General features: G+C 44.7%; 2 protein-coding genes and 1 long non-coding RNA gene across 5 annotated transcripts in view; 2 read left to right on the top strand and 1 right to left on the bottom strand.

Annotated features, from left to right (window-relative positions):
* The window catches only part of sdk1a (sidekick cell adhesion molecule 1a), a 682,245-nt gene extending 674,523 nt beyond the window's left edge, over window positions 1–7,722 (top strand). For all 3 annotated transcript variants that reach the window (XM_068002895.1, XM_068002894.1, XM_068002893.1), the window contains one exon: window positions 2,878–7,722. In XM_068002895.1, the coding sequence (XP_067858996.1) occupies window positions 2,878–3,156 (279 nt within the window). In that variant the 3' untranslated portion in view covers window positions 3,157–7,722. The remainder of the gene's footprint in view (window positions 1–2,877) is intronic.
* A 2,026-nt stretch (window positions 7,723–9,748) lies between these two features.
* Window positions 9,749–13,084, top strand: LOC137340859 (uncharacterized). The gene is made up of 2 exons (XR_010966888.1): window positions 9,749–10,137; window positions 10,173–13,084. It is a non-coding gene; the product is annotated as an uncharacterized lncRNA (long non-coding RNA).
* An 18,178-nt stretch (window positions 13,085–31,262) lies between these two features.
* Window positions 31,263–70,809, bottom strand: LOC137340458 (cytochrome P450 3A30-like). Its single transcript, XM_068002899.1, has 13 exons — window positions 70,578–70,809; window positions 56,882–56,975; window positions 54,791–54,843; window positions 53,367–53,466; window positions 49,444–49,557; window positions 43,458–43,546; window positions 42,029–42,177; window positions 38,190–38,317; window positions 37,151–37,238; window positions 36,205–36,365; window positions 33,461–33,687; window positions 32,040–32,202; window positions 31,263–31,843 (listed from the first exon to the last, which is right to left on the bottom strand). Exons 1-13 carry the CDS (start codon window positions 70,658–70,660, stop codon window positions 31,748–31,750), a joined length of 1,545 nt encoding a protein of 514 aa, XP_067859000.1. The 5' UTR covers window positions 70,661–70,809; the 3' UTR covers window positions 31,263–31,747.
* Between the last annotated feature and the right edge of the window lie 1,280 nt (window positions 70,810–72,089).

The raw sequence follows: 72,089 nt of genomic DNA, 5'->3' as shown, positions 1-72,089 counted from the left end.
GGCTCACTGCTTTGAAGAGGTTCTGGAAGTGAACTGTATCCTAGCAACAAATAAGTGCCATTAGGAGAGGAGACAGAAAAATGAGTGAGGAAAACAATTGCTGCAGAAATGTATCAAAATAATGGCTCCATGACAGTGTGTTGGTTTTCCAGTGTGCTGTGCCATGGAATGGTAAAGTTCAGCTTCACATCTAGTGACTTCCTAGCTCAGGTGTAGTGGCAGGAAAGCTTTGAGCAAAGGCCAGATATTTTTTGATTAGGGCTAAGAGAAAATTGGAGGGCCGTGTGACAAAATGAAGCATTTTTATCTTTAATTCAGTTATAATACTAAAAGAGTTTAGAAGTCATGTCCACAGTCTAACCCAGTGGCTCACCATCACCTTCTCAAGAGCAACTAGGGATGGGCAATAAATGCTGGCCTTGCCAGCGACGCCTATATCCCAAGAATGATTTTTTTTTTAAAGTGTTGCAAGTGTTTTTGTTCAGTTTGGTCTCAGCGCAGAAAGCTTGAAGCCAAGCCACATTCAAATAAAAACATAGTGTGATTTGCTCAGTTATGTGTATCACAACCATTATTTTTTAATCTTAGCTGACAGTTAATCAAATCCATAACTGTTGGGGGAGTATTTATTGAGCAGCTATTTTTAAATCATCGGGATAGATTTTGGTCATCAGTGGTAGGACATAAAGCGTTGCCTCGTGTAGCACAGATAATGGAAGGAAAGTCTGCCAGGCTCTGTTACGGGCAGGGATTCTCCCTGACTGATTTTCCTCTTAGTACTGTACCCAAGCGATACTTCACACCAAACGCTGAAGACGAAAATCAATCGAATTGAGTCAGTTTGAAATTTGCAGAGAGATAGATCAGCCCAGTTAGCCCCCACAGCATAATGGTGCATATGGTGTAACAGAGCCTGGCAGACTTTCCTTCCATTATCTGTGCTGCACCAGGCAACGCTTTATATCCTGGCACTGATGACCAAAATCTATCCCAATGATTTAAAAATAGCTGCTCATTAAATACTCCCCCAATAGTTATGGATTTGAATAACTGTCAGCTAAGATTCAAAAATAAAGGCTAACTATAAGAAATAGTTCAGCATTGAAATTGAAAGCATTTATTATTTTCCTTTCGAGGGACTAGTTTAGTAGGAACATAGGAACAGGAGTAGGCCATTCAGCCCCTTGTGCCTGCTCCGCCATTTGATAACATCATGGCTGATCGGTGATCTAGCTCCATATACCTGCCTTTGGCCCATATCCCTTAATACCTTTGGTTGCCAAAAGCTATTTATCTCACATTTAAATTTAGCAATTGAGCTAGTATCAATTGCCATCTGCGGAAGAGAGTTCCAAACTTCTACCACCCTTTGTGTGTAGAAATGTTTTCTAATCTCACTCCTGAAAGGTCTGGCTCTAACTTTTAGACTGTGCCCCCTACTCCTAGAATCCCCAACCAGCGGAAATAGTTTCTCTCTATCCACCCTATCTGTTCCCCTTAATATCTTATAAACTTCGATCAGATCACCCCTCAACCTTCTAAACTCCAGAGAATACAACCCCAATTTGTGTAATCTCTCCACGTAACTTAACCCTTGAAGTCCGGGTATCATTCTAGTAAACCTACGCTGCACTCCCTCCAAGGCCAATATGTCCTTCTGAAGGTGCGGTGCCCAGAACTGCTCACAGTACTCCAGGTGCGGTCTAACCAGGGTTTTGTATAGCTGCAGCATAACTTCTGCCCCCTTGTTCTCTAGTCCTCTAGATATAAAGGCCAGCATTCCATTAGCCTTATTGATTATTTTATGCACCTGTTCATGACACTTCAATGATCTATGTACCTGAACCCCTAAGTCCCTTTGGACATCCACTGTTTTTAACTTTTTACCATTTAGAAAGTACCCTGTTCTATCCTTTTTTGATCCAAAGTGGATGACCTCACATTTGTCTACATTGAATTCCATTTGCCACAGTTTTGCCCATTCACCTAATCTATCAATATCGCTTTGTAATTTTATGTTTTCATCTACACTGCTTACAATGCCCCAATCTTTGTGTCGTCGGCAAACTTAGATATGAGACTGTCTATGCCTTCATCTAAATCGTTAATAAATATTGTGAATAATTGAGGCCCCAAGACAGATCCCTGCGGGACTCCACTAGTCACATCCTGCCAATGTGAGTACTTACCCATTATCTCTACTCTCTGTCGCCTTTCGCTCAGCCAATTTCCTAACCAAGTCCGTACTTTTCCCTCGATTCCATGGGCTTCTATCTTAGCTAACAGTCTCTTATGTGGGACCTTATCAAATGCCTTCTGGAAGTCCATATAAATAACATCCATTGACATTCCCCTGTCCACTACTTTAGTCACCTCTTCAAAAAATTCAATCAGGTTTGTCAGGCACGACCTACCTTTCACAAATCCATGCTGGCTCTCTCTGATTAACTGAAAATTCTCGAGGTGTTCAGTCACCCTATCCTTAATTATAGACTCCAGCATTTTCCCCACAACAGATGTTAGGCTAACTGGTCTATAATTCCCCGGTTTCCCTCTCCTTTCTTAAAAAGCGGAGTGACATGTGCAATTTTCCAATCTAGAGGGACAGTAGAATGTTTACTGTGCATATATATGTACTATATTACTGCTGCTTATATATGTACTATATTACTGCTGCTTATTCAGTTGTTCGTCTGTTGTTTAAGAACCTTGAGGACTAGTTAAAGCTGGGTGAGTAATGACATTGGCTGAAGCCATTAGATCAGATCACCAGCCCACCCATTGTCACAGGGTGTTTGATGTACCTGAGGGGTAACAATAAAGTCACTTGCAAAACTAGGGACAAAACAAAAATTATAAAATGTTACTCTTTTGCAGGCCACTGACAGTGATTACGAAGGTGAATTGCCAAAAAGCACACACTCATTTGTGAACCACTATATGAGCGATCCCACCTACTACAATTCATGGAAGAGACAGCCAAAGGGACTTCCAGGGGCTTCAGCGTACACTTACGAGGAATGCACAGATGGCGAGCAGGAGCCATACTATCCAACTGTGATCACGACACAGAGCACAGGAGGTGCCTACACGACCACAGGGCAGCCTGCTTCGGGATCAAGGACTCCTGTGACCGGGTTTTCTTCCTTTGTGTGATAATCCATTGTACACAGCGTAAGACAATTCCTGAAATATTCCTTCACTCGATGGACCAATGTGCCAGATGAAGTGACTCACAATCACAGTGTGGAAGAAAGCAGTCTAATGGAAAATGTCATCTCCAAAGCTGCCTAAAAAGTGCCTTTTACATGTTGGTAACTTGATTATTCCAATACTGCAGTGGTGTTTATAAAATCTGCATTCCATTCATTTGAATGAGAAATATAGCGCATTCTATGGACATTTTTTCTTATCCTTAACTCCAACGTTTTAAAAAAGTGGTGCCCCAGCTTCATATCCCTTATCTTGGGGAGCATTAAAATTTACCACAAAACAATTTTTTTTAAAACTTGGTGTGGAACCAGCCCAGACAAAAGGAATTAATGCTTCTGCTGTCTGACAGCCAATTCCTGCCAAAAAACAACACAGCATAAAGTTGGCCTTACAGTCCAGAGAAAGACAGAGATTAAATGTGGTCACCTAGTGCTCCCGAGTAAACTGCAGGGGCTGCTGATGTCACCACTGCACAAAAGGGCATCTTTCAGGCAGCTTTTATCATTGCCTTCTGATTTCATCGTAACTTCAGTACTGGGTACCTTAACTGTGAAATAAGTCAAACCTACAGTACCACCGAGCAGCAAAATAACTGAAAGAAGTGAAAACATTTTAATTATTTTCTAACTTTTTAAAAAAACAAGTGACTGCAGTTTAAAGATTATTACCATGCTCCTAATTTGTTCGAAAATGTAAGCAATAGCATGGGGAGAGGGTTAACTTGCAAGTCGAGATTATATGAAAAGCATCACAAAACAGAAAGAATACAAAAAATTAAAGGGATCGCCATCCCACTTCTAATGGCAGTTTGGAAGGTCACAATCTATTAAAGTGGGTTTCCTTTAGTATGAGTGAACAGGATTTAGTCTCAGAATTGCACTTAGTTCAGCTCAGTTTTTATTCTCAGGTTGCTAGGAGTGCGATGACTATTAGGTGCTGTTCGTCTCTCCATCTGTCTGCTTGTCAACACCAAACCCTTTTCACCTCCAGATTTTTCTTTTGTTACAGGATTTTTTACCAACCTTCACAAATAAGCCATCTTGAGAACTATCGGTATGTCCTACCTGTAAAGCTGCAGCGTGTAACTTCAAAACTAAAAAGCTCTTTTTAAGCAGCCCACTGTCTCTGGTGATATAGTATCTGACTCCCAATCACTTGTCCTAGGTCTGTCTCCCCATGTTCAACTGGTATTGGATCTCTCGTTATGATAGGCCTACTGACATGTTCCAACACTTCCCAAGCAGGCTGCAGATTCAGCCTGACTGTGATGGTGGAGTGTGGCACTGAGAGGGAGAAGTGATGACAGAGCTATCCCGTACCCTGAAAGCATTCGTCAACTCACGACAGTTCTAGAGCAACTGTGGAAAAGACAGTGGCCAAACTACTCCTGCTGAAAGACCAAGAAGTATTAGTAGGAACAGCTATAAAGTGGGAAAATGGGAGGGAATAAAAGTATGAAAAATGGATTTTCACCGCTCTTGGGTACATGGATTCCTCTTCGTCTCCATCCTGTTGTCCTTGAACACAAGTTTATCATATTTTCAATAAATCTGGCAAAGACCTAGCTCCTTTCAAATGTGGATGTGCGAATATTTCATTATATAAATTATATTTCATTGTATAGAGTACACTCTGGCCAAATGTGTTATATTTTTTTATTTCTAAATTACAATTTTAAAAGAATTTAAACTGTATATGTCTCTATAAACACTAAATTGTCACCTCAGTAACTAAATAATATGATAATCTGACTTCCACCAGACCTGAGATTTAATTTCTTGTCACCAGACTCTGGGCTTCTATCCAAAATGAGTCTTCTGAGGTGAAGCGGCCTGCCTGCCCCATGTTCTTGACCACAAACTTACAACACTAACAATATCCATCATCACTAAAACAGTGAAGCACCTATAGAATATATTTTATTAACTAAATAAGCCGTGACATTGAATTGTGTAGTTTTTTATAGAAGAACATTAAAGGGGAAAAAATTAATTGTGGAAACTTGATTATTTGTTCTGACTGTGAGATAGGGCACTTTTAATGAAGGTAAAACTTAATGGCATTTGAAAAGAGCATTAGCTGTGTTCCACAATCATGTCATTAAACCACACATTTGAACTTGAATCTGGAGTTAACCTCTAGAATGTGTTGTTTGCGATATTTTGTATTATTTAAATGTATCTAGCTCATTTTACTGTATTTTGAGCTTTGTTATGAGCACTTTTCAGTTGATCATTTTGCCTTTCTAACCAATGAAGTACAATGTCCAACCCAGTATAACATTATGATACTAGATGCAAGATAAATACACTGTCACTAAAGTATATTTACAGCACAGTTTGCACTAAAATCTTCAGTATATCGATAATTACTCATACAGAATATAAATAGCAAAACATATTTATTGTAACATATAAAGCATTTTGCTTTGTTATATATTTATCCCTATTTTTCTATTTTACCATGCTCAATGATTTTGTATACACTTTATGATATACAATACATTTTCTACTTACAATAGTGTTTCTTTACTATTCAAATTAATTTGGACAATTCAAAAAAAAACACAAAAATTATTTCTTTAAAATGTAATTTTCCAAACTCCGTGTATTTCCCAGTGGGTTTGTGAGTATTGCTCGCCCTTTTAGATGAAGAATAGAGTGGGCACATTTTCCTTCGGGTGATAACACATTATAGAGACTTTGTTCACAGTAGTGAGAAACTCACTATAAAGGATTTGTGACCTTTCAGCTTATCCACAATCACGTGGGTGAGGGAATATTTCTCAGTGCGACTTGGTGTAAATTGAAACATTTTCAGTGCCCTCTCATCACTGCAGTGCTAAACAGGTTACAGAATTCCCTCGAGATTGTGGGATGTTCCAATCTCTTCAGCCGCCTGAAAAAGACTCCAAAATCCCTTTAGCTGTTGTGAAAATATTATAAGCATTGGTCTGAATGTGAGGTATTACTTCTGTAAGAATCAACAGTGTTTAGTGAGAACATTCTACCTTGTGGTAGTGCTACTTGACACCATGAAAACAAGGCACATTTTTCTTTGAGAAATACAACAGTTATTTTCGGTTGACTGGTGGATGACTGTAGGTATTTGTGTTATTGAATACAAATCCATTACTTTTGGTGGGAGCTGTATTTAGCAGTTTGGTCCATAGGAAAAAGATCGATTCAGATTAAACTGCTGTGGAAGATCACATTAGACCTGGAGGACACTGTTGGTTTATTTTTATATAGGAGATTATCCTCCAATGGTATCATATAGCGTTTGGATGATGCCAATCCCAGTGTCATCCTAGAAACAAAGGAAACACTGCCTAGCACACTTTGAATGCACTCTCAAGCCATATGAATATTGCTTTAATCAGAATGTCTGCATTTGCATTTTTATTTTTTCAATAAGTTTATTTGGTACTTTGTAAAGGACATGACTGGTACATGTTTTGCTAGCAATATGTATATGAATGTGTATTTTTAAGATACTTTTTTGTACAGCTGAAAATTTGTACCCCCTTATGAAATCCTATTGAAGTATTGAAATAAGTTGAGACAGATGTTAGATTGAGATCTGTCCTTGGCGAAGTGGAGTACACTACAGATATAATGACAAATTTCTTAGCACATTATTATACTCAGTGTACCATTTTAGCAGTATACTTGGCTTTAGTATTTTACTTTAATACAGTGGAACCCTACTGAGATCAATTCTAAACAAAAACAACCCTAAGTGTAACTCCATGTTAAGTTAATTCTCTAGATTTGTTTGCAATAACCTTGCAGTTAAGGAAAAAATTGCTGTAGATTCTACTTTTTGCCACTACATGTAGATGGCACACCTCGTCTCTTTGTAAATATTATGTTGTAGAGGATGTTTGAAGTATGCCAGAGACATGCTTTAGTTAAAGGGTATTGTGCCAGCCATTATTTTAATGAAATCACTGTGTAAGTAGAATGAATCTCTGTGAATCTAAGCTTTAGTAAAGCTGCTCATTTGTTTGTTCATTCTGTTTTCCTAAAGTGTGCTAATTAGAAGTGTTAACAACGTGATTAGCAGCTCTGAACACCCTGTCACACAGTGATGTGACCAATCTGTTATTGTGGCATGGGAAGAAAGACAGAAAAGGCCATCACTTTAAAACTGTGGTCCGAAATGTTTATCTTAAGCTGGAATTTACCTTGCTTATAGAAAGTGCTTTGAGTTGTTGATGTATTTTTTTAAAAACTTGGGATCGGATCTGATCAGAGTTGATCTAATGTTGGCTCTGCTGTTCCACTGTAACAAAGATCATGCTACAGATGCCAGAAAGTAAATTAGCTGATAGTCTCAAACATATGGTTGCTTCTCGGATTGTCCTGGAGCCTCCAAGAATTAAAGAATAATCTCCTGCACACTGCTGCGAACAACCCAGGAGAATAATCATAGGATCGTTAAAAGAATTGTGTTTTTTTTTGTTTTCTTTGAACACTTTCGTTTACTAGTTATGAAAATATTGGAGATGGGGGTGGGGGAGGGGGAAAGGCTGTTTGACTGGGTGGGGCGGTTGGAGATTGGAAGTCATTTGATAACACCTCCAGAAATAGGTCCAACCAGAGCTGGCATTCCCAATCGTATACTAATGTGCACGCCCACTCCCCGTGATTTGAAACAGGAATTGCATCTGCTTTCTGAAAAAGATTTTTTTTAAAGATATGGGTTGATGTAGTTTACAGCATTTTTATAGGGTTTGCTGTTAGAGAGTGTGCAGAGAACCAAACCAATACCGGTGTCGCAGGTAAAAAGGAGCCCATGTGTTATGAGGCATCAGTTACTGTGTACTCAGAATTTGGACAAAAGGTACCAGTAAAAATTAACAGAATGTCAGATTCAAGCAAACATGATGGTAGATTTGGAAATCCCCAAAACACCATCACTGAATGCGCAATAGCCATCACTGATGCACAGTTAGTTCCTTTTTGAAATAAGGTTTTATTTTTTGTTCGTCCCCAATTTTCCTATTTGGTTACTGTGTGATAACTTGATTTATTTTGCCATTTTTAGCTAGAAAGGTAAGTCACCCCAGGTTCTCCATGATCAATGGATAACAGTCTGGAAAGGGTGAGATGAGTTGAAAGTCATTTCCATTCCTAATGTTAAAGAAGTATTTACAATGTCAATTTACATATTGTGTCTAAACAGAAAGATGCTAGTTGATATGTAGTTGCACTTCATAATGAATCTCCCACTCTGCATCTTCGCTTGTTTTCTTACAGTGTCCTAATCTAACCACTTTGTGACATGTTAACCTGGCAGAATAGATACAGGAATTAAATCTGCATCAAGCAGCTAGTGCGTCGGGCTCTATAAACCCCATTATACAGTGTGGATTTCTAGTCCCTTTCTCTGATAATTCATAAGATAGACCAACTGTTGAAAAGATACCTTTGAACATTAACTCAAAGTTACAGCAGTATAGGTTTGGTTCTGTAAAAGTAATTATAGGAAATGGACATCTTTACATCTTGACTCTTGTTTGTGAGAAATCAGTTCAGAGTTTAATTCTTGGCATAATACGGAGAGTACTTGGCTGGTCCCCTTATGCAACAGATGTACAGATCACATAAATCTATGTGATAAGTAATCTATGGGTGGAATTTTTTTAGGGCAACATTGTGTCCATTGGTAATTAAATGAGAGTCTACAGGCAGCCTTTCTGTAACAGGTTTCATACAAATGTCACATTTGTCAAGAGTCTTGGTGGTCAGGTTTTGCTAAATTCAGCCTCTCAACTAGGATTTTACAACATCTACTGCTTAGTCTGTAAGGCTTTTGCCCCTTACAGACTGCTGCCCTTTCTGAACAAAAATATGTTTGCATTTTTGAGAGCAAAGTTATATTTTCAATGTTGAAGTGTATTAATTTAGATGTCGCCAATGATAAAGTACAGCGATGCATACCCAGCATTACAGCTCTTTTAAAACATTGATAATTCCATTTAGAAATGAAAGAATTGTGTGAGAGAATGTGAGCTTCACACAGGTTAAATTGTATAAGAGAATGTGAGCTTCACACAGGTTAAATTGTATAAGAGAATGTGAGCTTCACACAGGTTAAATTGTGTAAGAGAATGTGAGCTTCACACAGGTTGAATTGTGTGAGAGAATGTGAGCTTCACACAGGTTAAATTGTATAAGAGAATGTGAGCTTCACACAGGTTGAATTGTGTGAGAGAATGTGAGCTTCACACAGGTTGAATTGTGTGAGAGAATGTGAGCTTCACACAGGTTGAATTGTGTGAGAGAATGTGAGCTTCACACAGGTTAAATTGTGTGAGAGAATGTGAGCTTCACACGGGTTAAATTGTGTGAGAGAATGTGAGCTTCACACAGGTTGAATTGTAAGGAATCTTACAACACCAGGTTATAGTCCAACAGTTTTATTTGAAAATCACAAGCTTTCGGAGGCTTTCTCCTTCGTCAGGTGAAGTGACTTCACTGACGAAGGAGAAAGCCTCCGAAAGCTTGTGATTTTCAAATAAAACTGTTAGACTATAACCTGGTGTTGTAAGATTCCTTACATTTGTCAACCCCAGTCCATCACCGGCATCTCCACATCAAGGTTGAATTGTGTGAGAGAATGTGAGCTTCACACAGGTTAAATTGTGTGAGAGAATGTGAGCTTCACACAGGTTAAATTGTATAAGAGAATGTGAGCTTCACACAGGTTAAATTGTATAAGAGAATGTGAGCTTCACACAGGTTGAATTGTGTGAGAGAATGTGAGCTTCACACAGGTTAAATTGTATAAGAGAATGTGAGCTTCACACAGGTTAAATTGTATAAGAGAATGTGAGCTTCACACAGGTTGAATTGTGTGAGAGAATGTGAGCTTCACACAGGTTAAATTGTATAAGAGAATGTGAGCTTCACACAGGTTAAATTGTATAAGAGAATGTGAGCTTCACACAGGTTGAATTGTGTGAGAGAATGTGAGCTTCACACAGGTTGAATTGTGTGAGAGAATGTGAGCTTCACACAGGTTGAATTGTGTGAGAGAATGTGAGCTTCACACAGGTTAAATTGTGTGAGAGAATGTGAGCTTCACACAGGTTGAATTGTATAAGAGAATGTGAGCTTCACACAGGTTGAATTGTGTGAGAGAATGTGAGCTTCACACAGGTTGAATTGTATAAGAGAATGTGAGCTTCACACAGGTTAAATTGTGTGAGAGAATGTGAGCTTCACACAGGTTGATAAAGCTTTGCAGGTTTCATACACGTCCTCATTTACATTCCTCATGATTTGATTTACACTACTAGCACAAGATGATTAAACCAGTTGCAATTTATTTTACTCCTGATTTCTACAGGTGTTGGTGACTAAAGTGGCAACAATATTGTAACATGTAATACCCACAATAAAATTATTGTTTTCCAATACTCCAAAATGATGAATAACATATAGCATTGGTTGAAGGCTGTAATCTAATCTCTAGGCTCAGATGAAATTAAGAGCCACTCTTGGGGTTTATGATATTATCTGAACCTCCCCTTTGATAAGGTCACAGTCTTATAATCACTCCATGACAACAAAATTATCATCAAGATAATTATATGCCGTCTACATCAGTGACATCATTAAATTAAAGATTTCATGTACAAATATGAACCTTCATTTCCAAGAGCAGTAATACAGTAAAATAGACAATTGCCAGGAATTTCTTCGGAGCTGCCACCACTCTTGCCATAAGCTTGGCAGGAGTGCGTCAAAATCCCCCTTTATACGTGTAAGCACGGCTTCCACCAAACTTCCGGTGAAGGAGCGGGAGCAGCTCTGAAGAAATTCTCGGCCAGTGTTGTCACTTGGAGATATTTAGGAAATTCAGCAACTCTGAAATAATAACCAAAAATTGGGAGTGGGAGACAGGCAGTGCAGTGGGTTAGACTCGGGCCTTTTGTCTTCAGGACCTGACTACAAACCTAGCCCAGTTGGTGGATGAAAGTCTCTTTCTACCGAATGTGAAGGTCCATTGTGAAATGAGTTGGGGCAGTTCTTTGTCATGGGCCTGAACTCATAGCACAAAACTACCCCAAATTTAGTACTAATTGGCAAAATCTAAGAACCCATATTTTTTTTTATTCGTTCATGGGATGTGGGCATCAGTAGCAAGACCAGCATTTAATGCCCATCCCTAATTGCCCTTCAGAAGATGTTGGTGAGCCGCCTTCTTGAACCGCTGCAGTCCGTGTGGTGAAAGTACTCCCACAGTGCTGTTAGGTAGGGAGTTCCAAGATTTCGACCCAGCGACAATGAAGGAACGGTGATCTATTTTCAAGTCAGGATGGTGAATGATATACAAAATAGAGGGGATGGGGGTGCGAGGAGAAAGCCACTTTGGGTCAGCAGATCTCTTCTGAGATTGGGGCTGAAGCACATTGACCCGGCAGGGAGGCTGGGAGATGATATTTCGAGACACTGGAACCAACCAGATGGACCACAGTCACTTTTCCCAGTCCTGTACATTCCTACGTTCCTAGAGTAGAGTGAACTTTACGCTGCAACTGGCTGTGTTCTACCTGACCTAGGAGTGTTTGATGTTGACACCAGATGTGGGAAATGGAAAGTCCCCAGCATTAACATCCCTAGTATATGAGCACAATTTTTAAAAAAAGTGCTGGACCTGCTGTGTGTTTGTAACATTTTCAGTTTTTACTTTGTGTTTATTTAATGTGTTGGTATCAACACAGTTTTAAGAAGTTCTTAAACCCATAGGCATTACACACGGGAAGTCAAGTCCAAGTGTAGTCTTCAGCTGAAGCGGGGTTAGATGGCGGAGAGTAATTGAACCAGAGAATGTCAATGTTATTCAGTTCCCATTTTGAAGTCATACATTCTGTCCTTAGTTTTACATTTCCATTATAAATTCCTACGTCCACATTTATAATAAAAACTGCCTATATAAATTTGTCACACTCAAAATACGCTCCCTGTTGGCGTTACAAGTTTACATAAGCAATTTCTATTACAAATATGGACATAGAAATTTATAACACAAGGTGAGTGTAATATTTTTAATTTGTGAACCACTCTTAATTTATCACCTCATTGCTCCCACTACCAGTGACAGATTTGTAACCACCTGTGCTTCTCTCTTGTGTAACATCACTCAAAATGCACTCAGAATAACCCAAATTTGGTAAGACAAAATGTATGCTTGCACTGTTGGACATTTTTCACAGTTGAAGTGGGCATAGCATGAAACGGTTACGCCTCCACCATTCCACTTTACTGAAATCCCAGTGATAATACCAGTGAGGGTTTGAAATTGGTGTAATTCTTATATAAGCCGAAATTTCCTGCAATTACAAACAGCTGGGAAAATTTTAAACACCGTCAATCCAGGAGAGCTGAATAATGCAATTAGGTAGACAGCCCTTCACCGACAAAGCTGTTTGTTGTGCAGTATTTCTAGGATGAGCCATTATTCCATTTTAAATGCACTGAGAGCAAAAGGTTCCTTAATGAAGTGGATGAGGGAGAAATGAATCAGCTTTGGGAGGGTCAATAATGGGTATTTTATCAGCCAAATTATTAGGTAGGATCACATGGGGACAACTTAACTTTCAAAGATTTTCTCCTAACGAGCCAGCCTGCTTTCAGCCAGATGAAATACAGCTTCAGAATCCACAGCAGTGTGGATCAGGTCTTTCAGTTAATCATTTGTATTCCTGGTATTGTTAATTAGTAACACACTACATTTATCTTCATGCGTCACATTTGTAACGGTTCGATCTGCTTCTACGGCACTGCTGTTTTGTATAACGTAACTTCTTTATTACCTGCACACTTGCTCCCAATTAAAAGAAACAGTTTTGAATTTAGCTTGTCTTTCTTTTTTTGTCCTTGAATAAACATAATTTGATTTCCTTTTTTTCTATCTGCCTCCTCCCAAACATAACCTCCATTCTCAGGAGAGGAGAACTTTTACCACTCTCTAGGTTGCTTTCTACCAAAGCAAATGGGTGATGATAAGCCTCAGTTTCTCAAACTCAGAAGCTCTTCATCATTAAAGAAGCTTCTTTTTCCTGATTATTTTAATTCATCTTTCACCCCCTCCCATGTATAAACTCCATAATTTCTTATGCTGCACTTACTCTGAGAATGGGCCACCTAGCGGTTTGATCCAATGGAGAATGATTTTTGTTCTGCACATGTTCAGTCACACTAGTTGGATGCCCTACTGAATGGCTAACCTTACAAAGGCATGGGGGGTGATTTTAACCCCCAAGAACGGGTGGGTTGGGGGCGGGTAGGAGTTGAATATAGTTTTTTGGGTCGTGACCGCAACCCGGCTTTATTTCCGGGTGTAACATCGGCGCATAAAAGTACAGGCTTCCCACTGGGAATGCAAAGTCCAAAAATATTGTGGTTGGGTTCCAAAATCACCCCCATAATCTCATAAACTTCTAAACACGAAGATCCCGCTAACTTTGTCAGTAAATTTTGATGTTGGTTCGGCGATGCCCAGGACTGAAAGTCTGGAGAATAGAATCATTCGGTATATAGGCATAAGAATGTGGCAGGTACATGGTGGTTCACTAACCCTGGCACCAATTTCTACTGGAGTTCATACTAAAGTCAGATTAACAACAATTTACACTTATATAGTGCCTTTAACGTAATAAAACATCCAAAGTGCTTCACAGAGGAGAAACAAGACACCTGGCAGTGAAAGAAGAGCTTAACCAATGTTATGGTCAAAGAGGCAGAGTTTGAAGGAAGTGAGACATGTTGCTAGGCAGAGAGGTTCAGGGCAACCATTTTAGGGCATAGGGCAAGACTGCTGAGGCTTTGTGACTGAAGGTGGAACATAAAGAGGGAGATGCAAAGGAGGCCAGAGTCAGAAAAGCACAGGACATGAGCTGGCTCATAGGGCTTGAGGAGGTTGCAGAAGTAGGGAAGGGTGAGACCGTGGAAGGATTTGTAAATGAGGACAAGGATTTCAAAGTTGATAGGTTGAACCAATGGAGGGTAGGCAAGGACAAGGGGACTAAGGGAACAGCGCTTATTGCAGGATAGGATGCGGGCAAGTTACAGTTTATGCAAATTAGAACTCAGGAGACCAGCAAGGAGATCATTGGGTCTGTGGGGATGAGGTTGGGGCAGAGGCCAACGATGTTGCAGAGGTGGTCTTGTTGGCGGCTAGGATGTGGGGTTTGAATCTCAGCTCAGGGTCAAGCAGGACTCCAAGGTTCCACTCCACCGGGTGCAGCCTGAGGAAGGGGATGGGATGAGAAGCTGGAGTTTCAGAGTGAAAGTAACGCCAGTTAGGTTGTTTTTTGATCTTGTTTTCGGTTAGAATTTACTATCAGCAGTTCATATTTTTGGAATGATGTGGAGATGCCGGTGATGGACTGGGGTTGACAATTGTAAACAATTTTACAACACCAAGTTATAGTCCAGCAATTTTATTTTAAATTCACAAGCTTTCGGAGGCTACCTCCTTCCTCAGGTGAACGATGTGAAAATGAAATCCTCGAAATGAAATCGCATTTATAATTCACAGAACAATGCTTGGTGATTACAGACAGTTTTTTCAACTGCCCGTTGCCAAGGCAATCAGTGTGCAGACAGACAGGTGTTACCTGCCAGGTCTCAGAATATACAAATCACCAAAAAAAACAACAAACAAAAAAAAAACAGAGATAGAGAGGTTTGTTTGTTTTTTTTTGTTTGTTGTTTTTTTTTGGTGATTTGTATATTCTGAGACCTTGCAGGTAACACCTGTCTGTCTGCACACTGATTGCCTTGGCAACGGGCAGTTGAAAAAACTGTCTGTAATCACCAAGCATTGTTCTGTGAATTATAAATGCGATTTCATTTCGAGGATTTCATTTCCACATCATTCACCTGAGGAAGGAGGTAGCCTCCGAAAGCTTGTGAATTTAAAATAAAATTGCTGGACTATAACTTGGTGTTGTAAAATTGTTTACAATTATTTTAGGAATAGCAGAGGTGTGGTAATATAAATTGTACACCAGATGGCGTCAGGATACAGCACAAGCTGCTAACTACAAAATTCATTAAGGATGTTTACTGTTAGCTCTAATATGGTGTATATAATTGTTAGTGTTTTATTTGTGTGATATTCTATTAACAATCAGTGAAGTGTGTGGAAACTACTACCACTTTTATGGTTGTGAATATAGTAGGAGCTATTTAAACTGGCACAGATAAATAGATTGTCCACTTTTCTAGGGACAAGCTGCAAACCAATTTTCTTTAATCTGTTTGCAAATGACTTACCCACAAGTGTAGCTGGTAATTTAAACTGCTTTTATATTGGTCTTTTAATTTGGATTCTGGGAGGGCAGCAATTGGTAGCTGACTTATGGCCATTTATGCTGTTACATCCATTTTCTGTAGCCTGCTGGCAGACTCATAGACCCAAATCAGCAAGTCAACTGCCAGGCTATGGAAAACTAATCTAACAGCATAGAATTACATAGAATCTACAGCACAAAAACAGGCCATTCGGCCCAACTGCTCTATTCCAATATTTATACTCCACATGAGCCTCCTCTCACTCTAATTACCACTTCCCGCCATGTCCCTGTATCCCTCTATTTCCTTCTCCCTCATGTATGTATCAAATCTCCCCTTAAATTAGGCTTGCCAACTGTGGTTGCAATTATTCCTGGAGGTTTAATCACATGACTTCCAACTGCCCAGCTTTGTCAAACAGCCTTTTTCCCATCTCCAATATTTCTATGACTAATAAACAAAAGAGTTCAAAGTAAATGAAAGAAACACCGTTTTTTTAATGCCCCAATGATTTTGCTCCTGGGTTGCTCACAGCAGTGTCCGGGAGATTCATCTGTAATTCCTCGAGACTCCAGATCAATCCTGGTGGGTTACCTTTCCTTAATAACCATACCTTAAATGCATCAATGCTATCTGCTTCAACAAACTCCATGTGACAGCAGATTGTAATCAATCTGTGCAATAAATTCCTCCTAAATTCTTATATTTATGCCTCCAAGTTCTGGACTCACCCACAAGGGGAAACAATCTCTCCACATCGACCCTATTGAACCCTTCATAATTTTAAAGACCTCTATCAGGACTCCTCTTAGCCTTCTCTTTTCCTGAGAAAAGATTCCCAGCCTGCTCAATCCTTTCTGATAGTTGCATCCTCTCAATTCTGGTAACATCCTTGTAAATCTTCTCTGTATTTTCCCCAGTGCTTCAATATCCTTTGAACGAGACCAGAACTGCGCTCAGTACTTCAAGTGTGGTCTAACCAAGATTCTATAAAATATTTAGCATTTCCTGCCTACTTTTCTATTCTATTCCTCTAGAAATGAACCCCAGTACTTTGCACTGTTCTTGGCCTTATCAACTTGGGTTGCTACTTTTAGTCATTATGTATCTTTTCCCATATCTCTGCTCCTCTACCCCATTTAGTTTCTTACCTTCCAAGGAATGAGTGGCCACCTTATTCCTCCTACCAAAATGAGCCACCTCACACTTTGCTATATTGAATTTCATTTGTCATTTATCCGCCCACTCTGCAAGTCTGTTTATGTTTTCCTGTATTTTGGAGCAGTCCTCCACATTATTAGCTATACCTCCCAATTTGGTATCATTTGCAAATTTCGAGACTATACCTCCAATTTCTGACTCCAGATCGTATGTGTATGATGAACAACAGTGATCCCAGCACAGATCCCTGCGGGACACCAATTCCCACTTTCTGCCAGTCCGAAAACCTCCCCTTAACTGCGACCCTCTGTTTTGTAGCTACCTTTCAATCTGTTCTGCTACCTGGCCCCTGACTTCACATGCCCTGACCATTGTCATAAATGCTGGGAGCCAGTTCTGATTTGCCGGGTTCTTGGAATCTAAATTAAAAGACTATAAGAGCTGCTATCCACGCCCTGCATTTAGGCAGAATGAACAACAATAACTTGCATTTATAAAGCACCTCGAATATAGTAAGGGAGGAGGAGGCTCTGCAAACATCCCCATTCTCAATGATGGCGGAGTCCAGCACGTGAGTGCAAAAGACAAGGCTGAAGCGTTTGCAACCATCTTCAGCCAGAAGTGCCGAGTGGATAATCCATCTCAGCCTCCTCCCGATATCCCCACCATCACGGAAGCCAGTCTTCGGCCAATTCGATTCACTCCACGTGATATCAAGAAACGGCTGAGTGCACTGGATACAGCAAAGGTTATGGGCCCCGACAACATCCCAGCTGTAGTGCTGAAGACTTGTGCTCCAGAACTAGCTGCGCCTCTAGCCAAGCTGTTTCAGTACAGCTACAACACTGGCATCTACCCGACAATGTGGAAAATTGCCCAGGTATGTCCTGTCCACAAAAAGCAGGACAAATCCAATCCGGCCAATTACCGCCCCATCAGTCTACTCTCAATCATCAGCAAAGTGATGGAAGGTGTTGTCGACAGTGCTATCAAGCGGCACTTACTCACCAATAACCTGCTCACCGATGCTCAGTTTGGGTTCCGCCAGGACCACTCGGCTCCAGACCTCATTACAGCCTTGGTCCAAACATGGACAAAAGAGCTGAATTCCAGAGGTGAGGTGAGAGTGACTGCCCTTGACATCAAGGCAGCATTTGACCGAGTGTGGCACCAAGGAGCCCTAGTAAAATTGAAGTCCATGGGAATCAGGGGGAAAACTCTCCAGTGGCTGGAGTCATACCTGGCACAAAGGAAGATGGTAGTGGTTGTTGGAGGCCAATCATCTCAGCCCCAGGGCATTGCTGCAGGAGTTCCTCAGGGCAGTGTCCTAGGCCCAACCATCTTCAGCTGCTTCATCAATGACCTTCCCTCCATCATAAGGTCAGAAATGGGGATGTTCGCTGATGACTGCACAGTGTTCAGTTCCATTCGCAACCCCTCAGATAATGAAGCAGTCCGAGCCTGCATGCAGCAAGACCTGGACAACATCCAGGCTTGGGCTCATAAGTGGCAAGTAACATTCGCGCCAGATAAGTGCCAGGCAATGACCATCTCCAACAAGAGAGAGTCTAACCACCTCCCCTTGACATTCAACGGCATTACCATCGCCGAATCCCCCACCATCAACATCCTGGGGGTCACCATTGACCAGAAACTTAACTGGACCAGCCATATAAATACTGTGGCTACGAGAGCAGGTCAGAGGCTGGGTATTCTGCGGCGAGTGACTCACCTCCTGACTCCCCAAAGCCTTTCCACCATCTACAAGGCACAAGTCAGGAGTGTGATGGAATACTCTCCACTTGCCTGGATGAGTGCAGCTCCAACAACACTCAAGAAGCTCGACACCATCCAAGATAAAGCAGCCCGCTTGATTGGCACCCCATCCACCACCCTAAACATTCACTCCCTTCACCACCGGCGCACTGTGGCTGCAGTGTGCACCATCCACAGGATGCACTGCAGCAACTCGCCAAGGCTTCTTCGACAGCACCTCCCAAACCCGCGACCTCTACCACCTAGAAGGACAAGAGCAGCAGGCGCATGGGAACAACACCACCTGCACGTTCCCCTCCAAGTCACACACCATCCCGACTTGGAAATATATCACCGTTCCTTCATTGTCGCTGGGTCAAAATCCTGGAACTCCCTTCCTAACAGCACTGTGGGAGAACCGTCACCACACGGACTGCAGCGGTTCAAGAAGGCGGCTCACCACCACCTTCTCAAGGGCAATTAGGGATGGGCAATAAATGCCGACCTTGCCAGCGACGCCCACATCCCGTGAACGAATAAAAAAAAATTAAAAAATAAACTTTAGTTGATCCAAAACTCTGCTGCCTAATTCACACCAAGTCCAGTTCACCCATCACCCCTGTGCTTGCTGACCTACATTGGCTCCCGGTCCAGGAATGCCTCGATTTTAAAATTCTCATCTTGTTTTCAAATCCCATCATGGTCTCACCCCTCCCTTTCTCTGTGACATCCTCCAGTCCTACAACCCTCTGAGATCTCTGCGCTCCTCCAATTCTTGCCTCTTGCACATCCCCGATTTTCACCATTGGCGACCGTGCCTTCAGTTGCCTAGACCCTAAGCTCTGGAATTCCCTCCCTAAACCTCTCCTCTACCTCTCTCTCTCTCTCTTCCTTTAAGATGCTCTCTAATACCTACCTCTTTGATCAAGCTTTTGGTCACCTGTCCTAATATCTCATTATGTGGCTTGGTGCAAATTTTGTTTGATAATCACTCCTGTGAAGTGCTTTGGGACGATTTACTACGTTAATGCGCTGTATAAATGCAAGTTGTTGTTGGTGTTGTTGATGTCTTGCTCTCAGTGAGTACATGACTTTCTTCAAATTGTACCATTTTCCACAATAATTTTACCAACAATGATTGGGGAGGGGGCATGAGTGGAAAGAGGGAAGTTTGTCTTCTGAAAAGTTTCTTAAAGCGGCAGAGTCCCTGGGTGATTCGCCCTTCCCCTGTCGATGACAGCAAATCCTAATTTTTCATGGAAATCAAACAAGTAAAGAAGAATGTAATTTTCCTAGTAGTGAGATGAAACACTCTGTTATTGTTGCCTAATAAAAATGAAATTGAATCAGGCATTAATAAGGATTATGAATCAAGATCAACCATGTTCCTTGTAATGATTCCCCTTTCTTCCTGCTTATTTTCAGCAAAAGAAATCCCTCCCAGCACGTTCCCCTCCAAGTCACACACCATCCCGACTTGGAAATATATCGCCGTTCCTTCATCGTCGCTGGGTCAAAATCCTGGAACTCCCTCCCTAACAGCACTGTGGGAGAACCGTCACCACACGGACTGCAGCGGTTCAAGAAGGCGGCTCACCACCACCTTCTCGAGGGCAATTAGGGATGGGCAATAAATGCTGGCCTCGTCAGCGACGCCCACATCCCATGAACGAATAAAAAAAAAATATATAGTAAAACGTTCCAAAGCGTTTCACAGGAGAGTTATCAGACAGAAATTGACTCCAAGCCAAAGAAGGAGACATTAGGACAGGTGACCAAATGCTTGTCACAGAGATAGGTTTTAAGTAGCCTCTTAAAGGAGGAGGGAGAGGTTTAGGGAGGGAATTCCAGAGCTTAGGGCCTAGGCAGCTGAAGGCACAGCTGCCAATGGTGGAGCGAACGAAGTGGGGGATGCACAAGAGACCAGAGTTGAACAAATGCAGAGTCTCAGACGGTTCAGGGCTGGAGGAGGTTACAGAGATAGGGAGGGGCGAGGCCATGGAAAGATTTGAACACAAGGATGAGAATTTTAAAATCGAGGCGTTGCCAGACCGGGAGCCAATGTAGGTCAGCGAGCACCGGGGTGATGGGTGAACGGGACTTGGTGCGAGTTCGGATACGGGCAGCAGAGTTTTAGATGAGTTTATGGAGGGTGAAAGATGGGAAGTCGGAGAGCATTGGAATTATCAAGTCTGGGGGTAGCAAAAGCATGGATGAGGGTTTCAGCAACAGATGGTCTGAGGCAGGGGTGGAGATGGACGATATTACAGAGGTGAAAGTAGGCAGTCTTTATGATGGAGAGTATGGGGTCAGAAGCTCATCTCAGGGTCAAATGGAACACAGTCTGGTTTAGCCTGAGACAGTGGCCAGGGAGGGGAACGGAGTCGGTGGCGAGGGAATGGAGTTTATGGCGGGGGCTGAAGACAATGGCTTTGGTCTTCTTAACTTTTAATTGGAGGAAATTTCTGCTCATCCGGGACTGGATGTTGGACAAGTCATGTGACAAATCAGAGACAGCGGAGGGGTCGGGAGAAATGCTGGTGAGGTAGAGCTGGGTGTCATCAGCGTACATGTGGAAGCTGACCATGTGATTTTGGATGATGTCGGCGAGGGGCTGCGTGTAGATGAGAAATAGGAGGAGGTGAAGGATAGATCCGTGGGGGACTCCAGAGATAACGGTACAGAGGCGGGAAGAGAAGCCATTGCAGGGCATTCCTTGGCTACGACTGGATAGGTAAGAATGGAACCAGGCGACGGCAGTCCCACCCAGCTGGCCAATGAAGGAGAGGTGTTGGAGGAGGATGGTGTGGTCTGTTGTGTCAAAGGCTGCAGACAGGTTGAGAAGGATGAGGAGGGATGGTTTACTATTGTCATAGTCACATAGGATGTCATTTGTGTCTTTGACATTTACAGTGCTGTGGCAGGGACGGGAACCAGATTGGAGTGATTCAAACATTAACCTTTGTTTTGTTTGTTTTTATTAGCAAACTCCCAAACCAAACTCCCCGGTAGAGGTGTAGATAATGGTATGTATTCACAGCCATTCTCCATTACTATTCATTGCTGGCTAAGGTATGTAACAGGTCATGCAGGGCCTTGTCAGATCATCGATTAAAGTTGGTTTTATCTCCACTGCATCATAAGGTGCCTTTGCATTTGGCACTTGTGTTGCCTGAGTTGAACAACAATGTCAATATCAGCTCCCTCGCACGCACACTGCTACAACTGGCACTCATCCAATGGCTAGATTGTAGACTCCACTTTTTTGTGCTGTCATGCAAACGGAACTACTGAAGTGCCAAATATAAAAAGTTTACATGTTAAACGCCTGAGTATTCCTCTCAACAACAACTTGCATTTATTTACCGCCTTTAAGGTAGTAAAACGTCCCAAGGCACTTCACAGGAGCGATTATCAAACAAAATTTGACACCGAGCCACATAAGGAGATATTAGGACAGGTGACCAAAGCTTGGTCAAAGAGATAGGTTTTAAGGAGTGTCTTAAAGGAGAGAGAGGTGGAGAGGTTTAGGCAGGTAATGGGACCTAGGCAGCTGAAAGCACTCAGCTTCAGTTTGGAAGCTCTGCCCGCCTTAAAGACAAATCAACAGCTGGCTTTTCCCTCCTTTGGCCGCCAGTTTTTTGAGCGTACCCCAGGCGCGCAATGGAGGAAAATGAGGGGGACTGAGGCCAAACGCCTGGACCGCTGCCCCCGAAACATCCCAACAGATCTTCCTCAGACCCCACCGTGGGGTGGGGGGGGACAGAGATCTTCAGCCGCTGTATGTAAGTGGCTCTGGGTGGGCTCCAAGAGGCTTTGGGGCTACTGATGGAGGCCCAGAGGAATTTCAAACCCACAGGCCACCGGGACTCAGTAAATACGTTTTTCTATTGGTCTTTGTTTTTAATTATTTTTAAGTATCTGTAATTTTTTAAAAAATAACTAAAGCTTCTTTAAGTTTTTTAACAATATATTTAAAGTAGATTTAAGAATTTTGTAATTATTTTAAAATATTTTTAAAGGCTTTTTTTAAAACATTTTAAGTATTAGGTTGCAGACTGGGTCTCCAGGAGTGCAAAGGGGGCTTTGTTAGGCCCACACCCTCCCCGTTCCTCTGCTTTGACCAGAAAGATCAGGAGGTCCACTGCAGAGATACCAGGGCGAACAGGCACCGTAAGCAGCCTCTAGCCCCTGCCTGCTGGTACTCAGGCTGTCCCATCTGCAGATCCAGGCGGGCTAGTTTGCCACCACACGTTGGCGTCGCATGAGAAGGTTCTGTTTTCCTCACAAACCAATAACTGATTCATGTCACCACCAGACAGCTGCAGGCACCACTCAAAAGGGAGATCTCCAGGTGTCTAAGATGCGAGCCCATTGCCAAATCAGTCCCACATCACAACTGGCAACAAATTCGACTTGGTCGCTGGTTACCATTCAGTTCTCCTCGACAAGCTCCAAGGCTCCCGTTTGAAGATCATTCTGCTCCTCCTTCGTGCAGGCATTTCCCCACCTTGCCCTAAATCATTCTGCAGATATCCCGTCAATGACAATAACATCTCACTGACAACAAATCTGACAATTGTCCAACTGTTCAAGGCCACCAAGCCCGTCTGCCCTTTCGCTCTTGGCCTCCTGCTTTTCCTACAGTGGTAGAAGGTTCTGAGGTGGTTGACTTATGATTTGCAGCAGGGGTCTTTGTTGGGGGTGGGGGGTGGGGGGAGTTCTGTCAGGGAGAGCTGAGGCATTTTTACATTAGAGGAGTGTAGCCAACAGGAAATGCCTAATTCCCACTCTTGTTCCAGCATGCCTAAGCAACCTGACCTAACCGCTGGATTAAGATCTCCTGTTGAGGCAACTTAAACAAGGAAACTTCTCCTGCCTGTTTGCGCTCTGTGGGGTAGATCTTAACTTTGTGCGATAGTGTAAAACGGGCGATATCACCTCTCCCGTTTTCCAATGGAAACAAAAGTCGGGAGAGGTGTATAACCGACCGCCAACCCAACATCATTCCTTTTACACGATCACCGAAAGTTAAAATTACCTGCTAATGTGTAAATAGCTAGGTTGGTAAAAGGTCCACCCTAGGTTAGTAAAAGGTCTGCCCCAGGTTAGTAAAAGGTCCACCCTATGTTAGTAAAAGGTCCACCCCAGGTTAGTAAAAGGTCCGCCCCAGGTTAGTAAAAGGCCCTCCCCAGGTTAGTAAAAGGTCCGCCCCAGGTTAGTAAAAGGCCCTCCCCAGGTTAGTAAAAGGTCCACCCTAGGTTAGTAAAAGGTCCGCCCCAGGTTAGTAAAAGGCCCTCCCCAGGTTAGTAAAAGGTCCGCCCCAGGTTAGTAAAAGGTCCGCCCCAGGTTAGTAAAAGGTCCGCCCTAGGTTAGTAAAAGGTCCGCCCCAGGTTAGTAAAAGGTCTGCCCCAGGTTAGTAAAAGGTCCGCCCCAGGTTAGTAAAAGGTCCACCCTAGGTTAGTAAAAGGTCCGCCCCAGGTTAGTAAAAGGTCCGCCCCAGGTTAGTAAAAGGTCTGCCCCAGGTTAGTAAAAGGTCCACCCTAGGTTAGTAAAAGGTCCGCCCCAGGTTAGTAAAAGGCCCTCCCCAGGTTAGTAAAAGGTCCGCCCCAGGTTAGTAAAAGGTCCACCCTAGGTTAGTAAAAGGTCCGCCCCAGGTTAGTAAAAGGTCCTCCCCAGGTTAGTAAAAGGTCTGCCCCAGGTTAGTAAAAGGTCCGCCCCAGGTTAGTAAAAGGCCCTCCCCAGGTTAGTAAAAGGTCCGCCCCAGGTTAGTAAAAGGTCCGCCCCAGGTTAGTAAAAGGTCTGCCCCAGGTTAGTAAAAGGTCCGCCCCAGGTTAGTAAAAGGCCCTCCCCAGGTTAGTAAAAGGTCCGCCCCAGGTTAGTAAAAGGCCCTCCCCAGGTTAGTAAAAGGTCCGCCCCAGGTTAGTAAAAGGTCCGCCCCAGGTTAGTAAAAGGCCCTCCCCAGGTTAGTAAAAGGTCCGCCCCAGGTTAGTAAAAGGTCCTCCCCAGGTTAGTAAAAGGTCCGCCCCAGGTTAGTAAAAGGTCCGCCCCAGGTTAGTAAAAGGCCCTCCCCAGGTTAGTAAAAGGTCTGCCCCAGGTTAGTAAAAGGTCCTCCCCAGGTTAGTAAAAGGTCCACCCTAGGTTAGTAAAAGGTCCGCCCCAGGTTAGTAAAAGGTCCTCCCCAGGTTAGTAAAAGGTCCGCCCCAGGTTAGTAAAAGGTCCTCCCCAGGTTAGTAAAAGGCCCTCCCCAGGTTAGTAAAAGGTCCACCCTAGGTTAGTAAAAGGTCCGCCCCAGGTTAGTAAAAGGTCCTCCCCAGGTTAGTAAAAGGTCCGCCCCAGGTTAGTAAAAAGTCCGCCCCAGGTTAGTAAAAGGTCCTCCCCAGGTTAGTAAAAGGTCCGCCCCAGGTTAGTAAAAGGTCCGCCCCAGGTTAGTAAAAGGTCCGCCCCAGGGTGATAAAATGGTGGAAAGTTGAGAAAAAAGGAGAGAGAAAACCTTCAAATACAGGAATTAAAACCAAAGTGTTGGGAAATGGAGGATATAGCTAAGGACTTAGGTTATTGAAGGGTGCAGAGTGCCCAGGAGATACTGCTCCTGATGCTTGGCCAGAACGCGGTGTACAAAACCAAAGGCGGAGAGGTCAGAGCAGGAACGGGCTTGGTCATTAAAGTAGTGAGCCACAGGGAGCTGAATGTCACACCTGTGGACCCCAGTGTAGAGGAGACCACACTGTGAGCAGTGAATAATGGATTAGAGGAAATACACGTAATTTGCTGTCTCACGTGGAAGGAGTGTTTGGGTCCCTGGACAGGGAGGAGGTAATGGGGCAAGTGTAGCAGCAACAAAAGGGGAAGAGTACAACAAGGCCCAGCTCCTTCACAGTAATTTAAAAGGGACAAAGTTTGGAAGCTGAGAGCTTTGGCTAACATCCTCTATTCTGAACAATTTCATGGGAAAGTAAAAATTATGAATGTGTGTGGGTAGAAGGAATAATAAAGAAAAAATGTGTGCTGCAGAGAAGATTGAAATGGATCAGTGAGTGACAAGAATGCAAAGTAAAAGCAACATTGTAGAGGATTTTTTTTAAAGCAAAAAGTAAACTTAATTCCTAAACAGTGAGATTTTTTTTTGCTTCATTTGTTTCATTGAGTAGACAGACTTTTCTGGAAAGTTATGTAGCATCGCTCCTGGCAACTGGATCTCAGTTCAGCCCAGCTGGTCTATAAAGACCACCAACTGACACTGAATGTAAAAAGGGCAGAGCACCAGATGGAGATGACTCTCCTGACATTGGATTTAGGAAGCACAGTAACATAAACGGTAATGTGTAAAGTGTTAGAAACACTCAAAGCTCAACCAGATGTTTACCTCCTCTGCCCCCTCCAACCAAACACAATGAACGTAATTGAATCGATGGACATGGGTGGAGGGGGAGAGGGGGGGTCATCCAAAGTTTGAAAGGACATTGCAGGGTTTTCTCAGAGTAACATTATGAAATGGGCTTGTGACTCACTGGGAAAACACACAGAGACTGTTGTTGCATCTGGCAGACACTCTGCAATCCACACAGATTAAGATCACAAATAAAAAAACAAAATACTGCAAAGGTTGGAAACTTGAAGCAAACAGAAAATAGCCCCAAACATGCAGCAAGTCAGGAAACATCGGTGGAGAGAACCGTCAGTCGACAGTCCGGGCTCGTGCCTTTCAATGCAACTGAAAAATAAAGAGATGAAAAGCATATTAAATGAATCAGAAAAAGGATGATGTGGGGATGCCGGTGATGGACTGGGGTTGACAATTGTAAACAATTTTACAACACCAAGTTATAGTCCAACAAATTTATTTTAAATTCCACAAGCTTTCGGAGGCTTCCTCCTTCCTCAGGTGAACGGTGTTCACCTGAGGAAGGAGGAAGCCTCCGAAAGCTTGTGGAATTTAAAATAAATTTGTTGGACTATAACTTGGTGTTGTAAAATTGTTCACAACAGAAAAAGGATGGGGAGGGTGGGGGAGGGAGAAAGAGGCCAGCGCCAGGGATGCGGCAGTCAGTAAGTGCTTAGGAGTGGGGTCAAGACATGCCCTTTGACTCTTTAATGTCTTAATGTTTCTGTCCATTATGTGCTTAGATTACATCAGTCCACTTATGATTCCTCTCTGGGCTTGTCTGTTTTCTCAATATATACTTCCCCCGCCCCCTTTTCCTGATTGTATTAATACGTCTTTCCACCTCTTATTTTTCAGTTTTGAAGAAGGGTATAGGCCCCTAAAAGTAAGGTGTCAGTTATCTCCACAAATTATGACTGACCTGTTGTGGGTTTCCAGCATTTTCTGGTTTTTGTTTCAGATTTCCAGCATCTGCAGTAACTTTGCTTTTCACTAACTTGTTGCTGTTTGAATAAACTGCTCTTGTGCTTAACAAACACTTTCTGGCACATTGCAGAACAGCAGGGTGGGAGTTTGAGTGCGCACTTGGATATTAATTCGCCCCGCGGTCTGACCCAGTCAAACCTGTCACTAAAGAATGGACTTTGTTGCTGGGAGAATAACAACCCCGTCCCAGTGGACACCATTTTGTGTGGAAAAAACATCAGCTGTTGGATCGACTTCCAAGATTGTGTTGTGATTAATACCAGCACACTACTTTGTCTTTTAATATATACAGTGAATCCCTGATCATAAGAACATAAGACCAGGAGCAGGAGTAGGCTGATCTTCAACCTCAACTCCACTTTCCTGCCCGATCCCCATATCCCTTGATTCCCCTAGAGTCCAAAAATCTATCTATCTCAGTCTTAAATATACTCAATGACTCAGCATTCACAGTCCTCTGGGGTAGAGAATTCCAAAGATTCACAACCCTCTGAGTGAAGAAATTCCTCCTCATCTCAGTCTTAAATGGCCGACGCTTTATTCTGTGACTGTGCCCCCCTAGTTCTAGACTCTCTGGCCAGGAGAAACAATCTCTCAGCATCTACCCTGTCTGAAACATGTAAGATTATGAGATCACCTCTCATTCTTCTAAACTCCAGAGAGACTAGGCCCATTCTACTCAACCTCTCCTCATAGGACAACCCTCTCATCCCAGGAATTAATCCAGTGAATCTTTGTTGTACCGCCTCCAAGACAAGTTTATCCTTCCTTAGGTAAGGAGACCAAAACTCCTTTCCTTCATAGTCTAGCAGAACATGGGGTTTTACTGCATGTGACTGGACCATAGAGGTCAGCAGTCAGGATCATTGCCCTTTCCTGGGGAGTGGGGGGGGGGGGGGGCAGGGGGTAATGATGCTCACTGGTATAGTTTTGGTTCAGATAACAAAAGATCAGTGTGGGGGGGGGGGGCAGAGGGTGGGGAGGTGTGGGTGGGTGGGGGGGAGGGGGCAGGGGGGCAGTGGGGGGAGGGTGTGGGGAAGGGGGCAGTGGGGGGAGGGAGGGCAGTGGGGAGGGGGAGGGGGATGGGGCGGAGGTGGTGGGGAGGGGTGAGGGTGGGTGGGGGGGTGGTGGGGAGGGGGATGGGACGGAGGTGGACGGGGCGGAGGTGGTGGGGAGGGGTGAGGGTGGGGGGGTGGTGGGGAGGGGTGAGGGTGGGGGTGTGGTGGGGAGGGGTGAGGGTGGGGGGGGGGTGGCGGGGAGTGGGGTGGGGAGTAGGGGGGTGGGGTGCGGGGTGGTGGTGTGGAGGCGGATGGGATGGTGGTGGGTGGGAGTGGGGCAGTGGTGGTGGGGAAGGTTAGATGGATGGACTTGATTATCTGCCCTGCCTGAGATTAACTTTTCTCTGGACACCCACTGAATGATTGAAGTTTAATGAAGTTTAGCCAAACTATTGTTAAATACTAAAGAGGAGCCAACACTGTGTTTACCACACTCCCAGATCTTGAGTTGCAGCCACTTTACCACTGAATGTGGGATAAGACAGAGCTGGGCACAATATCTAGGCTGGGTAAGGACGGACGTCATCAAAAAAAATCTCAACGGTCCTCACAAATGTCAGACGTTTTCACTGAGTTAGGAAGATAGGAACAGGAGTAGGCCATTCAGCCCCTCGAGCCTGTTCCGCCATTCAATGAGATCATGGCTGATCTGTGACCTAACTCCATATACCCACTGTAGCCCCATATCGCTTAATACTTTGCTTAACAAAAATCGATCAATCTCAGATTTAAAATTAACAATTCAGCTAACATCAACTGCTGTTAGATCGCACCTGGAGTACTGTGAGCAGTTCTGGGCACCGCACCTTCGGAAGGACATATTGGCCTTGGAGGGAGTGCAGCGTAGGTTTACTAGAATGATACCAGGGCTTCAAGGGTTAAGTTACGAGGAGAGATTACACAAATTGGGGTTGTATTCTCTGGAGTTTCGAAGGTTAAGGGGTGATCTGATCGAAGTTTATAAGATATTAAGGGGAACAGATAGGGTGGATAGAGAGAAACTATTTCCGCTGGTTGGGGATTCTAGGAGTAGGGGGCACAGTCTAAAAATTAGAGCCAGACCTTTCAGGAGTGAGATTAGAAAATATTTCTACACGCAAAGGGTGGTAGAAGTTTGGAACTCTCTTCCGCAAACGGCAATTGATACTAGCTCAATTGCTAAATTTAAATGTGAGATAGATAGCTTTTTGGCAACCAAAGGTATTAAGGGATTTGGGCCAAAGGCAGGTATATGGAGTTAGATCACTGATCAGTCATGATCTTATCAAATGGCGGAGCAGGCACGAGGGGCTGAATGGCCTACTCCTGTTCCTATGTTCCTATGTTTGCGGAAGAGAGTTCCAAGCTTCCACCACCCTTTGTGTGTAGAAGTGTTTCCTAACTTCACTCCCGAAAGTCCTGGCTCTAATTTTTAGGCTATGTGCCCTAGTCCTAGACTCCCCAACCAGCGGAAATAGTTTCTATCTACTCTATTAGTTCACCTTAATATCTTGAAAATTTTGATTAAATTATCCCTTAATCTTTTAAATTCCAGGGACTATGACACTAGTTTGTGTAATCTCTCCTTGTAAATTAACCCTCGGAGTCCAGGTATCATTCTAGTAAATCAACACTGCACTCCTTCCAAGGCCAGTATATCCTTCCTAAGGTGCGGTGCCCAGAACTGAACACAATACTCCAGGTGTGGTCTAACCAGGGCTTTGTATTGCTGCAACATAACTTCTGCCCCCTTGTATTCTAGTCCTCTAGATATAAAGGACAGCATTCCATTAGCCCTTTTGGTTATTTTCTGTACTTGTCCATGACATTTTAATGATCTATGTACATGGACCCCTAAGTCTCTTTGGACCTTTACTGTTTTGAGCTTTTCACCATTTACCCTTTTAAGGTCCAAAGTAGATGACCTCACACTTGCCTACACTGAAATCCATTTGCCACAGTTTTGCCCATTAATCTATTAATATCTCTCTGTAATTTTATGCTTCCATCTACACTGCTTACAATGCTGTCTATCTTTGTGTCATTGGCAAACTTAGATATGTGGCTCTCTATCCCGTCATCTAAGTTGTTAATAAATACAGTGAATAGTTGAGACCCCAACACAGATCCCTCTGGGACATCACTAGTCACATCCTGTCAATTTGAGTACCTGCCCATTATCCCTATGCTCTATCTCCTGCCATTTGGCCAATTTCCTAACCAATTTGCCCTCAATTCCATAAGTTTCAACTTTATCTAAGTCTCTTATAAGGGACTTTATGATGACGTGGAGGGGAAATTGCTGGATATCCTCATCAATGGCCACAGAAATATTTCTCTATTGTAGCAATATACTTTTACGTTCATGAGCAGAACCTGTTCATTTCCCTGTCCTCTCACTCGAGTGTACAGGGGGCACAAAAACAGAATGTGAGATAGAGATAACATCCATCCTTCTGATTGTTTTGTGGACAGTCCATGCATTCAGAGAGTTAACAGTTTTCAAAGTTCTTTGGTTAGCTTTGTGAGGTAATCAATGTAGCTACAAGAGAGGCTTTCTTTAACAAATTGTCAGAAGGTAGGAGGTTCATTTCGGTAAAACAATAACACGTTCTGGTGAACTTAGCAACCATTTGAAAGTAGCCTTGGAAATAATCTCTTTGAACATTCAGAGGCTCCAACAACCAGCTCAGCCCTCTCACTGCAGCCTGAGTGTTTCCAGCATTTTCTGTTCAGGTAAATAATTAATTAGTCACTGTGGAAGAAAGTGGTTAGACAGAGTTCACTGCTGAGACTGCAATTTAAAATAATATCTATCAGTGCCATGTTTGTGTTGGTTGCCGTAACTGGGAACGCTAATCTTTGTTTTGCATCATCTCAATTTAACTATTACAGTACTGGTTTAACTCTCAAGCTCCTGACTTTCTGTGTTTAAAGATCTCCAGTGGGGAATATCACAGTGTGAAACTGGAGCAATGAGAGACGCCTCAGTAAACATTTCTGGCTTTGTATCGAGAGTTTGTCTAAATTCTCTGAAAGTCACAGTGCATTTTGTATGCAGCTCCTATGGAGTCACTCTGTAATTGGCTGTTAGGAGGCAGGTGCAAGCAATCTGGAGTGACTCCTCTCTCTCTCTCCCTTCCCCTTCCCCTCCCTCTCCCTCTTCCCCCTATCCCATACTTGATGCCTTTTCCTGACTCCACAGCCAAGAGCAAGAATCCCATGGGGTGAAATTAGTGAATTAGTGTTGAGCAGTACCACAAAACTGATGACAGTGAATTGGCCACCCATTTTACATTCCACCAGATTTTCTTTCCCATTGAAGTCTACAAATTTAACAGCCAATCCAAACTTGCACTGCCCAAAATTTATAATTCAGTTGGTTGAGACACAAATGATTGAAACAGGATATTGTAATCATGGTTTCAAATTTATTTGAATTAAGTAACATTGCACATCTAATTAGTTTAAGGAATCATTTACAGATACATTTTCTATAGAAAACATTATTTTGGAATGATAGTTTAGTAATGACAGATGATTTCATTTCACTATCCAAAAGGTTAAAAAAAAGTTTTTTTACAACATTCTATTGATCAGACAGTTAATTGGCAATTTTTTTCTATTGGACAGTCCCTATTATAATATCTCTGTAGAGCACCAGCGACTCCCTCAACATTCAGACAGTCTAGGCATTTGCGGTACATCATGGACGCTTATCACTGTATCCTTATTGTTTCCTCAGTCTTAATGTATGCAGAATCCTATCTATTTTGTTGAATTGAGTAAGTTTACATGTATTTTCATTTAATGAGTGGTGTAAGATCCTAATTATTTTTAATTTGAGATGTACATGCCCCTATATGTTTTCACAGCTCTGCATGGTCCAGTGTGTTTTATTCCTTTGAATCAGCATTCACTCGTGGCACAAATCTCATGATTATGGGTTTTTTAGGATGCATGGGTCCTTTCACATCCAGTTCTAATGGGATCTGGAATAAAAAGAGCAATGGTGATATTAAGCCAACAGGAAGGTTTGACTAAAGAGATGGATAGTTCTCTTCCATCCCATTCGCTATCCATTTCTTCCTTCTCTCCCCATAGTATTCACTTCAAAAACAAAATTTAAATGCAACTTCACAACATTTATCACAACTTCAGATAATTCCTCTATCCTAGAATTCTCACCGGTGTTTCCTTGCATGGCACTAGAGTCATGTGTTGCAGGAGTGAAACTAGAGCCATCTTTATCATGAGTTGGGCAAATCGCATCCCAATGCAGTTCCGAGGGCCCAGCCCAAATGGCAAGTAGACATAAGGATCCCGAGACTCCACTGCCTCTTTACTGAACCTAATTATATTGGCAAAGGCAAAACAAGTGAAATAGATCATTGTAACATTTGGTTAGAGATAGTATGCGTTTATCAGAGAGACGGATGGAGAATACAAGACTTTGAAACTGTAACCATGTTTTTATCCCAGCCACTCCTTCACTTACTAATGTTTCTTGAGATGCAGTTCCACGGGCATGGGGTTCCCTGCAGTACCTCAGCCAAGTGGCCAATCTCGATGTGTGAGCCTAGATTGTTGGGCAGGCTAATCAACTATGGAGGGCAGCGCAGCCAAGGTTCATCCTGTCCTCACTTGACATCCAATCATGTGCAGTTCCATCCTAAAATGACAATTGGGATGCTATGTATGTCATAGGACCCTGATTTGCATATTAAAAGGGGCCTACCACCTAGACACACAGGTGCTTCAACCGGCCAGCGGCAGAGAGTGGCAGCAGACCAATTGTTGTGGTAGACAGTAAACTGGGCAATAAGTCCACCGAACCCATCACTGCCCCATTCACACCGACTTCATCAGGGGCGCCAGCCTCTTTTCTAAATTACACTTGATGTTGAAAGGTAACAACATGTCTTTCGAAGGTAATGGAGGAGAATTGGGAACACAGGAAGCTGCGATGTCACATTACATCTCACAGATTAGATTCCTAGCATGAACAACTCAATATTCAGCAAACACTAAAACAAAAGCGGACTGGAGCCAATAATGATATTTAGGTTTGGGGACTGAATGATCAAGTGCTGGTTTTGGTGATCACTTCTACCAGTTAACCCATCCTCATGCTTTTTATGGTACCCCTCAATGCTGCTTCCTGTAACTCTACAACAGAGTAGTGGGGTTGAAATAATAAGTCCAAATTGAGCTTTTCACCTTTGAAATTAATTTCCGTCATTCGTTTTAATATGAAATCAAGGTTGTACGGAACACTTGGGAAAGAGGATCTAGAAGGAAGGCAGTCTGTAGGAATTAAAATCAGTGCTTTGGCCATCAGAGATTTGTTTTTACAAGATCATAAGATAGTTAGGGATGAGAAAAGGCCATCTACTCAGTAAGATCCTAAAGTACCTCCCAATTCAGATTCAATTGTTTCATAAAAGGCTCCAGGGCTTTTGTCTCCACTACTCTTCCAAGAATTCTATCCCATACATTGATCACTGTGTAAAAAAGAATTTCCTAACACCAATCCTAAATTTAACTTTTACTCATTTGAATCTATGTCTTCCTCTCACTAATTAACTTAAAGTAACATTACTACGTACCTTTCAGGTCTGAACTCCTCAGGCTCTGGCCAGTGTGCAGGATCACGGTGCAGGACATAGGCAGGTACCATGACGATGGTCCCCTTTGGAATGGTTATCCCATTGAGCTGGACATCTTTCTTGCACACTCTTTCCAAACGGGGTGCAGGAGGGAACAGGCGTAGGGTTTCTGATATCACCATTTCCAGATATTCCAACTGCATCACCCCCTCATATGTCAGACGAGCCTTCACACAGAAACACACTTCTTAATAACTGAATAGGACATTACTAATGGGGGGGGGGGCAATCCAGAAAGTTAAAATATTTGGTCATAGGGCAGGAGAAATATTTTCTGTTATTGTGTATTGGTACAGATGGCACATGAGCACAAAACAGATCAAACACCATTAATATTCACAATGATAATCAATAAGAGGCATAGGCCAGAGCTTGCCATTGTGAGCACTGTGCAGATTAGGAAGCTCAGTAACATCAACAAATGGACTTCAGCTATATCTATTTGGAACAATTGCCTTTCTAGGTTGGAAATGTTGATGCCAGCATGTTACTCAAGCACATACAATTAATTTTAGCCAGAACACTGAGGACAGCTGATTAATATACAGTACCCATGCTAATAAGATCCAGGCCTCTTCAAACTTGTCTCTTCTTACAGATTGCCGTTAGTGATGTAATGTTTTGCAAAGAGGTGGATAACTAAGGCTTCATGGATCAGGAACCTCTGACTTTTCAGGCTAAGAGGATGGGAAAAGTAAGGCAGAGCGAGACAGCAGAAGATGAGGTGAACAAAGGACAGGTTTTAAGACAATTATTGGAAAGGATGTGACAGAAATGAGATTTCTCTTTAATAGCTAAGACCAAAGTGGAGTTGCTCATTCCAAAGTTTTGAAATTGAAAGACAGGTTGTCTGCAGGAAAAAGAACTTGGATTTCTTTCCGGGTGATAATGTGACACACTAACAGACAACTGAAGCTACTTTTATGTTGAACGAAACCGCATACTAGTAGTGATGGGTCCCTATCAGCTGCCCAAACCAGAATGTAATCGTGCCGGGAATTACAAAGGCTGTTAGGAATATCAATTATACGATGGGAAACCCAGTCTGGGGAGAAAAGGGAGGAGGGGGAAAGAGAAATATCTAGAGGAAACTACCAGTTTCACCCACCAGCTGTAAAGACGCAACATTTCAGTTTATTTTGTTTATTCCAAACATAGTATCTGTAACATGAAAGAAGCACCATAGCTCGAGACCACAGTGCTGCTTGTTAGTTCTCAGTTCTGGCAAAAGTGTCCGAACTTCATAGACAAACTGCAATTCACCTCGTCCATTGAAAACATTGCATCTCGAAGGTGAGACACAAGAGACAAACCCAACTCTCCCTTCCAAAAAGTAGATTAATCCCTTGTGGACTGATTCTAACTCTGTTGGTTGATGAGTTTCTTAATGCAATTTCAGTATCTTTCAGCTTCTATGTATTATTTAACCTATAAACAAATTTGGCCAAATAGTTTGAACCTATATACATTGATGGGACAGAAGTGACAGGTGAATATGGAGGGTATCCCACATTTTCTCCAGAAAGCAGCTTATTGTGATTGGGGTTACATTTTTTTTAAAACCTGGTTAGATTACCCCGTACGCAGCAATGAATAAAGACACAGGTCTCGTGTCATAGGAGATCTGATTACAGAAGCAGTTGTCCATCAGTGAACACGAGAGGAAAACAAAAAGTGTTGGATAAAAGCCTCAATCTGGAACAGGGGGTTTCCAAAATGAAAGACCATTTTCCCCTTATGGCCTATTTCAGAGCAATGCGGAAAGTCCGAAGACAGATTGCTTATTTGTTTGCTGTCTGTTAGGGATGATGTATAGAGCAAGGAGATCTAAATAGGGGCAGCGAGGGGAAGAAAGAGAAAAAGAAAAAAATAACTCAGTAAGGGGGGGGGAGCATTACTCTCTGGAACAAAAAAGCAGAATGGAATGAGAGAGGATCCAGGGATGGTAATCGTTATGTTACAGTCCACAATGGAATGCAATGTAAATAAGGTCATTCACGTATCGACTATATTATTATCAGGATGGAAATAACGCACAGCTCTCCTGGCTGTTCTCTTCCACCCCCACGCCCCCCTCCCCACCCATTCATTGTCTTGGCCACTAAGTAAGTCTCTGAACACACGCCAGTAGCGGTGAAGTCAAAGGATGGAAAATCGCAAGCAGCACACCTATTCATTTTTCCCTATAGGTGCTGCCGGCAGCTGAGGTTTCCCCATCACCAGCGTGCACTCAAGAAATGATCCCCATGGGTAAACTCCTGTTCTCTAGGTGCCAGCCGTGGCTCTGCGGGTAGCACTCGTGCCTTGGAGTCAGAAGGTTGTGGGTTCAAGACCCACGCCTGAGACTTGAGCACAATAATCTAGGCTGACACTCCAGTGCAGTACTGAGGGAGTGCTGCACTGTCGGAGATGCCACCTTTCAGATGAGATGTTAAACAGTGGCCCTATCTACCCTCAGGTGAATGTAAAAGTACTATTTTGAAGAAGAGCATGGAAATTCTATCTGGTCATTATCTCATTGCTGTTTGTGGGATCTTGCTGTGCGCAAATTGGCTGCTGCGTTTCCTACATTACAACAGTGACTACACTTCAAAAGTACTTCATTGGCTGTAAAGTGCTTTGGGATGTCCCGAGGTCATGAAAGGCGCTATATGAATGCAAGTCTTTTTCTCTCAAGGACTCACTTTGTTGGGAAAGGCCTCATCTATTTCCTGCTGCAGCTTCTTCTGTACGTCCGGGTGTGTAGCCAAATTGTATGAGACATATGACAACGTATTGCTGGTGGTCTCGTAACCAGCAAAGATAAAAGTAATGCCCTGTGCCAGAATCTCCTTGTCAGTCAGAGCTGCAGAGAATCGGAAGAATCAGAATTTGTACAGCAAACTTTACTTTACAACACAGAAGCTTAAAATGTTGGGTTTTCAACGCAAATATTCCTTAAAACTTATTATTACCAGCTACTTAAAAGCACAATACCACAGGTAATTCAATATTTCCCTGTGCTTGGGAGTGTTAAATTAGGCACTTGTACTAAAATCATTGAATATACACCTAGCACAGTATGTGGAATAGATTATAATCTAGAGTTTAGTAAGAAGACACTGCAAGTGAAAAGGTAGTTCAAATCTACTTTCTAATGTTTGGGTAAATCATCACTTTCATGCTCTTGCAGGATAGAAAAGATGGATTTTTTTTTTTAAAAAGCAACATTGAAAAGGTTAATGTGCAGGTGGTGGTCACTGGAACTCCAATGCACAGCCACGCAAGAGTGTATGGGCGATGAGTTTGTGTCTGCCATCTCCCTGCACTACCCAGTTCCCAATCTCAGTCGCATGACTGTGGGGAATCACTGACCAGAAACCAGGCAATTCCCTGTAGGACAAGAGAGGAACGAAATCCCAGCAGGGTTTATCTGCGCTCCCCTCCCCCACCACGCACAGACTGTTCTCACATAACCCTCACTATTAATCTTAGAGCAGCACCAATCGGGGGCTGGGAGCATATCACGTGTCAGTCAGGGGAGACCAGAACGATAAAAAAGGATCAAAAATAACAGAATAGGGAGCATTACCTTCAGGAAGAGAAAGAAAAAAAGGATGAAGGGAATGAGAGGCTTTCCACTGATGTTACCTTTGCTTGTCGATTTGCTGTCATCATTCTGCTGCTTCGAGCTGGCCATTTGTGAATCAACCATCAGCTGCAGAAAGTCCACCCGATCCTGAGAGGTAAACAAGAACCATGTGAGGGCTCAGCTCTGATGGCATAGAAACGGGTTTCTTAGTATTAAAGTCATTGATCCTGTAAGTCCAGAGGGGTGGAAGAGAGGAAGTGGACATATTGCCTCCAGAAGGGAGTCTCTCACCCGTCCATACATGCTCTCGTGGGAGTTCCTGATCTACACCGGGAATTCTACCCACTACGCTTTTCCCTAGGCCCAACAGAACTCACGTCAGCCGACTGTGGGCCTAGTAAAGGCTCCTTGAGACTCAGAAAAAAAAGGTAATCAATCCCAGAGGATCGCTATTCTATGCCTGCGGGGAGAAGGCAAAATCCAAGAACCTTAAATATTTGGCCTTCAAGGTTTGCCTGCTCCCTCCGTTGGAGCAGCAAAGGGTTGCTCCAATTTTATGGCCTGCTGTCAGGCAGGGTCACTCACTGTAACTGTGTAAATTGCTCAATCCCCTACAATTTAGGACAGGATCAACACTGATGGCTGTGGGTGGCCCTTTGTTCTTTTGGTGATGGTTTTAAATTGATGGCCTTTAATTACAAACTCACCAACCAGCGGTAAAGTTTTTTTTTCCTATTTACCTTAACAAAAATTTGAATCCGATCTCCTCCGAACTTCTATTGCAGGGAAAAGGCTTCACTTTCTTTTGTCTCCCCTCATAGCTAAAACCTCTCATCCCTGATTTATCATCCTAGTGAAGCTCTCCGATACCCTCGTCATAGTCTGTTAAACGTGGAGGAGACAGTTATTCCATATAAGGGCAGGGGGGGGGGGGGGGGGGGGAGAGATCTGGTGTAGAGCGGGGTGGGGGGGTGGTTATAGCCTTCTCCTTTCTAGTTAAGCGAATAAGGCGGAGAAGGATGGGCAGTGTTGAGGGAGGGAGACAAACAGAACAGTTGCAGGTATCCCAACTGTTTCAATGGTTAGTTTAACACTCACTGTGTGCACTTTTTCTTGCCTCTTTTCCTTCAAACCCTTCACGGCTCTCATGAAAAAGTCACTCATATCGCTAGGCAAGAAGCTCACATCAAATTTTGCCAAGAGCGGAATAAAGACAGGAAACAGCACTATGGAAAAAAAATTCAAATAAAAATTATACTGATGAGCAATAGTAATAGCCCTGAAACAGTTATCCTGCACACACAGGTTTGTATAGAAAGAAAGTCTTGCAATTATATACAGCTTTCATGCCCTCAGGATATCCCAAAGCGCTTAACAGCCAATGAAGTACAGTCATTGTTGTAATGTAGGAAACACCGATTTGTGCAAAGCAAGGTCCCACAAACAGCAATGTGATAATGACCAGATCATCTGTTTTAGTGATATTGCTTGAGGGATAAATATTGGCCCAGGTCACCGGAAAGAACTCCCTACTCTTTTTCGAAATAGTGCCATGGGATCTTTTGCGTCCACCTGAGAGGGCAGACGCTCCCTCGGTACTGCACTGGAGGGTTAATGTAGATTTTGTGCTCCAGTCTGTGGAATGGGACTTGAAGCCACAATCTTCTGACTCAGAGGTGAGAGTGCTACCCACTGAGCCACAATGGACACTGATTCTGAACTTCCATAGACCTTGGTCCTAACAATGTTTCTATTTCATCCCCCCTATTACCAAGCCATAGGAGGAGGCCATTTGGCCCATGTCTGTGACAACTCTTTGCTAGAGAAATGCAAGACTAATCCCACTGCTCTGCTCTCTTCCCTTGGTCCTGTATCTTTCTCTGCTTCAAATATTTATCCACTTTCTACTTACAGGGTGTTATGGTCTCTGCTTCAACCACCTCTGGCAAAAATTTCACTCTAAGAAATTTCTCCCCATTCTGACAATTTTAATTCCTCCTCACTGACTCCCCCAACTAGAGGAAACAGTCTTCCCCTAAACCCATCAAAAGCTTAAACATCTCCAAAAATACCTTGAAGTCTTCTTTTAGTCCTCTCTGCTCTAACATAAGAACATAAGAACATAAGAACATAAGAAATTGGAGCAGGAGTAGGCCAATCGGCCCCTCGAGCCTGTTCCGCCATTCAATAAGATCAGGGCTGATTTGATCCTAACCTCAAATCTAAAGAACACAAGAAGTCGGAGCAGGACCCGGCCACATAGCCCCTGGGCCCTCTCCGCCACCCACAGGGCATTGACCGATCCGAACTCAGCTTCATGTCCAATTTCCTGCCCGCTCCCCATAACCCCTAATTCCCTTTACTTCTAGGAAACTGTCTATTTCTGTTTTAAATTTATCTAATGATGTAGCTTCCACAGCTTCCTGGGGCAGCAAATTCCACAGACCTACCACCCTCTGAGTGAAGAAGTTTCTCCTCATCTCAGTTTTGAAAGAGCAGCCCCTTATTTTAAGATTATGCCCCCTAGTTCTAGTTTCACCCATCCTTGGGAACATCCTTACCGCATCCACCCGATCAAGACCCTTCACAATCTTGTATGTTTCAATAAGATCGCCTCTCATTCTTCTGAACTCCAATGAGTAGAGTCCCAATCTACTCAACCTCTCCTCGTATGTCCACCCCCTCATCGCCGGGATTAACCGAGTGAACCTTCTTTGTACTGCCTCGAGAGCAAGTATGTCTTTTCTTAAGTATGGAGACCAAAACTGTATGCAGTATTCCAGGTGCGGTCTCACCAATACCTTATATAACTGCAGCAATACCTCCCTGTTTTTATATTCTATCCCCCTAGCAAGTGAGAATAGTCCCAGTATTTCAAGTCTGGACTATAGCTTCCCATCTCAGATGGGTGTAGAGAGAGGACACATGTGGTGAGTGAGGAAAGTGCTGGGGAGTATTAACGGGGACTGTGGGAGACACACACACACACAATGTTTTCAAGCTCAATGAGGAGTGGACACGGTGAACTGCATGCAGCCTATATTTTAACCACCCCCCCCCCCCCCACATGACCTGTTCTCGTCGGGCTTGGCGGGGGAGGGTTAAATTTGGGACTGAAATATGCTCAGGAAGCACTTTGAGCAAACTGATGAAAGTCAAATTGTGAGATTAGAGGGATGGGTTCACGTAAGCAAAACTCATTGGGCCAGATTTTGCTGTAGTGGGGCATCTAATGGTGTCTGCCCTTAGTTAGACTTGCCCCATGCACACTGCAGCTCAAAAACATTTTACTAACAAAGTTGCTGAAAGTACAAGCTGATAATGGCACAGCGAGCAAAACAGGGCCCAAGTGAAATAAACACAGGAAGGACTGAAGGGGGGTGAATTAAAGGGGGTGAATTCAATGTCAAATCAGGTACAGATAGAGAGGGAAAGAAAGATTGAATTAGGAGAGAGCGAGAAAAGAGAAAGAAAGGAAAAGTAAGAAAAAACATTTAAATTTAAAATTTAACATTTTTAAAATCTCCCTAAAAAATTCAAAACCTGAAGGAATGAAACTCCACACTTGTAATAGTTAATTTTCAGTGCCAGAGAGATTGATTGGCAGTCATTAAAATGTCATGTCACTGAAAGGGTACTTAAGCATGTAATGACAAGACTTAACTTTTTGTGGCGAGTTTAAGAACATAAGAGATAGGAGCAGGAGTAGGCCATACGGCCCCTCGAGCCTGCTCCGCCATTCAATCAGATCATGGCTGATCTTCAACCTCAACTCCACTTTCCTGCCCGATCCCCATATCCCTTGATTCCCCTAGAGTCCAAAAAATCTATCTATCTCAGCCTTGAATATATTCAATGACTCAGCATCCACAGCCCTCTGAGGTAGAGAATTCCAAAGATTCACAACCCTCTGAGTGAAGAAATTCCTCCTCATCTCAGTCTTAAATGGCCGACCCCTTATCCTGTGACTATGCCCTCTAGTTCTAGACTCTCCAGCCAAGGGAAACAACCTCTCAGCATCTACCCTGTCAAGACCCCTCAGAATCTTATATGTTTCAATGAGATCACCTCTCATTCTTCTAAACTCCAGAGAGTATAGGCCCATTCTACTCAACCTCTCCTCATAGGACAACCCTCTCATCCCAGGAATTAATCTAGTGAACCTTCGTTGCACCGTCTCTCAGGCAAGTATATCCTTCCTTAGATAAGGAGACCAAAACTGTACATTTAATGGGTAATTACAGCAAGTTCCTAAAAAAAGGGAGACTAAGGTCGAGATGCCGTTTTCACAAAGCTAACAGTGGAGCGATGCAATTCAGACAGCAACTTTTGGATATTCACATTTAACCGTACATCTGCCCCTCGCCTGAAGCTGCTGTACTATTTACCCATAAATAACAGCGAACGCCAGTGGCCTTGCCGTTATTTTGATAGCAAATTTTGGCCCAATATAAATGTAGACAAGTGGAGAAAAGTTGACATAAATGTGACAAGACATAACAACAGGGAGTAAGGTTTTGTAGAAGGAAGTACATTGCAGACATAAGATTTTTTGTATGATACATTAGATAGAAATTGCACAGGAGCAATTTGCCTACATAACAATCATCTCTGCACTCCAGAAGTAATTTAATGTCTGAAACACTTGCACAAATGCAAGCATTATCATTTTGAGGCTGTAATCACATCTTTGGAATTAAAGTAGCTGATATGAAGCATTGTCATCTAACCTTGTAATCAATCTCAAGCATCCATTACTGATTTATGTAATCTGCTACTGATTTCCAGCATTCATTATACTCTTGTACAACATTTCATTCAACAATATCCTGATGTGCAAACAATGTTTAAAAACAGACTCAAAAAACTCACTGCTCTAGTTCAACTGAAATACACTCAGGAAAGAACAGTATTAACAAATATTTTGAATCACTCACAAGAAAAAATAAGTATGGGATTGAAGAAGCTGAATGTTACTAATTTCTTTATGTTGTTGACAAACGGGTCACTGGGGTTGTTGAGGGAGTCGATGTCCACACTGAATGCAGTACTGGTGACCACATCCATGCTGTACGATCCGAAGATACTGGCAGAAGAGAAATGTGCTCATTAAGAACTGGTTAACAGCTGAAAGAAAGAAAATCTTTTGCCAATTGACAGCTGAGGCACAGTTAAAGCATTACATAGAATTTACAGCACAGAAACAGGCCATTTGGCCCAACTGGTCCATGCCGCCATTTTTGCTCCACACAAGCCTCCTCCCACCCCTCTTCATCTAACCCCATCAGCATATCCTTCTATTCCTTTCTCCCTCGTGTGCTTATCTAGCTTCCTCTTAAAGGCATCGATGCTATTCGCCTCAATCACTCCTTGAACGTTGGCAAGTTCCACATTCTAATCACTCTTTGGGTAAAGAAGTTTCTTCTAAGTTTCCTATTGGATTTATTGGTGACTATCTTATATTTGTACCCTAGTTCTGAACTCCCCCACAAGTGGAAACATCTTCTCTATATCTACCCTATCAAACCCCTTCATAATTTTAAAGACCTCTATTAGGTCACCCCTCAGCCTTCTCTTTCTCTAGAGAAAAAGAGCCCCAGCCTGATCAGCCATTCCCGATGAGTATAATTCCTCAGTTCTGGTGTCATCCTTGTAAATCATTTTTACACCTTCTCCAGTGCCTCTATATCCTTTTTCTAATATGTTGATGTTATTTGGATTAAACTCAATATACAGAGTGAAACATTCACCCACTGTGAAGGGGTTTCTGCTTGGACTGGAACAAGGCCCAAACCCTGCCACGGGTGGGAATGTGCGGAGCAGCCTTGAAGGCGGGGAGATAATCACTCTCTCCACTGGCTTGTGCTTTTAAACAGAGCAAAATGGAAACAGAAAATTGTGGTCTCCTGTCAATCCTTTCAAATTAGGAACAGTCACAACAGATCATTCCCACAGATCCCTCAGAACAGCTCAAAGCGACCTTGATAAAATCCAGGGATCAAGTCATCCACCTTCTTGGCCCTCCCAGTGTTACCCAAGGGGGGAAAAAGATACAAAAAGGATTTAAATTCCTCATAAAATTAAAATACAAGTGTGTTGTGGTTGTCCAGTAAGGAAGCTGTATGTTTATGAGCTGCAATGAGAAGTTAGTATGTCCCATCTCAACCAGCCCAGGTATAACTGACTGACAGACGAGGATCAGTAAGTTGATGGAAGAGTCAGTGTCGGCCGCTCTCCTTCTCTCAGGAGAACAGCACTGTCTGTGGGTTAGAAGGTCCTCGGAGCGAAGTGAAAATGTTTTAATGGGATAGGAAAGGTTTGTGGTAGAGGAACGCAGATCCGTAAACAGACAAACAAATTACTCACTCCTTCAGATCGATAGGTTTATTCATCTTTGCCTTCTTTTCCGCATGTTTCACAAGGTTTTCTGCGTAGTGATTGATTATTGAACACATCTGGGGGGAGAAAAGTGCAACCACAATAAAGGATGTACACAAAGCTGTCCTGGACCCAAATACTGTTGGACGTATTCCTTGAGGTTTCATCACATGACTTCCTGCCTCCAACCACCCTGCCCCCACACTCCTGCCATTGATCACTCGCCTTGTGGTGCACAGCCTTGCAATGCCAATCGGAAAGTGAATTGACTCTTCATTCCCATTTTGGATGATTCCTGACTGTCAGTCAACCAGCATATTTCCCCATGTCAAATATTTTTATAACTAGTGAACGAGTGTTCAAAGAAACATTTTAAAAAACACAATCTGCCCGTATCCTAACTCGCACCAAGTCCCATTCACCCCTCACCCTGTGCTCGCCACCTACATTGGCTCCCGGTCCAGGAATGTCTTGAATTTAAAATCCCTCCATGGCCTCGCCCCTCCCTATCTCTGTAACCTCCTCCAGCCCTACAAATCGCCGAGATCTCTGCACTCTTCCAATTCCAGCCTCATGCATCTCCGCTTCTCTTTGCCTCACCATTGGCGGTTGTGCCTTCAGCCGTCTGGAATTCCCTCCCTAAACCCCTCTCCTCCTCCTTTAAGTCTTTCCTTAAAACCTACCGCTTCCAACAAACTTTTGGTCACCTGCTCTAATATCACACTTTATGGGGCTTGGTGTCAAATTTTGTTTAATAACGCTCCTGCAAAGCGCCTTGGGACGTTTTACTACATTAAAGGCGCTATATAAATGCAATTTGTCGTCTCACGGTATCTGCTGTCCTGCTCAAGAGTACAATATAGTTTTTTTTTTAAAAAGGAAACATGGAACCCATATCCTGCATCAACCTAATCTTGCATCAGTTGGGTCAAAATCAGTCACATTATTAGATATTTTACAGCGGCATATCCACACGTTGCAGAATGGAAGTTAATATGCTGATAGTCACAGGATACAAATCACGTGACTGCACTTTAGCTGAAGGAATGTGGGTGAACTGACACATTTGGTCTGTGAAATATTTTTTACCTCCTTTCTGTACATCTCCAATGGGGGATAAAAAGGATAAAAATCAATAACTTGCATTTATATAGCGCCTTTAACGTAGGAAAAGTCCCACAGCACTTTCAAAAATAAATGGCTGTCAAGCCAAAGAAGAAAATATTAGGAAGGGAGGCCAAACAGGTGGGATTTAAGGAGGGAGAGGCAGGAGGTTAGGCAGCGAATTCCAGCGTGGAGCCTAGGCAGCTGAAAACATGGCTGCCAATGGTAAGGAGAGAGTGGGGTGGGGAGGTGCACAAAAGGCCAGCGTCAGAGGAACACAGAGTTCAGGGGGTTTCTGGAAGTTTCAGAGATGGGGAAGAGTGAGGCCATGAAAAGATTTAAACACAAGGGCAAGAATTTAAATTGAAGGCACTGGGGGTGAGTGGGACATGGTGCAGGAAATGGGCAGCAGAATTCTGGATGAGCTGAAGTTTACAGAGGGTGGCAGGGGCTGAAGACAATGGCTTCAGTCTTCCCAGTGTTTAACTGGAGGAAATTGCAGCTCATCCAAGACTGGGTGTCAGACAAGTAACACAGGAAGTAAAGAGGTTGAAGTGGTGGAAGAGGCAGAGGTGGGTATTGTCAGCGTACAAGTGGAAGCTGACTCCATGGGCTCGATATTGCCAGGGCTGCGGGTTCGCTGCGGGGGGGCTATTGGGCGCGTGGGTAACGCGCCCGGTGAAATCAGTCTGCCCCGCGCGCGATCGCAGCCTAATTGGATCCACTTACCTGGTCTTCCGGGTTCCCCGCTGCTGATCTGCGCGTCAGGCGGACTGCGCATGCGCAGTAAGGTCTGTCAGCTGGAGGAGCTCTATTTAAAGGGGCAGTCCTCCACTGACTGATGCTGCAACAAATAGAGAAAATTACAGCATGGAGCAGCCCAGGGGGAAGGCTGCTCCCAGTTTAATGATGCCTCACTCCAGGTATCATTAGATGGAGTGAGGAAGAGGGGGAGGACAGAGATCTTCCCCCCGGCGGGCGGGAGGAAGCGGCCTGCCTCTGTCACCAGGAAGGCCTGGCTCGAGGTGGCAGAGGAGGTCACCTGCACCACCAACATATCGCCCACCTGCATACAGTGCAGGAGACGCTGCAATGACCTAAGTAGGTCAGCCGAAGTGAGTGCACTTACTCATTCCCCTACACTCCGTCTGCCACATCACCGCCCCCACCCCACATCTCCTTCTGCACTGCCAACACTACTCTGTCACATCACCCCTCACACCCACTCAAACCTCATCCTCATCTTACCTGCACTTACTCACCTCGCCAGTACTCATCCCACCACTACCACTCAACCCAATCCTCATACAATCTCATGGCTCTATCTCATACTCACCCTCTCATGCATCTCTTTCACGGTCAGCCTCACTCAACCTGCCACTACCTGTGCTGCAGCCACAGGGCATGCATCACATATGTGCAGTAGGCAGCGTAAGGCAAACGTGTTGTGAGCATGAAGGGGATGCACAAGGGTGTTTGAGGGTTTGTCATGGTTTTTACTTATATTTAATTTCTGATCAACTCACATCACATATTATATTGTCACCACTACTGCCATGTCTTTGCGAATCTTGTCTGGTTTGTGCAATAATGCCCTTTCCTGAGGATCACCATGAAGACCCACAATTGATGCCACCCATTGTGTCACTGCAGAATGGGTGTAGGTGTATTTGCAGGGCTCTTTTGTGCAGACGACTACGAGATGCCGACGTTGTCCCCGGTGGCACCCTGGAAGGATGCGGAGGAGAAGTTGTTGAGGGCAGTGGTGACTTTGACAGCGACAGGTAAGAAGATGGTGCTCGGGCCAGCCGGGAGCAGCTCGGCATGAAGGAGGCTGCAGATGTTCACGACTACATGTCGAGTGACTCTGAGCCTCCGTGTGCACTGCTGCTCAGAGAGGTCCAGGAAGCTGAGCCTCGGTCTGTGGACCCTGTTGCGAGGGTAGTGCCCTCTGCGACGCATCTCTCTCTGCAGTTGCCCTCCCTCCTGCTGTGCAGGTGGATGTGTCACAGCACTGTGTTGTGGAGCTCCACGTGTCAGAGGTGGACGGCTTGGCCGGCAAGGCTGGTGATGCTGTTCGTCCTCCGAGGAGGTCATGACTGCAGCTATGGCGGCCCCCATCCGGAAGATGTACATCTGAGGGGGTCCGCAAGGTGGGTAAATGTGTCTGGGCCCGGGGTAAGTGTGCAAGTTGGTGAATTTGATTGTCAGGAGGAGGGTGGTGGAGGCCAAACTTTGTCCAAGGTGACAGAGTGGCCTCCTGCAATGAGTGAGGGTCTCCCCCCCCTCACCTGTCAAATGGACCTTTGTAGCTGCCACAGGCTGATAGTTGCAACACGTCCATTTCAACTGGGAGTGTTTCCCCCAGTATGGGAAACAGTCCCAGTTGTTTCTAAAATCCACCCCTCCTGAAATATTCCCTTAATCGGGTCTGTTAATCACCTGAAATAGCTCGATAAATATTGTTAAGTGACACCCCGCTGGCTTTAATTGCCTGCGGGAGTCCCACATGCGGGGGCTGCGCGCGCAGGTCAGTGCGTCTGTGGGGAACTCGGAAGTGGGCGGGTTGGAGCCGGGCTCCCGACCCGCTCCGGGATTCCCCGATTTTCGGAGCCCCCCCCGCCAGGAACGCACCCGATAGCGGGTGCTAAAATAGAGCCCCATGTCTGCGGATGATGTCGCCAAGGGACAGCAGGTAGTTGAGGAAGAGGAGGGGGCCATGGTTAGATCTTTGGGAGGACCCCAGAGGTAATGGTGCATTTGGTGGGAAGACAAGCTGTTGCTGGAGATGTTCTGGCTACATTTAGATTGGTAAGAGTGGAACCACACGAGGGCAGTCCCACTCAACTGGACAACAGAGGGGAGGCGTTGGAGGAGGATGGTGTGGTTGAATGTGTCAAAGACTGAAGAGAGGTCAAGGAGGGAAAGTGCACAATGGTCACAGTCACAGAGGATGTCATTTGGGAACTTGATTAGGATCGTTTCAGTGCTGTTTCAGGGTGGCCACCTGATTGAGACTCAAACATCGAATTGCGGGAAAGAGCAGCACGGATTTTGGAGATCACACAATGGAAGACTTGGGAGGTTGGACATGGGATGATAGGTTGCAAGGACAGAGTTTTATTTTGATGAGGTGCATGATGACAGCAGTTTTGAAGTGGTGGGGGGAGGGGGAGGGGAATAAACACATTACTTGAGAAGGAGCAAATTACAGCATCAAGAAACATGGGGGCCAGGAGAGGAAGTTGGGTGGTCAGAAATTAGCGGGAATTGGGTCAAGGGAGCAGGAGGTAGGACTCACTGATGCGATGAACTTGGAGAGGACAGGAGGGGAAATAGGAGAGAAACTAGAAACAGACTGGGTTTAGGGCTAGTTTACGGGGAAGGGGTGAAGCAGAGTCAGTTAAATGGATGGTCTCAATCTTTGACAAAGAAGGCCAGGAGCTCCTCGCACTTGGAGGAAGGATGGATAGGCAGGGGAAAGGGGTTTAAAGGAGAAGACTGGCAATGGAGAAAGAATCCAGGGGTTACCTTTGCTCTCCAGGATGATTCTGGAATAGTGGTTGGTTTTATACTCTACCATACTTCACTCTCCTCAGCCAAATCTTCATCACTTCAGAGTTATCTTGGCAGGCAAAGACAACCCATGGTTCCTTTGTTCCCCCCTAAACCCGCTCCCAACAGAAACAGATTGCACAGTGTTCAGTTCCATTCACAACCACTCAAATAATGAAGCAGTCCGTGCCCGCATGCAGCAAGACCTGGACAACATCCAGGCTTGGGCTCATAAGTGGCAAGTAACATAAGTGGCAAGTAACATTCGCGACAGACAAGTGCCAGGCAAAGACCATCACCAACAAGAGAGGGTCTAACCACCTCCCTTTGACATTCAACGGCATTACCATCACCGAATCCCCCACAATAAACATCCTGGGGGTCACCATTGACCAGAAACTTACTGTGGCTACAAGAGCAGGTCAGAGGCTGGGTATTCTGCGGCGAGTGACTCACCTCCTGACTCCCCAAAGCCTTTCCACCATCTACAAGGCACAAGTCAGGAGTGTGATAGAATACTCTCCACTTGCCTGGATGAGTGCAGCTCCAACAACACTCAAGAAGCTCGACACCATCCAGGACAAAGCAGCCCATTTGATTGGCACCCCATCCACCACCCTAAACATTCACTCCCTTCACCACCGGCGCACCGTGGCTGCAGTGTGCACCATCCACAGGATGCTCTGCAGCAACTCGCCAAGGCTTCTTCGACAACACCTCCCAAACCCACGACCTCTACCACCTAGAAGGACAAGGACAGCAGGCACGTGGGAACAGCACCACCTGCACGTTCCCCTCCAAGTCACACACCATCCCGACTTGGAAATATATCGCCGTTCCTTCATCGTCGCTGGGTCAAAATCCTGGAACTCCCTTCCTAACAGCACTGTGGGAGAACCGTCACCACACGGACTGCAGCGGTTCAAGGCGGCGGCTCACCAACACCTTCTCAAGGGCAATTAGGGATGGGCAATAAATGCCGGCCTCGCCAGTGATGCCCACATCCCATGAACGAATAAAAAAAAAGAAACTGCCTTCTCACACCCCTTTCCCAGCCCCCTGCTAAGACTGATAGATAATCTAGCCACAGATTACCACAGTTGCAACATTTAGCTGCCCCATCTGAACTTCTTCACACTACATCATCCCAGTGTATCAGCATGTATTGCCTCACCCTCATAATAAGCCAATTATTATTGGATGATTTTGTGTCTAACCTCACTTTTGTGCGTATCTAATCTTACACATCACAAGTACAAATACAGAGAACGGATTCGATCTGTTGTGGGGTGGGGGGGGGGGATAGGGTCTTTACCTCTTTCAGTCTCCCGCTGGTGAAGGTTGGTGAAAGCACACTTCGGATTTTCTTCCAGTGGTCATCTTTGACGACCAAGATGGAATCCTCCAGTGGCCCATTTAGACCAAAGACCTACAGAAAAAGTATGAAGACTTAACATCTAGTTTTTAAAAAATATTATACAGCGGATTCAATGACATATTACTTCATAAACTGATATCTTCTAAAACTGTGTGCTCAAGCTGCATGGGGGGAGCAATTGGGCTCCGCTGCACCTTTTTGGGGGCACAGAAAAAGGACAAAAATCACCAAATTGCTGTTTCCCAAGCCGCAAGGGTCCCTGAAATGCATCCAATGCCATATTGGGTCAGGCGATATTCAGGCATTCCTGGCGGCTGCCTAAAACTGGCGTGGCATATGTTGGAGGGGCCTATTTCCTGTTTCGGACCAAGGCTCCAGGCCTCAGTTTTTTGGTTCCTTGTGCGGCCTGACCCGTGGTGATTAAAAGGGACTGTTGGGAGGCCAGCAACAAATAGGTAAGTTTTGTTTTTGTAACTTGCCTTAATGTCGAGCCAGGAGGAGCAGGAGTGCTCCTTCCAGCTCTACAGCAACACTTCTGGCCCACCACCCTCCTGTTCGCCCCCTCCACCCCACTGAGCTACCCGAGAACTGCTGCTGGCCTCGTAGAAGGCTCAGATTGGTATTCAACAAACTAAGGAGCTGCCTCTGGACACCTGATTGGCGTCGGCCGGTCGCCAGAATTGCTCAGGTGAAGCCCAAGGCCCAACTTGGGATGAACCTCAGGCCTCAGCTCTCCGAGCATGTCGCCTATTTCAGATCCGAAAACAGGCATGGTAGAAAATCTGGAATTCTCTCCTCCAAACGGCTGTGGTTGCTGGGACAATTATAAGACCGAGATTGGTAGTTAGATAAAGGTATGCAGGGATATGGAGCCAAGGTGGATAAAGTGGAGTTGAGGTACAGATGAGTCATGATCTGATTGAATGGCAGAGCAGGCTGAAGGAGCTGAATGGCCTACTCCTTTCCTAACGGCTCCATGTTCCTAAACCAATTTCCACCCCTATTTGTCATTGTACAAGAGGTTGTCAGAGTGAGCCTCTGGCTCCTTATGGAGGTTAGATATCATTCTCCCACTGTGGGTTTCCAAGGGTGGTGTTTCTCTCTATCATCGATCCGTTGTGCACATCAACTGTCCCTAAATGAATACCTGTTATGTGCACAGTTTATCATTTTGCAGCTTAATCTCCTCCTCGACCTCTCCTGCCCCCAGCCCCCCAACACCATCGCCATTTCTCTAGACAGTGACTGCACCGAGTGTTGACGTTGGTTACAGCTTTGCAGATAATGGATAAAAAGTGTATACTTAATAATCATTTTACTCTGCTCAGTCATCTGTACCAAAGTGAATGTTTTTTGTTCCTCTAAACTAACAGTCAGATTAACAAATACCCAGAGTTGTGATCATTCTACAGCTGCTCCCCACAGTGTGAATTATTCCCCTTAGGTACCAAGGATTCTAGGGCACAAGTTCACATCAAATTATCCCACCCTCCATAAAATTATCCAAACTCTCCAGTGGCTGGAGTCATACCTAGCACAAAGGAAGATGGTAGTGGTTACTGGAGGCCAATCATCTCAGCCCCAGGACACTGCTGCAGGAGTTCCTCAGGGCAGCATCCTAGGCCCAACCACCTTCAGCTGCTTCATCAATGACCTTCCCTCCATCATAAGGTCAGAAATGGGGATGTTCGCTGATGATTGCACAGTATTCAGTTCCATTCGCAACCCCTCAGATAATGAAGCAGTCCGTGCCCGCATGCAGCAAGACTTGGACAACATCCAGGCTTGGGCTCATAAGTGGCAAGTAACATTTGCGACAGACAAGTGCCAGGCAATGACCATCTCCAACAAGAGAGAGTGTAACCACCTCCCCTTGACATTCAACGGCATTATCATCGTCGAATCCCCCACCATCAACATCCTGGGGGTCACCATTGACCAGAAACTTAACTAGACCAGCCACATAAATACAGTGGCTACAAGAGCAGGTCAGAGGCTGGGTATTCTGAGGCGAGTGACTCACCTCCTGACTCCCCAAAGCTTTTCCACCATCTACAAGGCACAAGTCAGGAGTGTGATGGAATACTCTCCACTTGCCTGGATGAGTGCAGCTCCAACAACACTCAAGAAGCTCCACACCATCCAGGACAAAGCAGCCCACTTGATTGGCACCCCATCCACCACCTTAAACATTCACTCCCTTCACCACCAGCACACTATGGCTGCAGTGTGTACCATCCACAGGATGCTCTGCAGCAACTCGCCAAGGCTTCTTCAAAGCACCTACCAAACTCGTGACCTCTACCACCTAAAAGGACAAGAGCAGCAGGCACAGGCAGGGAACGACACCCCCCTCCAAGTCACACACCATCCCAACTTGGAAATATATCGCCGTTCCTTCATCGTTGTTGGGTCAAAATCCTGGAACTCCCTTCCTAACAGCACTGTGGGAGAACCTTCACCACACGGACTGCAGCGGTTCAAGAAGGCAGCTCACCACCACCTTCTCGAGGGCAATTAGGGATGGGCAATAAATGCTGGCTTTGCCAGCGACACCCACATCCCATGAACGAATAAAAAAAGATTATTGCCATTCTTTGCATTATGCACAGTGTATGAATACAAATAAATTCATTAATATACTACATACCATAAGTTGCACACATCCCTCCAATCTCCACAATTCAAATGCTCCCAGTAAAAATAAAATCAACTGTAGTGTTCCTAAAAGTTCCTATTAAGTTGTTTCACTGCATAGAATCCATCACTTCCTGCTGGTGCTATTTTTCCGTTATCATTAATGAAATTACACACTTCAAACCCAAGTGCTCCCACAACTCAGTGGGTTGTAAATTAAAATGGGCATTTCACTCTTCCCTCCCCCCCCAACCTCATTCAAAGAGGAAATGTCTAGCCCCAGGTCTCCATAAAAATATCAGTGAACAGGGCTCTTCACAGACCAGGCAAGATATAGTTCCTTTTTTTGTTTAGTATTACTAAATCCCTCTCCTGTGTAACACAAACCAATATGTGGAAATCGAGTCAGAATTCAAGGCTCCGCTCTCCAAGGTGAGGAGTATAAGATCCAAGCAACAGGTCAGATAAAGCTTGGGCTCGATACAGAGTAAAGCAGCTTTTACTCTACCTCAACAATATAGCTCAGTCCAACCCTCCAAAGGGCAACCCACGTACAAGTGTAAAATGTTTCCATTTCCCTCTAAAACCGTTCTCGTAGCTTGTCTGACTACGTGAACAACCAATGGTGCTGAAGTGTGGACATTTTCAAAACGTGGACAAGCAACCACTGGGAGTTAGGTTGAAACCATAGAGATAGAGGTAAAGGTCGGACACTAACTCACAGCATCAGCCCATCCTTTGCAAATTGGTTTAAAAGTTAGGTCTCCCCTCCTCCCAAAATTGACAATGCATTAGGTCATCTGTTCTTGGACTCTTGACACACAGCAGCCCTGCAAAGAGAATCCAGGGTTTCATTTTTAACCACAAACCTAGGAGAAAAATATTCTTGATAATTTGATAAAAGTCACTTCTCTTTACATCAAACATACTTATCTACTTGATAAGCCTGAATTTTGCTCTGCACATCATGAGATCGGAACTCATCAGATAAAGAAAACATGGGGACCAACCTGCATTCTACCTGAACCACGACGGGAAGGAAGCAGGATTGGAGGGGGTAACTGACTCGCGTTATTGTACCTGCTCCCCACCCCCCTCCGCTGGTTTCCACCAGGTGGCGGTGGTTAAAATCAGGACCAACGTGAAAAAACAAGTGCATATTGGTGTAGCGAGAAAATGAAGAACTAAACTGCAAATAGCCTTCAGTGCACATCAATACTTACCCGCCTGTTGGTGAACAAAGTGTAAAACTCTTTTATGAAGATGGTTTTAATCAGGTCGGTATCCATGACTGAGAGAATGGGCTCCCGCCCATCATAAATCCTAAAAGGAAAATGCAAAACATTGTTAGAAACTGAATTGAGGCCCTAGAAAAAAAGTCTAGTGCCTGAGGGGGTAGTGGCCTGGTCATACCTCACTAATCCAGACTTACTGCAACAACTTTGGGGTTTTCTGGATGCCACTGTAATGATATCATGTCAGCATTTGTAGACATTTCCTTACTTTAGTAATGGCTAATGTCTCATAAATTGGAGTATATAATCCAGGCTGCAGTTACATAACAACCAGATGAATGGGAAGCAGTTTTGCTTCACAATGGCATCACAGCTATACTACAAGTGGAGCCCGAATCAGGAGTTAGGGTCCAACTGACACCAGAATGAAGGTGACCGAGCTCTCAGGAGCAGGAAGTCTCGTTCTGCTCCAGTTCAGACCCTCACATGTAATTTACAATCCACAAGTTTAACGTTAGTGCAAAGCCAAAATTGCTTTGCACCGAAGTTGGCCTGCTCTGTTGGTGTGTGATGGAGCAGACTGCAAGTTCCCTAATCGTCAGCGCTGCAGATCATGTCCCAAAGTGCAGGGACAGGGTCATTAACATAGTTGGGGCAGTGCCTATAGCACCCGGCCAACCCACTCGTGAAAAGCCCAAAGATACCCCAAGGCCCATCCTGGGCCAAAGACAAAGGGAAATTTAAAAGTTCTTCAGCTCCTAAAGGAGCCAATTCCCAGCCTAACAAAATCACCTCCAGGATCAATTTGGGAGACTTTTGGGACATTTCCTGGGGCCTCCTCAGAAGTCTTGCCAGCTCTCAATGGGCGGAATTCCTGGGGTAGCCTAGGAAAATCCCCCAGACACGTTCCCTTGGTGTAAGGAGCATGGACAGAGATTCACCCGATCCCCCCACCCACCGCATGAGTTCCTTGCAAGGGTGAAAATGGGCCGAATCCCAGCAGAACCAGGCGCCATCCCATTATTCCAGTCCCTTGATTGGAGAACTGCTCCACTTTTGCCTTGGCCCAAAGAGGAGTGAAATTTCAGGCTCATAATGTGAATGCACCAATGAAGATATTTCCTCAGTTTGAATGTTTGCAAAAAAGCCAAATGTATTAAGCTTGAACAAACACCCCTGAAAACGGCAAAACTCAATGTGTAATAATGTACCCGTGCCAACAGTGTACTTTAAAGTCCAATAATTGAAGGCATCAGTGCCAACACTACTTGGAATGACCTGTGCTTATCACATATACAGCACTTTTTGGACTACATTTGTCTATATTTTGCATTGCTTGAGTAAAATGTATTTTTGTAAGGCAAAAAAGCCCACACCTTCATATATATTACTGGCTGATTAAATGCACTCACCCCCAGATCTTTCCATACTTCTTGTAGCATTCTTCATCAAAAACAAACATACCCTGACCAGGAAGAAAACAAAATCATCAGCAAAAGTGTTCACTTAATACAAATGTGGAACAGTAACTACTCACTGTGTGTGTCGGGACAGTAGGAGGGAAAATACATTACCATGTATTGTTGTGAAGGTAAGGAACACAAATCAAAAATATTAAACCTGTTTGATTGCTTTAAATTAAAAACAAAAACTACAATGATTAGTTTCCCGCTCCCCACACAAACATATTTTAACGGGACTAGGTGTGAATTAGGACACAGGCAGCAGAGTTTTGGATGAGCTTAAATTTATGGAAGGCGGAAGATGGGAGGTCACAAAAGCATGGATGAGGGTTTCAGCAGCAGGTGGGCTGAAGTGGGGCGGAGACGAGTTAAACTTTCTGCTCCCTCCCTTCACTCTGATCTTACTGGGTGATTCACCAGCTGGCTGCTAGAAGTGCCATAGGACCATTATCTCTCCATTCCCTCCTGCAGAGAAGGCATCCAACCTGCAACGTGGCCGAGATGGGGGACTCTCCCGAAATAACAAAAGAACAACACAAGAATAAAAGTCTTTCAATGCTCTCGGGTTGAATCACTTGAGATATTTGTCCAACTGCACCTTTTTGTGATGCCACAAAATCCACAGAACACCAAACACATCTACCACAACCATCCCTTTGCCGCCTTATAGAGGTTACAAACCTCACTGTGTTTACCAACACACACATATTGTTCATTTATACTAGTCCTTGTAGAATGCAAACCTCCCAAGCCAATAGCCATGGCAGGAAATGTTGACTCAGCTGCTGCCAGAAACTTAAACCTCCAAGCAACAGATGACTAAATATTTCAAGCTAGCATTAGACTTCCTCATCTGCTTTATTTTCTTTCCATTAAAAAGTATTCAAGAGTAGGAACCTGGTGAAGTTAAAATGTATTTTTGTTATCATTTGAAGAAAATAACAAATTTTTTAAAAAACTAGCTGAACAGTTATAGGACAACCAGAAAACATTTTGTTCCACCCCATACACAAATGAATGGCAATGAAAGTATTCAGCTTTGTAACAGAAAATATTAAAAATCAATGCATTCATTAGTTAAGCTGTTATAATGAATTCTTTTGTATTACTGCAGTCATTCCAGTGCTAAAGCATTGGCACTGCCAATCGCAGGGGCACGAGTTCAAATAATGGGCTCCACAGACAATCGTATGATTGCCCATCTGGAGAGTTTCACCAGCTCTTGGCTGGTTCACCAAATGAAGCACTTACATTGTAGCACGAAGAGAGACACTCAGCACTAGCCCTGCTCTGCCGCGAGTCTCCTCTCACCCAAATATACAATACTATTAGCAGGAGCTTTGGAGAAGTTGCTCTCATTTCTCGGTTAAAAAGCAAGAAACAGTGCGAAGGCAGAACTGTTTAATGACAGGTGATGCACTAACGGAAGTTATTGACTGCAATACCTCACGGTCAAATGTTGTCAGAATATCACCCAGTTTGTTTGAGAGTTGCTTCACTAAACTGAAACATGTCCAATAAATGAGATATCTATATCCAAAATTGATCAGCTCATTATAGTGGAACATTTATATTCATATAGCACCGTATCTCTCAACACGCTTCACGCAATGAATTATTTTGGAAGTGCACTGACTTGTTACATGGACAAGTACAACAACAATTCTGTCACTGTAATGTCCCACAAACTGCCAGAGATGATTGACCAATTAATCTCTTTTTAAATGGAGGGAAGGCAGCTTTTGGAGAACTCCATATTCTTCTTCAAATAATGCTATGGGCTCTTTATCAACCACCTGAATCACTGGAACAGAATCTTTCAATCAAAGGGCAGCACCCACACTAATGCAGACCTCCCCCAGTACTGCACTAGGAGTGTCAGCTTAGATGAGGAGCTCAAACCCTGGTATAAAAAGAGTTCAAATTCACAACCTTCTGACCAGAAACGAGAGCTACTAAGTTAAAGGAGCAGGAAAGGATTCCTGCCTGCATGTGTGACTTTGCAACACACAAAAAAAATCAGAAAAGCACAATTCATACCTTTCGGTAGCATAGAAACGTTCCAAAGAATGGCGTTGGCCTTGGTCCTGGAACTCCAAGACGTTTAAACAACCCATATGGTGAAACGCTGTACCTGAAAATTGAATTTAAATGGTTACAATCTTTACAACAAAAACAATATTGGTTAATATAAGCTGCATCAATAATACCCATGTACTGTGCTCCCATACACAAATCCCTCAAACACCAATCTCTTATACTAACAGGTATTTTCACTTTTTAAAAAAATGTAAATAATATTGAACAATCTTAAACAAGGTTCAGGATTTAGAAATTTCAGGACAGAGATACACACAGTTTTAGTCACGGCAGCAGTGGAAACCCAGCAACATTCAAGTCTGGTACAGAATCAAATAATAGTTCGTGGACATTGCAAGTTTGTTGTAATACAACAAACTTAAAACCCTTGGTGCAGTGAAACTACAGACAGCAAACATTGCTAAAGCTAATGGTTCCCGGTCCCTCCAAGGGCAGCATTGCTTGCAATGTAAGCACAAAAGAATACATTGTGCCAGCCTGAAACCCAATCCAACTATGGGGATGTGTGTCCAGGTACTAGATTTCTTTTCCAATACAAAATAGTGGCTAGCAGAACTAGGGCAGTTAATCCATTCAACCAATAACAAGCTGGATTCTTTAGACAGGATATTATGTTACAGAACACACAAAGACAATAACCCCTCTTTGATCTGCTGGAATTTTAAAAAAGACTACAGGTGCTAGTCAAAGAGACAGAGGCAGAAACCACTGTATATTAAAAAGATGTGGAGATGCCGGTGATGGACTGGGGTTCACAATTGTAAACAATTTTACAACACCAAGTTATAGTCCAGCAATTTTATTTTAAATTCACAAGCTTTCGGAGACTTCCTCCTTCCTCAGGTAAATGTTCAGGAGCTCCTCGAAGCCTACGCATTTATACATATAGAACAATACATGGTGTTTACAGAATGCCCCTGCAACTGCCCGTTGCCAAGGCAATCACCGTGTTCAGACAGAGAGGTGTCACCTGCAGAACCCCCGAATACACATTCAACAAAAAAACAAACAGGGAAAAAAAACAGAGAGAGGCAGAAACATCCGGAAGGCAGAGAAAGCCAGCAAATGACCCATTATATTAAAAACAGATAACATTTGTTCGCTGGTGGGGTAACGTGTAGCGTGACATGAACCCAAGATCCCGGTTGAGGCCGTCCTCATGGGTGCGGAACTTGGCTATCAATTTCTGCTCGACGATTTTGCGTTGTCGTGTGTCTCGAAGGCCGCCTTGGAGTACGCTTACCCGAAGGTCGGTGGATGAATGTCCATGACTGCTGAAGTGTTCCCCGACTGGGAGGGAACCCTCCTGTTTGGCGATTGTTGCGCGGTGTCCGTTCATCCGTTGTCGCAGCGTCTGCATGGTCTCGCCAATGTACCATGCTCTGGGCATCCTTTCCTGCAACGTATGAGGTAGACAACGTTGGCCGAGTCACAGGAGTATGAACCATGCACCTGGTGGGTGGTGTCCTCTCGTGTGATGGTGGTATCTGTGTCGATGATCTGGCATGTCTTGCAGAGGTTACCGTGGCAGGGTTGTGTGGCGTCGTGGACGCTGTTCTCTTGAAAGCTAGGTAATTTGCTGCGAACGATGGTCTGTTTGAGGTTGGGTGGCTGTTTAAAGGCGAGTAGTGGAGGTGTGGGGATGGCCATAGCGAGGTGTTTGTCCTCATTGATGACATGTTAAAGGCTGCGGAGAACATGGCGTAGTTTCTCCGCTCCGGGGAAGTACTGGACGACAAAGGGTACTCTGTTGGTTGCGTCCCGTGTTAGTCTCCTGAGGAGGTCTATGCGATTTTTTGCTGTGGCCCGTCGGAACTGTCGATCGATGAGTCGAGCGTCATATCCCGTTCTTACTAGGGCGTCTTTCAGCGTCTGTAGGTGTCCATCGCGTTCCTCCTCGTCTGAGCAGACCCTGTGTATTCGCAGGGCCTGTCCATAGGGGATGGCCTCTTTGACGTGGTTAGGGTGGAAGCTGGAAAAGTGGAGCATCGTGAGGTTGTCCGTGGGCTTGCGGTAGAGTGAGGTGCTGAGGTGCCCGTCTTTGATGGAGATTCGTGTGTCCAAGAAAGAAACTGATTCTGAGGAGTAGTCCATGGTGAGCTTGATGGTGGGATGGAACTTGTTGATGTTATCGTGTAGTCTCTTTAGTGATTCCTTGCCGTGGGTCCATAGAAAGAAAATGTCGTCGATGTATCTGGTGTATAGTGTTGGTTGGAGGTCTTGTGCAGTGAAGAAGTCCTGCTCGAACTTGTGCATGAAAATGTTGGCGTATTGGGGTGCGAATTTGGTCCCCATGGCTGTTCCGTGTGTTTGGGTAAAGAACTGGTTATCGAAGGTGAAGACATTGTGATCCAGGATGAAGCGGATGAGTTGTAGGATGGCTTCCGGAGATTGGCTGTTGTTGGTGTTGAGTATTGATGCTGTCGCAGCGATGCCGTCATCGTGGGGGATACTGGTGTATAGTGCCGAGACGTCCATCGTGGTGAGAAGTGTTCCTGGTTCAACTGGTCCGTGGGTACTGAGTTTTTGTAGGAAGTCTGTAGTGTCGCGACAGAAGCTGGGGGTTCCCTGTACGATGGGTTTCAGGATGCCCTCGATGTATCCAGAGAGGTTCTCACACAGGGTTCCGTTGCCTGATACGATGGGACGTCCGGGTGTGTTGGCTTTGTGTATCTTTGGGAGGCAGTAGAAGTCTCCCACGCGGGGATTACGTGGGATGAGAGTGCGTAGGATGCTTTGAAGGTCTGGATCGAAGGTCTTGATCAGTTTGTTGAGCTGGTGGGTGTGTTCTTTGGTCGGATCTGCGGGTAACCGTCTGTAGTGTTCCTGGTTGTCCAGTTGTCGGTATGCTTCTTTGCAATAGTCTGTTCTGTTCTGTATGACTATGGCTCCTCCTTTGTCCGCTGGTTTGATGACGATGTTGCGGTTGGTCTTGAGAGCGTTGATGGCGTTGCGTTGTGCTCGGGTGACATTCTGGACTGTCTTCTGAGTGCGGCTGATGAATCTGGCATTGACGCACTTCCTGACAGCTTGAGCATACATGTCCAGCTGAGGGCAGCGACCCTCCTCTTTCCTCTTCGGTTGCTGTACCGCGGATCCCTCTGTCTGCTGTTCCGGATCGTCGATTGTCTCATTGGGTTCGCTGCTGAAATCTTGGGGTTTGTGGTAGAATTCCCGGAGCCTCATTCTCCTGATGAATTCCTCTGTGTCCGCCGCGAGACTAGTGGGATCCATTTTGGTAGTGGGGCAGAAATTGAGCCCTCGGCTGAGAACTTCGATTTCGTCTGGTTGAAGGGTGTGGTCGGATAAATTGACAATAGACTTCCCTGTGGTTGCAACCGTGGTACCAGGGGAAGCTTGGTCGTTGCTGGTGGTGATGCCGAGTTTCTCAAGCTTCCTGCTCTTGGTTTTCATACTCTTGGCGAGACCATGCAGACGCTGCGACAACGGATGAACGGACACCGCGCAACAATCGCCAAACAGGAGGGTTCCCTCCCAGTCGGGGAACACTTCAGCAGTCATGGACATTCATCCACCGACCTTCGGGTAAGCGTACTCCAAGGCGGCCTTCGAGACACACGACAACGCAAAATCGTCGAGCAGAAATTGATAGCCAAGTTCCGCACCCATGAGGACGGCCTCAACCGGGATCTTGGGTTCATGTCACGCTACACGTTACCCCACCAGCGAACAAATGTTATCTGTTTTTAATATAATGGGTCATTTGCTGGCTTTCTCTGCCTTCCGGATGTTTCTGCCTCTCTCTGGTTTTTTTCCCTGTTTGTTTTTTAGTTGAATGTGTATTCGGGGGTTCTGCAGGTGACACCTCTCTGTCTGAACACGGTGATTGCCTTGGCAACGGGCAGTTGCAGGGGCATTCTGTAAACACCATGTATTGTTCTATATGAAAAATGCGTAGGCTTCGAGGAGCTCCTGAACATTTACCTGAGGAAGGAGGAAGTCTCCGAAAGCTTGTGAATTTAAAATAAAATTGCTGGACTATAACTTGGTGTTGTAAAATTGTTTACAATTATTAAAAAGATAAACAAGCTGCAGATCCACATGGGTGTTGGTTGTTGTGCACAAGACCAAGTACTTGAGTGTGTATTCTCTTCCTATCATGACATTAACCCAGAGTTGCTCAGTTCCCCAAGGGGGGAGGGGGGACCCCCCTTTTTGAATTTGCTCCCCTCCTCCTGAAGGGGATGTCTTCACCTTCGATAACCAGTTCTTTACCCAAACACACGGAACAGCCATGGGGACCAAATTCGCACCCCAATACGCCAACATTTTCATGCACAAGTTCGAGCACGACTTCTTCACTGCACAGGACCTCCAACCAACGCTATACACCAGATACATCGACGACATTTTCTTCCTATGGACCCACGGTGAAGAATCACTGCAGAGACTACACGATAACATCAACAAGTTCCATCTCACCATCAAACTCACCATGGACTACTCCTCAGAATCAGTTTCTTTCTTGGACACACGAATCTCCATCAAAGACGGGCACCTCAGCACCTCACTCTACCGCAAGCCCACGGACAACCTCACGATGCTCCACTTTTCCAGCTTCCACCCTAACCACGTCAAAGAGGCCATCCCCTATGGACAGGCCCTGCGAATACACAGGGTCTGCTCAGACGAGGAGGAACGCGATGGACACCTACAGACGCTGAAAGACGCCCTAGTAAGAACGGGATATGACGCTCGACTCATCGATCGACAGTTCCGACGGGCCACAGCAAAAAATCGCATAGACCTCCTCAGGAGACTAACACGGGACGCAACCAACAGAGTACCCTTCGTCGTCCAGTACTTCCCCGGAGCGGAGAAATTACGCCATGTTCTCCGCAGCCTTCAACATGTCATCTATGACGACGAACACCTCGCTAAGGCCATCCCCACACCTCCACTACTCGCCTTCAAACAGCCACCCAACCTCAAACAGACCATCGTTCGCAGCAAATTACCCAGTTTTCAGGAGAACAGCGTCCACGACACCACACAACCCTGCCACGGTAACCTCTGCAAGACATGCCAGATCATCGACACAGATACCACCATCACACGAGAGGACACCATCCACCAGGTACATGGTTCATACTCCTGTGACTCGGCCAACGTTGTCTACCTCATACGTTGCAGGAAAGGATGCCCCGGAGCATGGTACATTGGCGAGACCATGCAGACACTGCGACAACGGATGAACGGACACCGCGTGACAATCGCCAGACAGGAGGGTTCCCTCCCAGTCGGGGAACACTTCAGCAGTCAAGGACATTCAGCCACCGATCTTCGGGTAAGCATTCTCCAAGGCGGCCTTCGAGACACACGACAACGCAAAATCGTCGAGCAGAAATTGATAGCCAAGTTCCGCACCCATGAGGACGGCCTCAACCGGGATCTTGGGTTCATGTCACGCTACATGTAACCCCACCAGCGGGAGGGAAAAAAAAGTTATCTGTTTTTAATACAACTGGACATTCTCTCTCTCTCTGCCTTTCGGGTCTCTTTCTCTCCTTGTCTGTGTAATTTGACCCTTGTGTATTCAGTACGCTGGGACATACTGTTTTCCGTGGCTAACCTGTCTGAACACCAACGACACCTTTGATTCCCAGCCTAATATAAGATATGCCATTTGAGAACCTCTCTTTCACTCACTCACCTGACGAAGGAGATAATCTCCGAAAGCTTGTGATTTTCAAATAAAACTGTTGGACTATAACCTGGTGTTGTAAGATTCCTTACATTTGTCCTCCTGAAGGCTACTTGGTGAGTTGTAGCTCGATGAATATCATTCAGTTACCAGTGCCACACATCCAAGTGACCAGTCTCCATGTGTGGGCCTACACGGTGAGTGTTGGCAGATTATTCCATTGCGGGAGGCCCATCATGACCGAGTCTGATCTTGTCCACAGCAAAGGTTGCCGGGTAGCGATTAGGAACAGAAACCCTGCCCAGTTTCTCCTGGCCAGAGGCGTCGAGTTCAATTGTAGCATTTTCAATCTTAGCTGTAGTTCAGAAAGTGGCAGAGTGAATTCACTGAGCAATCAGGAAAGCCCAGGTGTGTGTTTATATATTTTTTAATATATTGAGCCTGAATTTGGTGAAAACTTGTGTCATAGTAATGACATATCTACAGCGTATGCCAGTATTACAGTGCAGGAATTATGGCCAGAGTGACTTATGCCATAATTTGCTGGGACTTTTTGCGCTGCTCCAGAGACCCTCGCAGCAAAAGTTAAACAGCTAATTATCATAGCCCCGCCCCCTCCATAAAATCAACGGCAATTGCAAATTTGCTGCATTTAAGCCAGTGTTCACGCCACTGCCACTTAAGGCTGAAAAATAAAGACTGAAACATAATGGCGCTGGGAGACCTGGCAGCCATGTGATGTACGTGCTTATTCTGATACCTCATTATCCAAACTTAGTGCACACAAAATCAATCCGAAGAGAATCCCCAGATCCATTCTCACAAATCAAGAAAAAGTGCTACAAGACGTTTCTGAGAGACTCCATAAAGCACTAAATAAATGCAAGTCTTAGTTTGCAGCGATAAATTTTATAATTGACAATGTTTCTTCCTTATCGATTTTTAAATACAGCGGCAAGAATTACATTATACAGCCGGAGTACGTGAAGGAAATTCACCCTCGGTAAACTAATACATCAGATATAATTAGAAAATGATGTTAGCTGCATTTGCTTTTTGGATTTGTCCAATTTGGAATGTTCTTGGCACTTTCAGAAAGGCGATTAAACGTCAGCAATATACAAAGAATTGAAAATGAACTTTTATCACTAGTAGAAAAGTCAACCAGAAGCAACGTTTCAGAGAAACAGTACCAGTTTCCCTAAACGACCATTTCTAAAAGCGGGCACAATCCCCAGCATCTTGAATCTACAATCGAACACTGGCTGCTCCGCTTCTGACTCACCGTGACATAGTCTATGATGTGGAGATGCCGGTGATGGACTGGGGTGGACAAATGTAAGGAATCTTACAACACCAGGTTATAGTCCAACAATTTTATTTTAAAATCACAAGCTTTCGGAGATTATCTCCTTCGTCAGGTGAGTGAGTGAGTGAAAGGTTCTCAAATGGCATATCTTATATTAGGCTGGGACACGCTCACACCAATCAAAGGTCTCCTTGGTGTTCAGACAGGTTAGCCACGGAAAACAGTTCTGAATACACAATGGGTCAGATTACAAAGCCAGAGAGAGAAAGAGACCTGAAAGGCAGAGAGAGAGAGAGAGAGAATGTACAGTCAATTCCCAGCAAATTCCCAGCCAATGCAAACAAAAGATTGTGCAATATGGATAATAAATTACAAAATCACTAATCAGCAGTGCTTGACTGTTATGAAACTGGGTGAGACCAACTCAGTACAATTACATAAATAGAAGTGAACCCAGCAACAAATATCATCTAGAACAGAATCCTGACATTGACTCTCAAAGAGCTGAAAATGAGGAGCGGTGAGAGTAGCTTCCCTCGACATCAAGGCAGCATTCAACCAAGAATGGCACCAAGGAGTCCTAGCAAAACGGAGGTCAATGGGGGTGAAAGGAAAAACATCCAGCTGGAGTCATACTGACACTGAGGACAATGGTTATGGTTGTCGCAAGCCAATCATCGCAGCAAGTGTTCCTCAGGGTCCCACGCTGTCTTGGCGGTCATCTTCAGCTGCTTCATCAATGACTTTCCTTCTGTCAAAGTCAAGAGTGGGGCTATTTGCTGAAGATTCCACAATTCCAGGGTACGGTAGCATAGTGGTTATGTTACTGGGCTAGTAATCCAGAGGCCCGGACTAAAATCCGGAGTCATGAGTTCAAATCCCGCCACGGCAGCTGGCAAATTTAAATTCAATTAATTAATTAAATTCAATTAATTAAATAAAAATCTGGAATTAAAATACTAGTATCAGTAATGATGGCCATGAAACTGCCGGATTGTCGTAAAAACCCATCTGGTTCACTAATGTCCTTCAGGGAAGGAAACCTGCCGTCCTTACCCGGTCTGGCCAAAATGTGACTCCAGACCCACAGCAATGTGGTTGATTCTTAATTGCCCTCTGAAATGGCCTACCAAGCCACTCAGTTGTAAAATCTCGGCTACGAAAAGTCAGAATAAGAATAAAACCGGACAGACCACCCGGCATCGGACCACTAGGCACCGGACACGACAACGGCAAAACACCAAGCCCAGTCGACCCTGCAAGGTCCTCCTTACTAACATCTGGGGACTTGTGCCAAAATTGGGAGAGCTGTCCCACAGACTAGTCAAGCAACAGCCTGACAAAGCCATACTTACAGAATCATATCTTTCAGCCAACGTCCCAGACTCTTCCATCACCATCCCTGGGTATGTCCTGTCCCCCTGGCAGGACAGACCCACCAGAGGTGGCGGTACAGTGATATACAGTCAGGAGGGAGTGGCCCTGGGAGTCCTCAAGAGTCCTCAACATTGACTCTGGACCCCATGAAATCTCATGGCATCAGGTCAAACATGGGCAAGGAAACCTCCTGCTGATTACCACCGACCGTCCTCCCTCAGCTGATGAATCAGTCCTCCTCCATGTTGAGCACCACTTGGAGGAAGCACTGAGGGTAGCAAGGGCACAAAATGTACTCTGGGTGGTGGACTTCAATGTCCATCACCAAGAGTGGCTCGGTAGCACCACTACTGACCGAGCTGGCCGATTCCTGAAGGACATAGCTGCTAGACTGGGCCTGCGGCAGGTGGTGAGCGAACCGACACGAGGGAAAAACTTACTTGACCTCGTCCTCACCAATCTACCTGTCGCAAATGCATCTGTCCATGACAGTATTGGTAGGAGTGACCACCGCACAGTCCTCGTGGAGATGAAGTCCTGTCTTCGCACTGAGGACACCATCCAACGTGTTGTGTGGCTAAATGGGATAGATTCAGAACAGATCTAGCAGCTCAAAACTGGGCATCCATGAGATGCTGTGGGCCATCAGCAGCAGCAGAATTGTATTCCAGCACAATCTGTAACCTCATGGGCCAGCATATTCCTCACTCTACCATTACCAACAAGCCAGGGGATCAACCCTGGTTCAATGAGGAGTGTAGAAGAGCATGCCAGGAGCAGCACCAGGCGTACCTAAAAATGAGGTACCAACCTGGTGAAGCTACAATTCAGGACTACATGCATGCTAAACAGCGGAAGCAACATGCTATAGACAGAGCTAAGCGATTCCACAACCAACGGATCAGATCAAAGCTCTGCAGTCCTGCCACATCCAGTCGTGAATGGTAATGGACAATTAAACAACTAACGGGAAGAGGAGGCTCTGCAAACATCCCCATTCTCAATGATGGCGGAGTCCAGCACGTGAGTGCAAAAGACAAGGCTGAAGCGTTTGCAACCATCTTCAGCCAGAAGTGCCGAGTGGATGATCCATCTCAGCCTCCTCCCGATATCCCCACCATCACGGAAGCCAGTCTTCGGCCAATTCGATTCACTCCACATGATATCAAGAAACGGCTGAGTGCACTGGATACAGCAAAGGCTATGGGCCCCGACAACATCCCAGCTGTAGTGCTGAAGACTTGTGCTCCAGAACTAGCTGCGCCTCTAGCCAAGCTGTTTCAGTACAGCTACAACACTGGCATCTACCCGACAATGTGGAAAATTGCCCAGGTATGTCCTGTCCACAAAAAGCAGGACAAATCCAATCCGGCCAATTACCGCCCCATCAGTCTACTCTCAATCATCAGCAAAGTGATGGAAGGTGTCGTCGACAGTGCTATCAAGCGGCACTTACTCACCAATAACCTGCTCACCGATGCTCAGTTTGGGTTCCGCCAGGACCACTTGGCTCCAGACCTCATTACAGCCTTGGTCCAAACATGGACAAAAGAGCTGAATTCCAGAGGTGAGGTGAGAGTGACTGCCCTTGACATCAAGGCAGCATTTGACCGAGTGTGGCACCAAGGAGCCCTAGTAAAATTGAAGTCCATGGGAATCAGGGGGAAAACTCTCCAGTGGCTGGAGTCACACCTAGCACAAAGGAAGATGGTAGTGGTTGTTGGAGGCCAATCATCTCAGCCCCAGGGCATTGCTGCAGGAGTTCCTCAGGGCAGTGTCCTAGGCCCAACTATCTTCAGCTGCTTCATCAATGACCTTCCCTCCATCATAAGGTCAGAAATGGGGATGTTCGCTGATGACTGCACAGTGTTCAGTTCCATTCGCAACCCCTCAGATAATGAAGCAGTCCGAGCCCGCATGCAGCAAGACCTGGACAACATCCAGGCTTGGGCTCATAAGTGGCAAGTAACATTCGCGCCAGATAAGTGCCAGGCAATGACCATCTCCAACAAGAGAGAGTCCAACCACCTCCCCTTGACATTCAACGGCATTACCATCGCCGAATCCCCCACCATCAACATCCTGGGGGTCACCATTGACCAGAAACTGAACTGGACCAGCCATATAAATACTGTGGCTACGAGAGCAGGTCAGAGGCTGGGTATTCTGCGGCGAGTGACTCACCTCCTGACTCCCCAAAGCCTTTCCACCATCTACAAGGCACAAGTCAGGAGTGTGATGGAATACTCTCCACTTGCCTGGATGAGTGCAGCTCCAACAACACTCAAGAAGCTCGACACCATCCAAGATAAAGCAGCCCGCTTGATTGGCACCCCATCCACCACCCTAAACATTCACTCCCTTCACCACCGGCGCACTGTGGCTGCAGTGTGCACCATCCACAGGATGCACTGCAGCAACTCGCCAAGGCATCTTCGACAGCACCTCCCAAACCCGCGACCTCTACCAGCTAGAAGGACAAGAGCAGCAGGCGCATGGGAACAACACCACCTGCACGTTCCCCTCCAAGTCACACACCATCCCGACTTGGAATTATATCGCCGTTCCTTCATCATCACTGGGTCAAAATCCTGGAACTCCCTTCCTAACAGCACTGTGGGAGAACCGTCACCACACGGACTGCAGCGGTTCAAGAAGGCAGCTCACCACCACCTTCTCGAGGGCAATTCGGGATGGGCAATAAATGCTGGCCTCGCCAGCGACGCCCACATCCCATGAACGAATAAAAAAAAAGGAATTGTGAAGTAGCTCATGCCAACTTACAGCGCAATTTGGACAACATCCAGGCAAGTGGCAGGTTACACTTACACCAAGAGTGCCAGGCAATGACCACCTCTAACAAGAAAATGTCCAGCCACCATCCATCGACCTTTCAGGGTCAAACAGGATGCACCATCAGCCAGAGAGGGGATCTTGGTCATTATTGGGTGTGGGAGCCAAACAGGATGATTTTGGTCTCACCAAGGTGAAACTGAAGAAAGTTTTTGCTCATCCAAGACTTGATGTTATATAAGCAGTCAGACAGCACAGTAACAGTCAAATGGACTTGTCCACGATTTTACATTTTTCTTCATGCATCTCCGAGATTAAGATTGACTCTCTTCAAAAAACTGAAACAGAAAATGCTGAAAATATACAATATTGATAAAAGGCTCAAATTAACATTTTGGGTGTAATTCTTCATCAGAAGTGAAAACTGGGAATACAAGGAAGCATTTCAGCAGGGTTGGAAAAAAAACAAACAGGAAGTTTGGGCGGGGGGAAGAAGCAACAGACATTCCAATCACAGAGAGGGAGTTAATGGGTTGAATGAACTGGCTTAATTGAAAAATTGATCTAAATGGATCTGACAGTGGAAAGGCATTAAAATAAAAGAATGTGCAAATAGCTCAGATGATGAAAAGAAAAGCAACAGACTCACAGGAGGAAAGCAAAAAAAAAGGGGAAATTGTAAAAACGTGGATGAAAACGTACATTAGGTTCACTAGTCCAGGGCAACACCCCAGGTACACCCTTTCGCTCCCAGAATAGTGTTTCAATGAACGACCTACATCCAAAGTGTCAGCCCCTCTGCTGGATGCCACCATATTCACCCCACATCACCAGCATCTCCTGCTGTATAGAAAATGGGGAATAGGTCTGAACATAAGAACAGGAGTAGGCCATTCAGCCCCTCCAGCCTGTTAATTAGATAATGGCTGATCTTAACTGCATCTACCCGTCTTGGCTCTGTAACCCTTAATGCCCTTGCCAAACAAAAATCTAGCAATCTCAGTTTTGAAATTTTCAATTGACCGAGAGCCACAACAGCTTTTGGGGGAATAGAGTTCCAGATTTCCACTCCCCTATTGTGTGAAGTGCTTCCTGACATCACCCCTGAACGGTCGAGCCCTAATTTTGAGGTTATGGCCCTGGTTTTGGACTCCCCTCCCCCACCAGAGGAAATAGTTTCTCTCTATCTACCCTTTAATCATCTTAAACTAAAATTAATGTCAGGTCAAAGGGCTGCAGATTGCCCAGGAGAAAGAGGAGATACTGTTCCTAAAGTTTGCACTGAGCCTGGTTGGAACAGTGTAGGAAGCAAAAGGCGGAGATCCCAGAGAATTGGGGTGGGGTGGCGGGGGGTGGAGAGAAGGGAGTTAAGGTGGAAGGTAGCAAGGCAAAGGGCCGTTAAGGTCACTCTAGGGGACAGAATGGAGTGATTTGGCAAAGCAAAATACCTAATCCGCGTTTAGTCTCCACAACATGGAGGAGACACCAGTGCAAGAAGGGCCAGATTAATGCTCGGACCTACAGGGTCTGTGTCCTGGGTCCCAGCCAAACAAAGGGGCTCGTCACACATACATTGAGACGGCAAAACTCAAACTTCAGCTCCAGGCCTTGAGGCAACATATATTGTGCCAATTTGAGAATTTTAAGGGTACATGTAAAAAGGTTAGGATCAGCTCCCCCCTAATAAAACCCCATTAGGATCAGCTCCCCCCTAATAAAACCCCATTAGGATCAGCTCCCCCCTAATAAAACCCCATTAGGATCAGCTCCCCCCTAATAAAACCCCATTAGGTTCAGCTCCCCCCCTAATAAAACCCCATTAGGATCAGCTCCCCCCCTAATAAAACCCCATTAGGATCAGCTCCCCCCCTAATAAAACCCCATTAGGATCAGCTCCCCCTCTCTAATAAAACCCCATTAGAATCGGCTCCCCCCCTAATAAAACCCCATTAGGATCAGCTCCCCCTCTCTAATAAAACCCCATTAGAATCGGCTCCCCCCCTAATAAAACCCCATTAGGATCAGCTCCCCCCCCTAATAAAACCCCATTAGGATCAGCTCCCCCCCTAATAAAACCCCATTAGGATCGGCTCCCCCCCCTAATAAAACCCCATTAGGATCAGCTCTCTCCCCCCCCCCCCCCACCACCACCACCTCAGAAATAAAATCCTATTAGGATCAGAAGTCTACCCCATTTCCCCCCTGGGACCACCTTCACTAACTCAGAAGCCCCAGCGCTAAAACGCTCATCGGCACCGATTCTCCAGCTTCGTCCGCGGCTCAAGGATCAGGGCGATTGCAAGAGGGGTGGGGGGAGACAAGTAGAGAGCGAGGAGCCCCCCCCCCCCCCACACACAGGGTTAAAAACAAACAGAAACTAGTTCAAATGATGGAAACTTTCCTCGTTCAAACAGTCAATCCAGCTGAACGATGTGGGTATTTTTTAAAACATCGTTAGAATGAAGATCCCCGTCACTAAATCAGACACTTACCAAGCCAACAGGAGCAAGAAAGTGAGGAGAAGGATCCAAGTCTGGTCGGACAGAACGCCCCGGATCGCCCCCAGACTCTCCATCCCGAGAGAGCTGAGTGATCAGCGGCTGGGCTGTATTTAAACCGAGTGTCGGTCAGACGGCAGGGAGGGACAGGTTAGACCAGTCACTAGGAAATCAAATGAGTGACTCTCCCCCGGCGGCTGGAAGCAGCAATTTGAATTGTTTACTGTCGGTGGAAGGTGAAATGTTGCGTGTGCACAGGGTGCAGTTGCGTGATATACTCGAATTACAAGTATTGTAGCTGGATTTGTACCAGGTATTGTCACCCTCCCTTCTCCCCAGTCTTGGCTAAAACAACTTATTCCAACATGAAGTGGGCACATCTCCAAATCTAAGTAATGTTTATGCATTGTATCATCGGTTTCTCGTGATTGCTTAACTGTCCTTAACAGTAAAGTAAAAGATTTGCATTTCTATTGGGGCTTTCGTGACCTCAGGATGCCCCAAAGTAGTTAACAGCTTTTTGAAGAGGTACTTTTGAAGTGTAGTCACTGTTGTAATATAGGAAAGGCAGCAGACAATTTGTACACAGCAAGCTCCCACAAACAGTGTGATAAATGACCAGATAATCTGTTTTTTGTTGAGGTTGATTGAGGGATAAATATTGGTCAGGAGAACTCCCCTGTCCTTTGAAATAGTGCAAAGGGATCTTTTATGTCCACCTGAGAGGGCAGACAGGGCCTGAGTTTAATGTCTCCTCTGAAAGATGACACCACCAACAGTGCAGCACTCCCTCAGTACACCACTGGAACATAAGAAATAGGAGCAGGAGTAGGCCATACAGCCCCTCGAGCCTGCTCTGCCATTCAATCAGATCATGGCTGATCTTTGACCTCAACTCCACTTTCCCACCCGATCCCCATATCCTTGATTCCCTTAGAGTCCAAAAATCTATCCATCTCAGCGTTGAATATATTCAATGACTCAGCATCCACAGCCCTCTGAGGTAGAGAATTCCAAAGATTCACAACCCTCTGAGTGAAGAAATACCTCCTCTTCTCAGCCTTGAATGGCTGACCCCGGATCCTGCGACTGTGCTCCCTGCTTCTAGACTCTAGCCAGGGGAAACGATCTAACATTGCAAATTATTAAGTGTATAACGGGATTTTATAGAGGAAAGTCATATGTGTGATATGATTTTGCTTCATAAATGCTCATATGAATTATTACATCATTAAATAATTACTTTTGATTAACAAAACCACCATGAGTGAGGGTGACTTTCTTTATTTGACTATTCGTCCAGTTCCAAGAATCACAGGAAATAAGAATTACCCTACAACACTCAAAAAAAAAATGCCATAAAACATCAGAAAGATGACTTTGTTCACCTGAAAATCTGGTTGTAATTTGAAGAGAGCTGCTGAGCAAGCGCAATTGCGAGGAACTCACGCGTAAGGTTCTGTAACTTGGGTGTTTTATGGGTGGAGATGCGTTTGTGCACAACTA

The sequence above is a fragment of the Heptranchias perlo genome, chromosome 22 (assembly GCF_035084215.1).
Source record: "Heptranchias perlo isolate sHepPer1 chromosome 22, sHepPer1.hap1, whole genome shotgun sequence".
Lineage (NCBI taxonomy): Eukaryota > Metazoa > Chordata > Chondrichthyes > Hexanchiformes > Hexanchidae > Heptranchias > Heptranchias perlo.
The sequence above is the reverse complement of the archived record's forward strand: the minus strand, read 5'-3'. Positions and strand labels throughout refer to the sequence as shown.

What these genes read in the sequence shown, in the direction of transcription:
- LOC137340458 (XM_068002899.1), bottom strand. Translation starts at nt 70,660, where the DNA reads ATGGAGAGTCTGGGGGCGATCCGGGGCGTTCTGTCCGACCAGACTTGG. An exon ending in AAGTATGGAAAGATCTGGGG is followed by an intron (nt 53,467 to 54,790) that starts GTGAGTGCATTT and finishes TTTTCCTTTTAG; the next exon opens with GATTTATGATGGGCGGGAGC. An exon ending in CAGCAAATCGACAAGCAAAG is followed by an intron (nt 36,366 to 37,150) that starts GTAACATCAGTG and finishes GATTCTCTGCAG; the next exon opens with CTCTGACTGACAAGGAGATT.